The following is a 63614-nucleotide window of genomic DNA, read 5'->3' on the forward strand; positions in this document are numbered from 1 at the left end:
ACGAACGTATATGAGACTTCCGCCATGGCTCCCTACTCGGTGATCATATGGTGTCCCATAGCTAATATCAAGGTCTATAGAATGGCTAATATATTCGCGAGGACAAGGGGTAATAGCATCCAGCTTGCTCTCCTATAGACATATAATTATGGGGGAATACTCGTGAATTAAAAGCTTAAGTTCTTCATATTTGGCCCTTAAACCAGGACAATTCCATTGCCAAATGGAGGAAAAAACTATGCTTTATTTCTTGGAAGAACTTTTGGATGAAGTCTTCCCATTAGTAATTTTTTATCTAACACTATTTCCGATGGTGTTATTAGAGAGGGTCTTGATAAATTGGGTTTTGTGTTTATTATTTTCATTTTGTCCTTTTGATCTAATTGTTGAGGGGGATGGTGTACCTCAACTTGAATTTCTGATTTATTTAAATTGTCTTCTGGTTGATCAAAAACATCAACAGACAAAACATCATATCTATTTGATGTCATAACACTAATATTTCTAGAGGAAAGGGGTGAGAGAGATGGAGGTCTCTCTCTTTTACGATTAAAAGGTCGAACTCTAATCCTTTCATTTTCTATGTCTATGTGGAAAAGTACATCAGCATCCTGGAAAGTAAGGGTAATCATTGATGTTCCAGGTACTTTATGTACTTTCCACACTGATAGTAGACACAGAGCCAATATCTCCTCTTCCGTAAATTCATATAGATCCCTAATGAAAACCACTCACCTTCCATAGCTAAAGTTTAGATGGGGTTTGATGTCCAATTTGATATCATCATTTTCTGTCCTTAAATTGGACAATAAAACAGACTGTGTATGACTTAGCCTTTATCAAGTAACCTTTCTTACCGAATCGAGACCTATATCCAGGTGCGATCGTTCCTACCTTCCTCTGAAGAAATTTGAAGATCTTAATATAATTTTTTGTACCTCCTGTAGATTGAGCAAGAAGCCATATTAGTGGTTTTGGCTTTCTTTGGGATGGCATAACTATTTCTATGTCTTTATCAATCCAGTCTGCTGGTTTGTAGACATCCAAATCTTTAGGTAGCCTACCCCATCACACAGAGCACCCTTAATATTCATATTACCTACTTTAATATTAATGTCACGGCTTGCATTGAATGCTTCTTCATGACAATTAAATGATAACCAAGAATCCCATTTATCATCTTGAAGTTTCATTCTTGTTTCTTTTATTAATCCTTAGCATTCAAATATTTTATGTAGCACCTCATAAATAGATGGGATTTGGGTATCATGCAGGATTTTCAATTTTCCTGTGTTGCCCAAATTACCCTTTTTTCGAATGTTCAAAGAATAGTCTTTTTAGTTTCTAAGTCGTCAACGGAATTTTCTTTAAGCGGATTGCCAGAGATCGTCAACAGTGCCGGGGGCGAGTCAGCATATCCAGGAGAGGGAGGGGGGGGGGGGGGGGGGTTTGTTGTCAGCAGAATCCATGAGAAAAAAATAAAAGGATAATGTGAGATTTAAAATTGTTTGGTTCACCAGCTTGAGAAAATTAAGGCATCACTTGTTGGAAAGGAAATTTACACTCTCCAGTATCGGCACAATGAGAGTATACTTCCCAGATGGTCCACTCCATACCCTACCCGAAGGATAGCACCACAACAGATATAGAGACACGTGTAAGCTGAACCCGCCTGTAAGGACAGAGACCAAAAACTATGGAATCATCCTCCCCTGGATTCCGAAGACCCAACACTTGAGAATAGTTCCGCCAAAAAGGTCCAAACTATCTTCGGGATGGCTGAGACCATCCAATACTCTCACATACAGCTTTGAGCGCAAACACTTCCCAACCGTGACACCTCCTCCCGTTCATCAAAGTAGGCACCAATAACGGATGTAGAAACATCCACGCCATTAAAAAGAAAAAGGGACATACATATATATGTACATATATACACATATCATCATCATCATCATCTCCTCCTACGCCTATTGAGGCAAAGGGCCTCGGTTAGATTTCCCCAGTCGTCTCTGTCTTGAGCTTTTAATTCAATACTTCTCCATTCCTCATCAATTACTTCGCGCTTTATAGTCCTAAGCCATGTAGGCCTGTGTCTTCCATTTCTTCTAGTGCCTTGTGAAGCCCAGTTAAACGTTTGGTAACTAATCTCTCTTGGGGAGTGCGAAGAGCATGCCTAAACCATCTCCATCTACCCCTCATCATGATCTCATCCACATATGGCACTCGAGTAATCTCTCTTATAGTTTCATTTCTAATTCTGTCCTGCCATTTAACTCCCAATGTCCTTCTGGGTGCTTTATTCTCAAATCTACTAAATCTATTGGAGATTGTTTCATTGTCATGCCATGACTCATGTCCATAGAGTAACACTGATCTCACTAAACTGATATATAGTCTGATTTTTATATGAAATTTATGGCGATTTGATTTCCAAATTTTACTTAACCTAGCCATTGTCTGATTTGCTTTTTTCAATCTTTCACTTAACTCTAATTCTAAAGACCCTGTATTGGAGATCACTGTTCCTAAATACTTAAATGATTCTACTTCATTGATCCTTTCTCCTTCCAGTGATATTTCATCTTCCATTGCATACTCCGTTCTCATCAGCTCTGTCTTTCTTCTATTTATCTTCAGCCCTACCACGTGTGATATTTCATGCATTCTGGCAAGCAAGTATTGCAAATCCTGTGGTGTTCTGCTCAGAAGGACAGCATCATCAGCATACTCTAGGTCTGCTAAATTCCTATCACCAATCCAGTCCAATCCTTCTCCACCATCTCTGACTGTTCTACACATTACAAAGTCCGTGAGGAGGATAAACAACATAGGTGACAACACATTCCCTTGGAGTACTCCGCTGTTCACTGGAAACTCACTTGATAAGACACATATACATATGGGAAATTTTACTCATAGAGTTGGGACAGCAACACGAAAGAAAGTTTATAAAATTAAGAGAAGGTCGAAGTAATATTAAGGGGAAGAAAAGATGAGAGACAGAAATTTAGATTCGAACTGGGGGAGCAATTTCCCCAAGTTCAAGAGCCCTCTTGCCTGTCACCAAGTTTCAGCACGGGAATGATATGCCGTGCTGAAGCTCAATGACTTCATCAAGGCATTCTCTCATTAAGAGGGAAGCTAAGAGAGAATACTAATCATGGATACTAAGGATGTCATAAACTGTGGCTATGTAAATATGCAATCTGTTGGTAATAAAACTATTCAAATTCAAGAATTGATGAATAAGAAATATTTGGACATACTAGCCTTACCTGAAACATGATTAAATAACTTTGACAGAGCCAAGATCGCTACACCCCCCTCCCACCTTTCATATTCCGAGAGAAAGGGCAGGTCTGCTGGGGGCGTAGGTCTCTTCATTCATAAAGGTTACTCAAATCTCAAGATGTTAAAAAGAACTAGTGTAACAAGCTTTGAATATACAGATATAAACTGTATGCACAAAAAAAAAAAAATATATAAATTGTATCAGTTTACAAACCTCCAAGAACAAATACTAGTATCTTCTTTGAAGAATTCAGTGCATTCATTGAGATGATTATCAGGGAAAAATGAATCAGCTATTTGTGGAGACTTCAATCTTTGGATGGATGACGCATCAAATCTTGATGCCTCAGCATTTGGTGAGTTATTGGAATCATATCAATTGAAGAATAATGATGACCGTGCAACTACTTTGACTGGGCATACGTTGGACCTAGTTTTAGGTGATGTAATGAATAGCCTACATGTAGAAGAAAAATACACTATCTCTCCAGTGCACAAACTTATTGCGTTTAGACTAGATGTACAGAAACACACAGTGGTAAAGCAAATAAACTTTAGCCATAAATCAAGCTTCTCTCCTTTTGTATTTATTGAAGCAGTTACAAAGAAAATAAATGATGCTATCAGCATTCCCTACGATCATGATAACCAACGTTTGTTGGGTTCTGACTCTATGAGTAAAATTGTGTGTTGACTGCCTTATGACCCTATATAATAGGGTGAGTAAAAGTGAATATGATACCATGTGTCTACTGATGGAAAAGTCTCCTTGGTTTGATGGAGATACTTCAGAGAAAGAGAGGGAAAAGACGTAATGAAAGAAAATGGAATCGGTTAAAAACTGAAAAGTACATGGTAGAATACAAAACTGCAATGCGCCAATGTACCGTAATTACTTTCCAAGAAGGAAAAATTGAACGAATATTATAAGAGAAAGATCAGCGAAGCAGCAACAGACATAAATATGTTATATCGTCTCCTAAATGGTATAATGGGAAATATAAATGAATGAAGGGTACCAGAGAGGTACAATGATCAGGAACTAGCAAATAGTTTCCTAGTATTCTTTAGAAACTAAAATAGAAATATAACTAGGTCATTTGCAAATATTCAATCTCAGAGTAATGCTACACCAGATACACAGATAGAATTAACGAAATTCTGTAATATAACACAAGACAATGTCACCAGGAATATCAAGCGAACAAATAAACCAAACTGTGCGATCGATCTAATGCCAATATCTGAGGTAACTGGAGAAGGAAACTTTTCTAGTCTAGCTATTATAATTATGAGAATAGTGAATACAAGCATCGATGAGTGTAATTTTCCAAAATCTGAGCAAATGGCTATAGTTACACCGGTTCTGAAAAGTGCTCTAGAGTAGATTATCAGGAATTAATCTCATACTGTATAGACCTATTTCGAATCTATCCTTTATTTCAAAAGTGCTAGAATACGTAATTCTTGAACAGCTAATTAGTAATTTATGAGGAATAGAAGCTTTGCCAGATCCAGTCTGCTTACAGAAAATTATACTCTACTCTATTGTAAATGATATGTTGGAAATGATGGATGAAAATAAATGTGGTATTTTAATATTAATCTATCTTAGTGCTGCGTTTGGCACAGTTGTGCGCGAACTGCTAGTAAATGATCTATGGTCCATCGGTATAGAAGATCAAGCTTTCGAATACCTAAAAGACTACTTGGTTGGTAGAAATTACTGTGTACAAATTGGAAACTCTTATTCATCATATGAACCTTTGAACAGACGGGTAACTCAGGGGTGTGTACTGGGTCAAATCTTATTCTGTATCTATACTATTGGTCTATCGAAAATACTACAAAGGCATAGTGTGAAGTTCATACTATTTGCAGATGATACACAATTTTATTCCTCCGTAAATGATATAGACAACACTACAGAAACTCTAAACCGTATTCTTGCTAGTGTTAGGGAATGGATGACAATCAAACAACTTAAATTAAATGAAATTAAAACTGAGTTTATGGTGGTGGGAAAGAAATGCAGCGTTAGAAACTTGGGTGATATTCAAATAAACAATAAATAACAACTCTTCCCCGATATCTAGTAAAGTTCGTGATCTAGGCGTAACTCTTGACTGTAACTTGTCTTTCAATGCCCAAATAAATAATGAGGTAAAACTGCAAGTTATCATCTTAAAAAACATTACTTTTGTAAAGAAGTACTTGGATGGACATTCTGTAAAGAAACTTGTGATAAACTGTGCTATTACCAGGATTGACTACTGCAACTCCATCAACTACAATTTACCATAAGTAGAACTTAGGAAAAAAAAAAATAAACAGAGGAGCATACTGATAAAAGGTGTCCCAACTCCAGAAAGGATTACTCCTATACTAATGATTTACACTGGCTGCCTATTAAAGCGAGAATTGCGTTTAAAATATGTACAATAACCTTCCATTTATCAGAACCGGACGTCCAAAATATGTAAGAGAATTGCTACATATTGTGCAGCCAACAAATCGTGTTGATACGAGAATAGTTACGGATGGTTTCAAATCATTTGAACCTAGATATATGTCTACTATAGACTCTAGAGCCTTTAAATATGCGGCTTTGAGGTATACAATAAGCTCACACGAGACATCCGAAAGATTGAAGATATTAAGTAAAGGAAATTGAAGACTCTCTTATTCCGTGAGTGCTTCGATAGTGACGGTTTAACAATAAACGAGCAGTATGCGGTGTGAAATGTTGAATGCTTTCAAACAAACATGACTAAATGACAGTATAGGTCCTGTAGAGAGTATGGTTCCCTTGCTGTATAGGACTAGAAAAACAGCCCTTAAAGTAAAATAAAGCAAAACACAGTAAAGTATATATATATATATATATATATATATATATATATATATATATATATATATATATATATATATATATATATATATATATATATATATATATATATAATCAACAGTTCTGTGCATTGTAAGTCAAGGTCAAATAATGAAATGTATAAAAAACAAAGACGTTATATTTTACAAATCCAAAAATACAAAAACCTAATTATCAGGAGGTTCATTTCCATATCTTCTTTTTTTCTTAGCAACTCTTTTTGAAAATTTTGTTTTTCTTGCTTCAAAAGCAGATTTTGTTTTTCAATCAAAGCACTCCCTTATTCTGTGTCAACAAGACTATGAAATGCTGTTTGTTTTATTGCACTTGTTTAGCGGTAGGTGGTTCCAAGTCCTGTGACGTAGAATCCGTTGGGATTTCTTATTCTGCACTTTCGGAATGAATGAAAACATATATCAATTATTGTTACATAACACACATACTTATAGTAATTGAGGGAACCCAAAATCATTAATTTTCTTATTAATTATATCTCTTTCAATCTAACCACAACACTTAGTAATAAGTCCGAAGTTGAACATATATATATACACAGCAATGGATGATTAAATCCATAAGATTTTGATAGCTGCTGAAAGATAGAGCTTGATATTTCGTAACAACAATACTATATTAATAATATGATTATATTCAAAGGGTAATCATTAAGCATTAGCTAGAAAAGGCACATACACATACTGTATAAACTAAATACTCATATATATATATATATATATATATATATATATATATATATATATATATATATATATATATATATATATATGTATATATATATATATATATATATATATATATATATATATATATACACACACACACCAGTGTACACGACCGGTTACAAAAGACTGCTAAATATTTAGATGGATATGCACACACACGCACCCTTTCTCAACAGAGTATGACTACTCTATCCTCCTACCTGAAAGATGGGGAGAGCTGTGACAGGATATATATATATATATATATATATATATATATATATATATATATATATATATATATATATATATATAGAGAGAGAGAGAGAGAGAGAGAGAGAGAGAGAGAGAGAGAGAGAGAGAGAGAGACCTAGTCTTTACTATAAAGAGGATTGTACCGCACGTGTCTCAGACACTCTCGTACAATGTAATGGTATTTCTGCTTTTATATTATACTGTATATCGATATCGCTCTTCCTTCCAGACACGTAAGCCAGTGTATTATAGACAATATGTTGATGACACTTTTGTGTTATTAAAAAAACAATGGGATAGCGATTTTTTTTAAAACCATATTAATAATCAACACCAAAGCATAAAGTTCACTGTGGAAAAGGAAAACAACTCTACTCTTTTAGATATCAATGTAAGCAGAGACAATGGTGAATTTACATCTGTGTATCGGAAAAAAAACTTACACTGGACTTATCAAGAATTTTTATTGTTCATGCTTTATGAATTTTAAACCAAACGCCATATACACACTGGTTTATAGGGCTCTGCGTTATTCCTCGAGTTAGTCCCTCTTTCATAACGAAATTTTGTTTTAGTAAACTTTTTTTTTTCGCAAAACTCTTGCCCTGGAAGCATGGTTTACAAAGTGATTAACAAGTTCCTCTCATGATATTTCTCTACTCCGATACCATCTTATAATGTAAAAAAAGAAAAATGTATTTGTTACAATTCCTTACATATCAGACAACAAGTTTTCCACCAAATTTAAACAAATTATAGAACAAGAATTCGGTTGCCTCATTATCCAATGAATCGCAAGCAATCCTCTCAAGATTGGTGTATTTTTTAGCTACAAGGGCAAACTGCAGACCTTCATGAGATCCAACATCATTTATAAATTTAAGTGGCCGGGATGTCCCAGTATCTATGTTGGATCTTGGCGTAGGTTGTTGTAGATGAGAGACTGTAGCCATATGAGATACCGTTTTAGAACTAGTCAGAGACTGGGTAATTCAGAATTCTCTAATATAAGAAATCATGCCTCCATATGCAAAATCGAGGTAAATAAGAAAAAAAATCAATCATTGGTGGAACAAGCCATAGTGATTTTCTAAGTCCCATTGTTCTATCTTTGAACTCTAACGCCTGCGCTTCTCTTTACTTAGGATAACTGAAGTCTTAGGTGGGTGCCATTTTTGTGCCATTCGTTCTTCTCCTCTTTTGGATGGTTTAGTAAACACTGGATCGCTTGTGATTTTATTAACCATATTCTTTTTTAAATTCAATAATGTTTAATCTGTTTTAATATTCTTTTACTTTGTTTTGAAAATTATGGTGTAAATTTTAATAACTTTATATTTGTAATTTTTAAAGTTTGAGGATGAATATAGAAAAGTTCGAAACGTTTCAAAATGATGGTTTATGGACACTGCTGCACACCATACAGTATCTTCACTTGTAATTTTTATATATATATATACATATATATATATATATATATATATATATATATATATATATATATATATATATATACACACACATATATATATATATATATATATATATATATATATATATATATATATACATATGTATATATATACATATATATACATATATATATATATATATATATATATATATATATATATATATACACACACATTGTGTGTATGTGTTTATTTGTACATGTATATATATATATATATATATATATATATATATATATATATATGTGTGTGTGTGTGTGTAAATCTTTTGACTTTTTATTAACTTGATTTTAATGTAGGAAGCTTCACACCACACAATAATTCAATCTTTCTATAATGAAACAACCTCGTATGGAGATAGGTTCACTTACGGCAAAAGTTGTAGTAAACAAAAGGAAAATACTAACTCGCAAGCAACTAGCTAGCAAAGTTGTTAGCGAGGTTTTACGAGTACCAATCTAATTGACTGCTACGTCGTTGGATACTAATGACTTAACAGCCTGCTAAGCCTAGTTGCCAACTATTTTATGTATCGTTTTATGAATTTGGGTCCAGGTCCCGATATCTAGTCGAGTTCGTGACCTAGATTTATCACTTGACTGTAATTTGTGTCTCACTGCTCAAATAAATGATATAGCAAGAATCGCTGGATATCACATTAGAGACATTGCTTTCGTAAAGAGGTGTTTAGATGAATATTTTGTAAACAAACTTGTGATTAACTATATCATTACCAAGATTGACTACTGTAACTGCATCTATTACCTAAAGAGCAACTTGAAAATTACAAAACATAATAAATAGAGGAGCAAGATTGGTGTCCCATCCCGAGAAAGTATTACTCCTATACTAACCGAATTACATTGGCTGCCCATTAAAGCTAGAATAGAGTTTAGGATATGTGCAGTGATTCATCATTTAATCAGAACCGGACGTCCAAAATATCAAAGAGAATTGCTACTCATCGTGCAGCCAACAAATCGTGTCGACGCGAGAATAGCTATAGATGGTTTCAAGTTATTTGCACCAAGATGTACCCTCTGCCTTAGGTTTTAGAGCTTTTAAATATTCGGTCCAAGACCATAACAAGCTTCCACTGGACATCTGAAAGACTTAAGATATTAAGCCTTTCAAAAAGAAGCTGAAGATTTTCTTATTCTTAAGTGCTTCGAATACGCTGTGATACTCGGAATACTTAAGAATGTATAGGCTACGACAAAAAGATCTTGTAGGTCCTGTGGTGCGTAGGGTTTCCTTGTGTGATAAGACCCGAAAAACATCTCTTTAAAACAAGTAAAGTATTATCCTTTTGAATTTTGAAGATAGATTTTAGAACGGACTCGACTCACATTTATTTTTTTTTGTCTGACAGGTATCGAAAGTTTTCAATAACGACTCAAAATCGTCGAAATATCTCGCAAAAAGGACAGGTTTTAATTTAGGATTTTTCTCCAAAGACTGCATTTTCTAGATGACACAAAGTAGTTGCCGAATCCTATATATGCCGATGTAGAGCAAGTTTCTTATAATTCTATTAGTAAAATTTAGAGGGTTATAAACATTGAGTTATATACATTGTTCATAATTTATTCTTAATATGTTTTATGTTCATTTGAGTTATATACATTGTTCATCATTTATTCTAAATATGTTTTATGTTCATTTCAGATTGAACATGGTCATTTACTGGCCCACCCCAAGAATCCTCGTTTGTGGCAATAGGTTTCCAGCTTCCACTCCTTCACTGTCTCCAGCCGGCAGCCACAAAACTCCTTGGTAAGTCACGTTTTGGGAGAGGGGGTGAGCCAGAGGTGCACAGGTTCACTGACCAGGAGGTCAGTAGGCCCGGGCGGCTTCTAGGCAGTTTTTAAAGGACTGGGGAGTCCATCACCGCCTTTCCTCTGTGGCCTTCCCACATAGTAATTGCAGAGCTGAAATAGGCGTCAAAACTGTCAAGCGTCTTATAGCGGACAACACGGGCAGTAACGGTGATCTCAACACTGATGAATTCCAACGTGCGATGCTCCAATACACGAGCACACCTGACAGAGATACCAAGTTATCTCCTGCAATATGTGTATTTGGGCGTCCCATCAGAGACTTCATACCTGTCCCGCCCGGCAGGTACCGTCGCCACGACACGTGGAAGGAAACACTCGATGCAAGAGAGGAGGCCCTAAGACATCGACACCTTAAACAGGGAGAGCGCTTATCAGAGCACACTAAGAGACTACCCCCACTGTCCGTAAGTGACCGGGTTCGCATCCAAAATCAAACAGGAAATCACCCCCTGAAATGGGACAAAACCGGTGTCATCATAGAAGTCCGCCAATTCGACCAATACGTCGTCAGAGTTGATGGCTCTGGTAGGGTCACGCTAAGGAACCGGAAGTTTTTGAGACAATACGTGCCTGTCAGGAGTATTCCAGAAGTCCGTACAATTAGAGATGACTATAATCGGAATCAGATTGTACCTATTGCCAATCCTTCGACCACTAAAACGTCTGAGACCATTGCGAAGGACACCATTCCGACAACCCAAAATCCGGACACACATGGTACTCTTCCATTGACCACTTTGCCGTTACCAAGTGGTACTACCCCTAACATTCATTTTGATGTTGCTGCTCCGGAATGCTATCCCAACGACCTCGGTAACACTGCGAATCATCAAGCAGAGATTCCGCCTCCCAATGATAACACAAACTCTCCATCCCAGTTAACTCCTGCCATGCCAAATTTGGAGCAACGCAAGTCCAGTCGTACCCATCGACCGCCAGCATGGCACTGTGATTTCGAGATGAACTAGCTATAGTGTCATCATGATCAACACATGACAATAATTGTTTTTCAAGTTTCCGTTCCTTCACATGCTAACAGGAGTTTAGTGTTCATGAACCAATAATTTGGACGTTTAATTGCCACCCAATGTTTTGACATCAGTTTTAAACCGACCTCCACGAGAGACATTTTAAAAGGCCGTTTAAAAACTTGGGGGGAGATAGAGGGTTATAAACATTGAGTTATATACATTATTCATCATTTATTCTTAATATGTTTTATGTTCATTTGAGTTATATACATTGTTCATCATTTATTCTAAATATGTTTTATGTTCATTTCAGATTGACCGTGGTCATTGTTCAATAATAAAGACATTTGAATAAATGGACCAAGCTCTTATTTAAAATTCTTATTTTACAGACAGTAATTTCTTTATTGACAGCCATATTTGACGGAGATTTTAAATATTTCTCAGCAATTAAGTTTGTATTTACTGAATAAATGTCTTATTACAGAAATAATTTTCCTTTCCTTGTTTGATTAGCACATATATTGAAAAACTTCAAACTTTTCATGGTAAGTTTCTGAAGATTAAAAAGGCAATAATGATAATAACACTTAACGTTGGGATTTCCTTGACCATATAAGAAACAAACAGTAACGATACCATGGCGACTGTAGCACGGAAATGTATACAGCTGTTATCTTCATAAAATGATTGTATGATGTCTAGGGATCACCCTTATACTAATCGATTTACACTGGCTGCCGATTAAAGCGAGAATTGAATTTAAAATATGTACAATAACCCACCAAGTTATCAGAACCGGTCATCCAAAATATGCAAGAGAATTGCTACATATTGCGCAGCCAACAAATCGTGTCGACACGAGAACAGCTACAGATGGCTTAAAACTGTTGGAACCTAGATATATGCCTACTTTAGGCTCCAGAGCCTTTGAATATGCGGCCCCGAGACTATATAATAAGCTCCCACGAAACATTCGAATGATTGAAGACATTAAGGCTTTCAAGAGGAAACTGAAGACTTTCTTATTCCAAAAATCGTACAACAATGACGATTTAACAGTAAATGAACAATGCGTGATCTGAAATGATAAATACTCAGAACGAACAAGGTAAAACGACAGCGGAGGTCCTGTAGAGAGTGGGGTTCTCCTGCTGTATGGGACCGGAAAAGCAGCCATCAAAGTAAGTAAAGTAGGGATGATTTCTAGCTTCGGTACGCATTTCTAGCGTGGGGAGACTTTCTCCAAAATGGCCGCCAAGATGGCTGCCAAGATGGCCGCCGGACCCATGCAGCAAACTGTCTATATCTCTAAAATGGATGCTTCTAGATGAAAACTAAAAGGGACTAAATATGTAAAAAAAAAAAAAAAAAAAAACACTTTTCTAAACCAGAGCAACACCATTTTGTGCAGTATATTTAAAAAATTGTTCTAATATAAGGATATGATATATCATTAAATTGTTGAATTGGCCAATTAAACGTTAATTCTATCAAAACAAAACTTTACTTACTTCATTATAGCTAGAGTTAACTAATGTGGAGTCAGCTGAACATAAATGTTACGATTTTTAATAAATAAAATAGTTAATTTGAATGATAAGTAACCAGGCAAAAAAAATTTATATGTCCATCAGACTATATATATATATATATATATATATATATATATATATATATATATATATATATATATATATATATATATATATATATATATATATATATATTGTATATACGTATATATACATATATAGATATAGGCATATATAAATATGATTTACAAGATGATAACTAAAATATCAACAATAGAGATAGGATGATGAAAATTACAGAGGATTTCTATATAATTCTATACAATTGTGGAATTAGAAATAAATTGGCCAATAGAAATAATTTAACTTCTGAGCCAGTACAAAAAGTAACAATATCAGTAAAGAAAGCATTAAAAGGCATGAACAGAGACAAAACAGCAGGAGAAGATGGCCTAACAATTGATTTAATAATGGGCGAAGGAGATTTCATAGTAGTAAAACTCGCTGAAATTTACGCAAAATGTTTGCAAGAATGTTCTATATCTACAGCTTGAAAAAACTTTATCATTAAATTAATTCATGAAAAGGGAGATACAAAAAACATAAAAATTACTGCTCAACAAGTTTATTCTCAGTAATATATAGAATATTTACAAAGAGCATATTAGGCCCAGTAGACGGATAGCTAGACTCTTAAATCAACCTAGATAGCAGGCAGGTTTTAAAAGTGGGTATTCAACAACTGACCACATCCATGTACAGTAATTAACCAACTAATCGAAAAATCATCTGGATACTATGTATTGCATTTATAGACTATGAGAAAGCTTTTGATTCTGTCAAAACTTCAGAAGTAAAGAAAGCCCTTCAAAAGCAAGGAATAGATGAATTTTATGTTAGAACAATTGCAGATATCTTTATGGGTAGTACAGCAGTCCTAAAACTACATAAAGATAGTGAGAAAATTGCAATTAAGAAAGGAGTTAGACAGGGAGACCCTATCTATCGTAAATTATTCATAGCGTGCATAGAAGTTTTTAAGAATTTAGATTGGCGAATGTAGGAATTAACAATAATGGGGAATACCTTAACAACTTAAGGTGAGTCCACACTGGCAACATCGTGTCTACCGACATATCAGCAACAAAGTTGGAAACCTTACAGTCAACATCGGGACACATATCGACAACAATGTATGAAACTTTGTCTGGTACAAAGTATGGCAACATATTGGCAACACGCGTCAACTAGGTAAAGCCGTCCACACCTCAGTCTAGAGACTTGAAAAGTACGTCGGCGTGCCAGGACGCACTGTGTATACCTGTGATTACAATGATGTTATATTTTCCGAAACCACATTAAAATGCGTGTAAACCAGCGATTGCAAGTGTTCTGCTTTAACACAAAATTAGTGTACAATATATGCGAGAAAAGAAGCTAAGAAATACTAATATGCTAACATGCACAGTTTCTTACCTGATATCCAGCGTCATAGGTCTTGTGTGGCTTGTGTTTGTCATGCTGAACGCGAACCACTGACTCTTATACAGGGACGTAGGAGCAGGGGGGGGGGGGGGGGCTTTAGCCCCCCACTTTTTTTGCTGAAAATATGCTTTTAAACATACAGATTTACATTTTGTAAATTCATTTCATTTCTGGCAACAGCCCTTGTACAGTCTCACCCTGGCACCCCACCCCCGCCATGTAAGTATCATGTTAGTACCCAGCATCATAGTTTCATAGTCCCGTCACTCGTCACTCGCTTAGTTTTACAGAGAGCTGAAGCCCCCGTATTGGTAATCAAGCCACTTATAATGTTTGACCTCCAGTGTATACCGTGCAAACCTATGTTAATCTATCCATCATTACCAAACACTATTATAGTAACAAACTACATCATTGATACGCACTAATAAATTGAAAACATGACACACGCGAACACATGTAGTTGACGAATATCGCACATATAAACATATGCATGAATGTGTATATATACATACACACACACACACACACACATATATATATATATATATATATATATATATATATATATATATATATATATAATTTCTTCATAATCCTTTTTAAATATGTATGTTTTTATATAATTTCAGAGCTTATGAAGTATTAATTATACATTATTCATACACTTTTCATATGTATATTTTCTGGTCTCAGGCATGACTTTCAAATATGTATGTTTATATAAGGAATATGCTTGGTCTTAATTTTGCTTACTTACAATTATTCTCTCTCTCTCTCTCTCTCTCTCTCTCTCTCTCTCTCTCTCTCTCTCTCTCTCTCTCTCTTTATATATATATATATATATATATATATATATATATATATATATATATATATATATATATATATATATATATATAACTAAATTCAGTTATTTTGATATATGTTGTACAACACAACAGCCATATTGGAAAGCAAGTTGAAACTTGTAGAATGATTTGATTTACCTAATGTTTTCATTTATCTAGATTCACGAAGTAAACAAATGAAAGAATCAAATTTGCTCTATTTTCTTCTCACAAGGTCTGATGCTTCATGTTATTATTCATTGAGTAATATTGAATCACTGCATGATACTTCATGGTCATTAGGAAAAAACCGATAGCCTTGACTTGATCGATATTGCGAATGAGTTTGTAGCAAAGAATCAACATCGTTAGTATATTTTTGGTAAATTCACCAAGTAGGCCTGTCGGTGTATATATATATATATATATATATATATATATATATATATATATATATATATATATATATATATATATATATATATATATATAGGCCTATTGGTATTTTATGATTGTTATTGTGTAAAAATTGGAATTGGTCACATAAAAGTCTTCCAAAAATATGATTTTGTTTTTTATACAATATGCTGTCAGCTGCCAGGAAATCGCATCTGAGGGTGTTTCATCATAAAATTTTTCTGGGGAGACTCCCAGTCACCCCCCCTCCCTCCTATGCCTTCGCGCCTACGGCTCCGCCTTCAGTGTCATTTTGAACTTTAGCCCCCCCAAACAGGAAAACGCTCCTACGCCCCTGTTATATGCATCTTCAGCTCCATCACCAGACTTCTTTTCTTGACATTTTTTAAGTTCTCTTCGGAACTGTGTCACGAGGTTCTTCATTTTCTTCTCCACTTCATTTCTCTCCATCTGAATATTTTCAGCTATTTCACACCAGGCGTCTGCCCTCTTGAACCGGTGTTTGTATAGTGCATGGGTCGGATCCCATAGCAATGGGTATCCTCGATAACATTCAATTAACTGAACAATCTTTTCTCTCGGTGTTGTGTGTCTGTCCGGGTATCTCCAATCACATCGACTCGTCCACACCAGGGTTGCCAACATATCACCAATAAATCTCTACCAACATCTCGACAACAATGTTTCGTCAAAAGTCTAACAACTTGTTGCCTACAAAATTGTACAGTGTTGTCGACATGTTTTGTCGCTAGTGTGGACGCACCCTTAAGATTTGCAGATGACATAGTTCTATTTAGTGAATTATGAGAGGAAATGCGAAAGATGACAAAAGGTTTGAATAGATAAAGCATAAATGTAGGCCTGAAAATGCAGAGACAACAAATAAGGGTTATAAAAGAACTTCTAGAGATTGTTAATGAATATACGTACCGGTACGTTTCCCCAGGACATGGACCGAAATTAAAAGAAGGATAAGCATGGGATATAGAGAAATTTAGATTATGGAAAGTAAAAAGAAGAGTATTTAATTAGATGGTCCTACCTGGATTAGCTTATGCATCAGAAACGAGGAGCCCTACTAAAGCCTTAAAGGCTTAGATCATTGGCTGGTTATAACTCAAAGAGGTATGGGAAGAATAATGATGGAAATAACACCAATAGACAGAAAAAAAGAGCAACATGGATATGAGAGCAAACTATAGCAGAGGATATTTTAACAAGTAACAAAAAGAAATGGACGTGGGCAGGACATATCATAAGAATAACAGATAATAGATGTCCATAGAAGTAACAGAATGGGTCAATAAAGGCTGCAAACGAAGCAGGGGAAATAAAGAGAAGACGATGGATTGACGAGCTAAGAAAATATGGGGGTATAGACTAATATTGAAAGACCATACAAAGACACTAGTGGAAGGACATGTCTGTGGCCCTTGTCCTGCAGTGGAATATCATTGCATATATATATATACATATATATATATATATATATATATATATATATATATATAAATTTTATACATACATACATACATATATATATATATATATATATATATATATATATATATATATGTGTGTGTGTGTGTGTGTGTGTGTATATGTATATATACATATAGTATATATATGTATATATACATATATATATATATATATATATATATATATATATATATATATATATATATATATATATAGTATATATATGAATATTCGATGAAATACACAATTTTCCGTGTATATATGGTAAATAACATAAATCCACATTCACAGAAGAGGAAATTTATTAATAATCTTTCAAATGGAATATGTGCCTTCCTCTTCAGAAAACAAATAGTTACACACAAAAAAAAAGGGAGTAAAAAAAGTTTGTAGGACAAATAGATGACTCGTTAAAGTCTCAGCCAACATTAACAGCATTCAAGGTGGTTTGTTTCAATCCTTCAAAACTTATTAACAATTGTTACATAATTTTTGACAATATCATTTGAAATAAATCTAATTTACAATTACTCTAACTATCAAAATTCTGAATTAAAGCAGCTTCAACCAGTTTTCGTCTATGTGTTTTAGGCATTGTTATCAATTGGTCAATATTCTTATAAACTATTGAATGATTTTCTCGTGTCATGTTTAAAAACAGTGTTATTTTCACCCCCCCCCTCTTCTAATAGCATCTCTGTGTTCTCTTTTTCTTCTCTCGAAATCTTCCGACTCTACTAGGTAAACCTTATCACATGTTCCACATGGAAATTTATATATACATGCCTTATTGGCTGTAGTTCCTTTCCTTGATTTTACCAACATCTTTTTAAGCGTCAAGTTATTTTTGTATACCACAAACATTTTGCAATTTTTCAAGCAGGCGTCGAGTAATGTATTGTCTTGGCCTATTTGGGGAATGACAAGAAGACATTCATCAACCTTTAGAAATGCCTCCTTTTTTCCTTTACAACATAGTATGTTTTCCTTGCTTTCAGGTGTGTCTTTTTAATAAACTCGGAATCATACTTCTAGAAAAACTTTTTTAGATGACTCATTTCACATTCAATAAATTCAAGGTCACAAACTTTACAAGCCCTTAAAAAAGATTTGAACTAACCCCTAATTCATCAGCTCTTGTATGGTTCTAAAATGCATGTATATATTAATCTCAATGAGTTTCTTTTCTGTAAACCTTGAATTAAGGACAGCCATCTTCAGGACAGTTTACGTGTGTCCAAGAAAGGCAATTCATTAACATTTTCTATTTTCACTTTGAATTTAATGGAAGCATGGAGAGTGTTTAAAGACTGCAAAAAATAATAATAGACAGAGAACGTGGAACAACAGAAAAACTATCATCATTATATCTCACCCCTTTAATATTAGAATTTAAAATATTTGATAAAAGTTCATTTTTAAAAGCATTTGCCAAAACAGGGGGCAGAGGATAACCCATGGGAAGATCATAATATAAAACTGCTCATTAAAATTAAATAAGAATCAGAAATACACAATTCAAGGACCTAATATAGAATGTTAATTCTCTATACTATAGTACATGTTTTCGTATATAAATATGTGTCTTTCTACATAGAATATGCCGAATGTATATTTGATTTTTAACATAACCACAAAACTAGACGATTATTAACATAAAACCGCCAATATGGTAAACAAAGTACAAATTTGTTGTGTGATTGTATTTTCCCAAACCAAAATTCACATATATTTGAATATGGTTTTATTGCAATTTACAGATCCTAAAAAATTCAAAGATTTCATGTATGTTTCAATGGGGTGATACAAGTGACATGTACTTGTAGGTCACTTAATCTGAATGTAACTAGACTGATCAAGGAACGATTCTCGATGCAGCATTGCAGCTATTCCAAATAATTTATTCTTATCTCTGTATATGATTAATACTCACGAATGTAGGATATTGCATTAACCATAAACTCTTAGAAGACTTCACGAAACTATGTCTTCCCAAATGGATTAGATGTCGTCACTAAGTTAGTGAGAATTCGTTTGAGGATTTTGCTGATAAAATATCTCTCTCTCTCTCTCTCTCTCTCTCTCTCTCTCTCTCTCTCTCTCTCTCTCTCTCTCTCTCTCTCTCTCTCTCTATCACTGTTTTACATTTAACTAAGAGAAAGTGATAAGTTTAAATGCAATAATCATGTGTTTCCTCCCCTTACTACCCTCAGTTATCTATAAAACTATGTATTCCCAAATAGATTAGATGTCGTCACTAAGTTAGTGAGAATTCGTTTGAGGATTTTGCTGATAAAATATCTCTCTCTCTCTCTCTCTCTCTCTCTCTCTCTCTCTCTCTCTCTCTCTCTCTCTCTCTCTCTCTATCACTGTTTTACATTTAACTAAGAGAAAGTGATAAGTTTAAATGCAATAATCATGTGTTTCCTCCCCTTACTACCCTCAGTTATCTATAAAACTATGTATTCCCAAATAGATTAGATGTCGTCACTAAGTTAGTGATAATTCGTTTGAGGATTTTGCTGATAAAATCTCTCTCTCTGTCTGTCTGTCTGTCTGTCTGTCTGTCTCTCTCTCTCTCTCTCTCTCTCTCTCTCTCTCTCTCTCTCTCTCTCTCTCACTGTTTTACATTTAACTAAGAGAAAGTGATAAGTTTAAATGCAATAATCATGTGTTTCCTCTCCTTACTACCCTCAGTTATCTATAAAGTAAAAGATCGATTGCTTTGATGCGTCTTCTCCCACTATTTCTACTAACAGCATCTTACCAAACGAAACTCTTCTTCTCCAACTGCTCCTTTACTATATCACGCCACCTAATCGTTAGCCTCCCTCTTGTCCTTCCACCTAATATGTCCGCCTCCCCGTTCAACCATCCTGACTACATGCCCATTCTATCTCAACCTTGACGGTCTTACTACATCAGTAACCCTTACCACTTTTCCTCTCTCGCAGCAAGATCCCTAAACCCCACCTCGATATATCTATTTCTGTTAGATCTTGTACGTTTTTCCGTACACAAAATAAAACACATATGCGCATATCATAACAGATAAATATAGATAAACTTTTAATAAAGGTGTATGGAATCCCTTACTATGTTAACTTTTTATTTAAAATAGTGATTAGAAGAGATATTCCTAACGGAGTAATCTTTAGGAGATCGAAAGTTTATTTCATATACTAGAATTGAACCTCAAATTTTATTGAAGCAAGTTTCCTTAAAGAAAACATGATCTGAAATATGCTATATACATTACATTTTTCATTCAAAATAAACTAGTTCATGATAAGTACATGCATAAAATAATAAATTGAATTAATGTTGAGGGGGCTGGTGGGTGTACCTAGTGCACTCACCTTTGGATATGGCTTAAATTTACGATGTACAAGAAGGAAGGTAATAAAACATGCAGCATGTATTTATGAATAACATCTAATCTATAGTATATAAATACACACACACACACGTATATGTGTATGTATATATATATATATATATATATATATACATATATATATATATATATATATATACATATATATATACAGTATATATATATATATATATATATATATATATATATATATATACATATATAAAATGTTTATGTATAAAACTCATTTGATAAAAAATAATTTCATTAAATAGAGGCAAGAACAAAAATGTATAACATATATGTGATTTAAAGAGTATATTGAATTTGTTGATCACATTACTCAGAAGAATGTATTTTTAAGAGATACAATGAACATTTAATAGATTTGTAGACTTCCTCTATCTTCTCGCATACATACTCAAGTGAAAATCTTGAATTTCATTTACTGGTAGCATTCGAAGAAATACACACACGACAGTTAGACAGAGAGCTTGCCTCTAACTCACTATCATCCAAGGACGGTTTATACTATATTATTATTATTATTATTATTATTATTATTATTACTTGCTAAGCTACAACCCTCGTTAGAAAAGTAGGATGCTATGAGCCCAAGAGCTCCAACAGGGAAAATAGCCGAGTGAGGAAAAGAAATAAGGAAGTAGATAAACTACAAGAGAAGTATTTAACAATTAAATAAAACAGTAACTATATATATATATATATATATATATATATATATATATATATATATATATATATATATGTATATGTATGTATGTATGTATGTGTGTATATATATATATATATATATATATATATATATATATATGTGTGTGTGTGTGTGTGTGTGTGTGTGGGTGTGTGTATACATATATGTATATATATATATATATATATATATATATACATATATGTATACACACACCCACACACACACACACACACACACACACACACACACATATATATATATATATATATATATATATATATATATATATATATACATATATAAAACCAGATACTTTTTACTTATTATACAGTAGATGGGGAGATGTGGGTTCGAATCTCACCAGGGAACAGGGGTTTCATCTCATTTCCACCTTTGATGTAAGGCTTTCAGTGGAAACGTTATTCAAATACTTTTGGGAATTTGAAGTCATCAAGGATTTATAAATGCAAAGGTAGTAGGTTGGCCAGGGCACCAGCCTCCCGTTGAGATACTACCGCTAGAGAGTTATGGGGTCCTTTGACCTGCTAGAAAGTACTACATTGGATCTTTATTTCTGGTTACGGCTTATTTTCCCTTTGCCTCTACACACACACATACACACACACACACACTGAATAGTCTGGCCTATTCTTTACATATTCTCCTCTGTCCTCATACACTTGGAAACAGAAATTACCAAACAATTCTTCTTCACTCAAGGGGTTACTGCACTGTAATTATTCAGTGGCCACTTTCCTCTTGGTAAAGGTAGAAGAGACTCTTTGGCTATGGTAAGCAGCTCTTCTAGAAGAAGTACACTCCAAAATCAAACCATTGTTCTCTAGTCTTGGGTAGTGCCATAGCCTCTGTACCATGGTCTTCCAGTGTCTTGGGTTAGAGTTCTCTTGTTTGAGGGTACACTCAAGCACACTTTTCTATCTTATTTCTCTTCCTCTTGTTTTGTTCAAGTTTTTATAGTTTATATAGGAGATATTCATTTTAATGTTGTTACTTTTCGTAGAATATTTTGCTTTCCTTTTTTCCTCTCCTCACTAGGCTATTTTCCCAGTTTGAGCCCCTGGGCTTATAGCATCCTGCATTTCCAACTGGGGTTGTAGCTTAGGAAGTATAATAATAATAATAATAATAATAATAATAATAATAATAATAATAATAACAAATGATAATATGAGACGGATATCATGGACACATTTGGCAGAAAAGTACAGAGAGGACTGCAGGTCTGTAGCCCTTATGTCTCATTAGTAGTGGGTAATGAACGCAATGGTACTCTCACCAACTACGCCTTGCCTCTGTTCTCATAACATCCGGCTCCAGTCTGGTATGAAACACTGACGTTATCTGCTTTGTCAAAAAAGATCATACTGGAGCAGACGTGAGTTTTTGAATGGATATGGATTAAGCCACTAGAAATCCTTCTTTTCCATCGTTATAAAAAACTTAAAGAAATTAGTATTTTGGCAGAGAGAGAGAGAGAGAGAGAGAGAGAGAGAGAGAGAGAGAGAGAGAGAGAGAGAGAGAGAGAGAGAGAGAGGAGTATTTGAGCCTTTAAATGGAAAAAACAAATATAACTTGAATTTCAGCCTAAAATGGATTTGATGTTGTAAAGGGAAGGGACCAAATATAAGGCAAGGAATATCTCGATATATCGATAAAATATCATTATTATCATTATTAGTTATAAATAATCATCCTAAATCATCAACTATCGTATAATTTCTTTTCTTATCTTATGGATGCGAAGTTCGGAGCTGATGATTAAAATTTCAGGCGTGATTTGCTTATGTTCATACAATAATCCTTTAAATTATGTAAAAGAAAATAATAGAAAAAAGTAAATCATCATTTACCTCCCGATGAGAATTTTGTTTTAGAATTTCATTACATGATGCCTGGTCTTTATACTATGTACATTTGATAAATATTTATACAAAACAAAAATATATTTTAAAAGTGTGTAGGAACAAACAAGACTCTACGGTAAAATAAACGATAATTTCATTTACTCTTCACGCAAATCCTTACATTTGCAATCCTACAATTCAATAATCAATGGCATCGTAGCAAATTAATCATTTTGAGAATTTTAGTTATATGGGACATTTGAAAGTATGTTTATTTCAATTTTCACGGAGTCATGATTTGAAAGGTTGATGTTGTATTACATCCCAGAGACGGTCTAGAAGTCTTCACCCTTTCCCAATTTTTATTTGTTAAGCGGGTTTAACACGGTCAAACGGTTTGTCGAACCCGGTTGTCAAACCTGCTTGCCAAACGGTTCGAATAAGTGCGTTTAACACGATAAAACGGTTTGTCGAACCCGGTAGCCGAACCTGCTTGCCAAACGGTTCGAATAAGTGCGTTTAACACGGTCAAACGGTTTGTCGAACCCGGTTGTCGAACCTGCTTGCCAAACGGTTCGAAGAAGTGGATTCAGCCATAAATGCATAAGTTTTGTGGACAATGAGCTCCGCCCACAAAAGTCAGGAAAGAACAGACTTTCTTCGAACCGTTCGACGAACGTGTTCGACAACAAAGTTCACACGTTCGAACATCATTTCAAACAGTTTTCTGTCAAACCACGTTCGACGAACCGTTCGACTCTATTGAAAATGTTAATATAACCTTACTGTATAAAGAGTGAACTGTATAGTCAACCAGTAGTAATAAAAAATACTCTAGAATGAAAAGTACAATTATAGAATTTGTTATCTGGAAACAAACTAACTAATTATTCCCTGTCTGACCATAACAAAGTCACTACACAGATGGATTATGTTGCAACAGTGAAATCTCTGGCCGTGTGTCTGTCTGTCTGTCTGTCACTCTTTCTTCTGTACTCTAACTTACAGTTACAAATATGAATAAGAACTATATTTACAACAGCTTAGGAGTTCTACTGAGGTGTGGAGGAACTTTTAAAATAGAGAGAGAGAGAGAGAGAGAGAGAGAGAGAGAGAGAGAGAGAGAGAGAGAGAGAGAGAGAGAGAGAGAGAAGGGTGGGGGTAGGGAGGCAGTGAAAAGAGCAGCTCCGCAGCTTTCCGTTCATTCATTGAAATGGATGTAAAACTAACATCGATGAGACACTGAACAAAAATAATTTCCCACCATGAATGAGTTACGATTAATATCTAATTTGCATACGATGGGAAAAAAAAATATTAGACGAAAAGACAATGACACAAAATAAAGTAACAATGATAGTAAGAAAGGAGGAGAGGATATAAATATCGTTATAATCTGGAGACCTTTACAGAAATACCGATGTTTTGGTGGTAACTGTTGTGGGTGAAGATACGCACAGACTGATGACAGAGGAGACTTGGGAGAGCGATGGTGGAAGAAGGGTGTGGGTGGAGTAGCTGCTGGAAACTTCAAATGCGGGCCCACTTCTCTATGGAATGGGGGGATAGGGAAGGACTGGCTCAAAGAGAGAGAGAGAGAGAGAGAGAGAGAGAGAGAGAGAGAGAGAGAGAGAGAGAGAGAGAGAGAGAGAGAGAGAGAGAGAGAGAGAGAGAGACTCTTGGTTTCGACGCTCTTCAGTTAGCCCCAGCTTGCCATGTAGTGCACACCCTTGGGAAGTGAGTTCGGCGGCTTGTAGACTCGAATTGCTCTCAGAAATTACGAGTTCCATCAACACCACGCCCTCAGCACTGCCCCGCCCTTGCTTTGAAGGAGTAACTAACAAAGAAAAGTTGATCTTCAGTGCATAATTTGACTGCAGCGGCCCATGTCTTGATTGCACCCTTGTGAAAATAAGTGCCAAGACAATAAAACTTCACAGGTTTCCATTTACTGAGGAAAATTACCAAACACTATCGAAACCACAACGTAGAGTAGATCACTGGCACACAATACTAGTAGTATTCCAACCAACAGGGGCAAACACACACACACACACACGTACGATGAATCGGACCTCGTTTTTATGAATGAATTCAAAGGTGTTCTGGGAATCTTTGGAATGCATTACACCACACGCATCCCACGCACCCGAAAACGGAATTTTACCAGTTGGGAAGGTTATCAAAACCTACAACAGATGATGTCAGAAGTAAAGTTAATGACGCGAGGACAGTCATTATTTTGTAGGAACTAACTTCGAAACATTGTGGCTTTGTGAGAGGAACACCGTCAGCACCATGGTTTTGTGTGTGCAAGTGAGTAGATGTGTGCATGAGCGAGTGCGTGTGGTAAAAGGAGAAGATATTCAGTGGTGGGTTATGTAGTTCGCACACGGCAGCTTAAAGCTGTGTAAGCATTGAGCGGTTGGGCGCGGGGGTGGCTGGCAGCCTTGCTAGCATTTGCCACCACAGCAGCTTGCTGCTTCTTCTCAACCAGCTGGTCGCTTCGTTTTTCATTTCGTCGTTGTGCTACCCACGATATTACATTTTTTCCAGTTAATTTTGTTGCAACATCACGAATCTTATATTATCTCAAACTACTTGAGTTAGAGGCCCACTTACACCCGACATTTTTGTGATGCACGAACGTTCACACACACATACACACACACACACACACACAAACTACAGCTCTCGTAGCAAGATGACCCTTTCAACCGAGGCTGGATGGAATTAGATGGCGACTTCAAGTGCTTCTTTAAGAATGAGGCACCCTTTCAGTAACGTTACAGTATACTTCTTTATAAAAGGTACGCACAGCCACCCAAGGATAGAGAAGGGTCATATTGATTACACAAAACACAGCCAGTGTTTATTTCGAAGTTCTAATGGAAGGAATTAAAAAAAAAAAAAAATTTATGGGTTTCATACATTTTCAATTCCTCATACATAATATAATATTCACCAAATTAAGGCACTAAATAAACATAAATTTTTTCTTGTGGCCGATATATTATAGTACACAGGAGCACTAGAAAGTAACTTAAGAGTACAATAGACACGTTGAACGCAATACATTTAGCGGCTTTTGTAGAACCAGATTTTGAATATATTTGATATTACTTGTCCTTAAGTAGAAATAGCCCATTCAGAGCATTGTACAAAAAATCAAATTTTCCTCCATCATGTGGATTTTTACACCTAGTAAAAGATAAATCTATCTGATTTACCTATTGAGAAAGCGAGTTTCCATTTTTGGCATGAACAAAGAATCACACACTATCAACATATGTTATTTTAGAAAAGTTAATTACGTTATATCTCTCTAGCCTCTTATCTATCCTTGGAGTTTGTCATGTAAAACTCTTCACATAAGATTCCATATTTTCCTATATGTATATATTAGCACACAAGTGTTAATGAGCCTGATTTCATAAGGATTCGTACTACAAGACATGTTTGTTATTTTTCTATGTAAACCATTCTCCTTGTTCATGAAGAATCACCCCTACATTAAGCAAGAATCGGTTTAATATATCTTAATTATGGAATTCCTGTCGCCCCTTTTTTGACTCGAGGAAGGCAACCTCATCTATTATTTTCCCTTCGATTTCAAATTAGTTTTTAAAGCGAAGAAAAAGAGACTAGGTTATGAATCAGCCAGGTTGCTCCATTGCAGCCTGTTATTTTAATGACACACTCTCAAATGTTTAAATATCAAAACACCACGACTGCCTTTCTGTTTCGAAACCGTGACTAATTAATTGATTCTGTGAAGTAACCTGTTGTCGCAACTTCACCGGGAAAACATTTTCCTCTAAAACCATAGAGATAAACGTTTGTCCTGGAACATTCACCTCAATCAGATATGATTGTTGATCTCTTACCTCGTTTTACTGACATTTTATAAATTATGAATATCGATATAAATTTGTATATTTCCATGAACTACAATTTTCTCAAGAAATCGGGAGAAAAAAACAACCAGGAGGAAACTAATTCTTAAACATCAAGTGCTGGGACATACCATAAGCAAGTGTATTACAGTAAAATGGCATTTAACAGTCATAAAACAACAGCTTGGGTTGCTCTCTCATTAAGAATAAAGGAGTCAAAACTGCGAGACATTTTACCATCTGTTTAGCAATTCGTTTGCGTCCATCAATGAAGGGGTTGGGGAGGGTTGACTAATTTCGTAATTTTTGACTCTTTCGGACTTCTAACAACCAACAATCCAGCGAGTTTTACCAAATGTTCTTGTTCTCCTAATCTACGAAAAGGAAAAAAGTATGAAAGTATGAAACCGTGTCATATCTTCTGATTTTCACCTTAATATATACCGAGTGCAAACTTTTTTGCGTCTGCGAGTCTTTATTACTGTAGATTTCATTCAAGTCTTTTTAATAGTATCTTAGGTCCAAACCCAACTTCTTTGTATAAAGTTTGATACAGCTTTTGTTCCGAAAAAGAAGCTGGAAGCCTCTCTTTTTAATTTGCAATTGTAGATAAGGAAACTTTATAGAATAAATGTCTCCAGGATTTTAAATAATAAGTAACACAGATGATATAATTGCTTCTACCTTTAAGCACAGTATTCAGTAAACCCAAAAAATCATTCGGATAATTGCAAAGCCTTATTTCTATTACGTTTATGTAAGATATTGATAAATCTTTATGTACAGATGTTCAGGGATGAACTAAATATAAACACTAGTTTCACTTTAATAGCTTTTTTTAGAATATGAATTTGAAAAAAAAATATTTCATTTAATGACTGTTTGACATTTTGCTTAGATTGTACTTCTGTCAGCGTAGCCTGTATCAAACGCGCGCATACACACCCCCATATTTATATATATATATATATATATATATATATATATATATATATATATATATATATATATATATACATATACATATATTTATATATACATATATATACATATATATATATATATATATATATATATATATATATATGTACAGTATATATATATATATATATATATATATATATATATATATATATATATATATATATATATATGAATATATACATATATATATGTATATATATATATGCATATGTATGTTTGTATGTATAGATATATATACATATATATACATATATATGTATATATATGTATACAGTATATATATATATATATATATATATATATATATATATATATATATATACATATATATATATATATATATATATATATATGTATATATATGTACATTATATATATGTATATATATGTACATTATATATATGTATCGATATGTATACAAATATATGTATATACAGTACATATATATATATATATATATATATATATATGCATATATATATATATATATATATATATATATATATATATATATATATATATATATATATATAACGCGTAAAAGTCACAGGGGAATGTGATACTCACATGCAAAAGAACCACAGGGAAAATGAAATAGACAATATGGACTTAATTTTATCTTTTTTATTTAATTTTCCTTGCCGTTCTTTTGCATCCGAGTATGATGTTATCCTGTGATTTCTACGCATATATATATATATATATATATATATATATATATATATATATATATATATATATATATATATATATATACATATATATATATATACATACATATATATATATATATATACATATATACATACATATATACATACATATATATATATATATATATATATATATATATCAATATATATATGTATGTATATATACATATATTCTAAGAGGGAATGGCTCCTGAGATAGAAAGAATATTGGTTACTGGCCCATTCATTCTATTAACAGCTGACTCGTGGATGAATCCTCCATAACATTGGTTGCTTCATTTAAGTACAGTACAAAAGGAGAGACTCTTCAGCAACACATCAAATATCTTTTGCGCCCATTAAAAGTTTCTTTTATAGGCTCTACGCGCTCTGGCGCTTCCTTTCAAAAGCTCTTTAAACAAACTTATCGTTGCTCCTTCTTTCCGTATGATCAGAACGTCTCAAAATAAACTCTACCACTTTTACACACCTCAATAGGTTTCATCTTTTATCCTATCAATCCTTACTCCACCATTAACTTCAATAGCTTTCAACTGTTTTTCTTTCATCGGTCCAACAATTGTAGCTCTTACACATATATCCACACGTACACAAACACACACACATATATGTATATACATATATATATATATATATATATATATATATATATATATATATATATATACATATATATAGATAGATAGATAGATAGATAGATAGATAGATATAATTTGTTCGTGAAAAAAGTTGGACACTGAGATTGCATGTGAGTGTGCAGGAATGAAAAGGAGAAGGATGCTTGTGTTAAAGGTTCCTGAAAGGTTTAGAGCTGGGATGTAGTAGATATTTCTGTATCAAGAAGACTCCGGGGTAGGTAACTGATAGGACTGTATGATTAAGAAAAATGGCAAGGGTGAAACAAATGATTGTAATTGTATATACATAGTTCAGAAATAGAATAAATGCGGGAGGGAAAAGGATATTTTAAGGACAGTCTGAATCTATGGTCGGCTGGTTGTACAGAAATTGAAAGTTGTCGTGTTGAAAAGTTCACATAAGAATGTAGGTAAACGAACAAGAAATATTGTTGGTAAGTAAGAAGTTCTTGGAATGAATATGAATAGCGTGTCTGGACTGTTAGAAGTATACATACTCAAAAGAATATAATTAGCAGGTATACTTAGGTAGCATAAAATGACGAGAAGAGTTTGCTAGATCATATTCAGTATAAAGATGAAGGAAGAGCAGGTTGTTGGATTTTATGGTGAGAAAGCGAATGACTGAAGAATACATGAAATCATTATATGGTTGACGCAAAAGTGAAGGTAGATCTAAATTGCAGTCAGGTATTAAAAGCTGGTTGTAAATGTATTGCGAGTAGAGCTAGATATAATGGAAGTGGCGTGGTCATTTAAGGAAAAACCGATAAACTGTTGTTGACATCTGTTAACGGAGGTGATGAGAACAAATGGGGAAGTTTTAATATTCCATGATGAGGGTGATATAACAGCAGGGATTAATTGCGGGTATACAAAGACAGAAAAAGAGAGTGAAAATAGTAGGTGGTTGGGTGAGAAAAAAAAGTTAGAGAGGGAAAACTGGAGATTATTTGAGAAATTGCGTAGCAGAAGAGAACATAGTGCATAAATACTTGAGGATGGACATGGTAATAAAAAAATCAAATAATAAAGAAAATATGGCATATCTAACAGGGGAGAATACTCCGTGAATTTTATGGAGAACCAAAATTTGATTTGAGCAGAGGTAAATGCAGAGAGAGATGTTAATGAAGAGATGGATCTTAGAACAAAATAAGCAAGTAGAGAGATATTATCAGACATGAATTCATGCCGTGGTCGACGAAGTAAACATTTAAAAAACTTGTTGAATGCAGAGGATAGAAGAGAGGCCGAGCCGAGTGATGCAAGCCTAGAAATAGCTGTAAAAGTTGATTTTTAGGGTGTAATAAAGGAAAGTCGCCCAAAGTTTGATGGGATTAAAAAGGCAATGCTGCAGTATGGTGGTGATAGTTTGATTGAGTGGCTGACCAAGGGATGTATGGTATGTTTCGATGACAAAAAGGTTACATAGTAGTTGGTAAGAGGATCAATTTTTGTTAGTGTATAAAAGTAATGGAGATAAAGGGGATTGTAAAAATGAAAGAAGAATAATGTTAAATAAAGTATCATGGCAGTTGTAAGGTAAGACTTAGATAGAAAAAGTAAGGAAGATTGCAAAAGTTCTGTGTGGGGTAGAACAATGAAGCTGAGACAACGATGAGAGGTTCAGGGATCAAAGTACATTTTTATGAGACTGTTGTGTGAGAAGGTTGAAAATAAAGACAAAAATATGTCTGTGGCATACATAGACCTACAGAAAACTTATGTTAGATTTCATAGAAAGGCAATATGGTGGATATTGAAAAAATATGGTGTGCATAACAGGTTTTTGAGACGACATAGAGTTTTGATTATAGAGAGTGACTGACTTAGAGTGAAACTGGAATTGAGAAAAGGGAGTTTATTATTTCCCTGCCTATTATTTTCTTTTTCTTATGTTACAGAAAGGACAGTGGTTGTAGCTGCGAATTATGGGATATGGAAAAGCTATGAATGCGATGTGGGTTGTTTGTAGTTGATACTGTACTAAATAGGAACACTGCAGATAAATTACATAAGCTATTAAAATGTTTGAAAGTGTTTGCAAGAAGAGAGAGTTGAGAGTAAAGGTGATCCAAAATAGGATATTGAGGGTCCTATTGTCGAGTAAACACTATTTTAAGAATGGGAAGTTTGTATGTTGAATGCAATTGGAAAAAGGGGGTTCAAGCTGTGAAGAGGAGGTGCTTGAGTGGCACATGTCATGTGAGAGCAATTAATTGATGGAGTTAGAAATGAGAAAAAAATCGTTAAAAAAGTTATCGTAAGTGAAAGAAAGGATCAGTATATTCATGCGGTTTGATCATGTGAAAAGAATGGACGACATCTTACTAGTGAAAAGATTGTACAATTCAGCGGTGCTAAGAGATAAGATGAAAGGGAAGCTTAGAAAGAGCTGTAATTATGTGCGAAAGATATATTGGAAAGTAAAGGATGTGATATCCAGGGAAAAGAGGAGTGTGTGAGACAAGGCTGAATAGCCAGGTGTGTGTGAGAGGGGAGGGGGGTGGTGAGGGAGTTTGACGTGCTGTTGATGAATCTTCTGAGTAGGTTTATGAAGCAACTAATGTAGTTGGTTTAGCAAGACAACTTCCACCCAACGGAAAATCTCAAGGATAAATTGTACTAACCTGGCCAGAATTCCCATTCATACCTTTTGGAGTTGATACATAGATGAAAGTAGCTATTCCAATTAGCCATTGACATTGACTAATTAATGGCTAAATTGATTTGTTATTGTCATTCCTGAATCAAAACACAAAAGATATGATTGTGAGTACTGTGCAGGGTAGATGCACTTATCAATACTTCTAAAGATAAAGATTAAACTCTTTTGTTGATTTTCAGATTTGAGAACGCTGAATTGAAATGATAAAGAGTGGTAAAAATCTCAACAACAGTAATTCGTCTGTCAACTTATAGAGAAGGAATGAAAAAGCTGATCTTGCTGACAGGATCTTAAATACAAGGAACGATGTTTACTTTTTTGTGACGTATGAAAGATTAAAAACATTAAAAACGGAAAGAAAGATATATACAGTAAGTATATTCCCTACAATTTTAGTGAAAAAAAAATTGAGAAAAAAATATGAAATACCTTGGAATACAAGTGACCGAGTAATATGAATATGGAAAAACTATATGTTTTACTCAGACACACAAGTTTAGTTTTTTAAAAAGATGAATAAAGATTTAGTCGACGAATAGCCATGAGAAAGTGGGAAAGGTTACTTCACAGTATTCATTGCAAAAGCCTTAAAGAGAATGGATTTTGAGAAACGGAATCGTTATGTATGTGATCGAATAGTGGATGGAAGTAATGAATCATTCCAGTATAAAAAGGTACTTTCATTAGAACAGTAAACGCCTCAAGTAGCGGAAATTGTGAGATTCTTCTTCGGCATGGTCGAACTAGGAGGCGGCGGTCCGGACGGGCCCATTGAGCATGGATTCTCCAACAGCGTTTTTATCATTACAGCTATTATTCTCATACCTATAGTAGGTAAGCTGTCTTTTAGTCTTTTTCTAATAACACAATTACTCATATCAAGTTATATCTAATATTATATTGATATATAGTTTTCTGTGATAATTGATAATGTTTTATTTTTTCGAAGTTTAATTTCAAGTCTGAATATAAAGAGGTCTCGTTATGTTTTAATAGTAACGCAGATAAAGATTTTCCTTACCTTTCTTTTCCAACGCCTGGTTTCTATGTTACAAAATAGAGTTTTTAGGTTTTTGAGACCCCCTGAAGCTTACGACTTTGCTTCTTTTATTAGCTTCCTTCACCTCATTATTATCCTTTAAATCACTTGCTAAGAAAGACAACTACGTGCATAATAGAAATAAATCTTTGCCTCACCTTGGGACCAAACCCAAGAATTTCAAATAAAAAAAAAGATGTTCTACGCATTATAGAGATGATATAATACGTAGATACCTGATAGGCTTACCTTGAATAATACAGTATATTAGGTTTCAAAATCTGGTTCTGAACTACAATAAATGAACAGAAATACGATTTCGTCTAAGAAATAATGAGGATTTGATTCAGTCATCTAAAAGCAAATTTCATACAGAGAACTAGCACCGATCTAGCAAAAGCTTTTAGAAAGGAAATATTAGTCTCCAGTTGTCTCAAAATAGCAAAAGCCCCGGAATATACTTCTCCTTCCTACTATACTTTAATATTTCCTTCAGTATATTTCCAACCTCATAAAGAGTGGGGGGAAGAATGTTCAAGGGCCACAATATCTTTATTAATCCCTTGCTTTCTTCAAATGAAACAGGAAACTCTTTTAATTCTCAAGAAAAATGAAAGAAGACCTCCATAAATAAGACGAAAAAATCCTGGACGAGGCAAGAGGAAGGTGATAGAAACAAAAGAGAAAATAGAACGGAGTATAATGTTGGGAAAGGTAATGACTTACCTCATAAAAAGCTAGGAAATATAATGGTACAGAATCAATGTGCAGAAAGAGCTCTGAGGCTTAATATAGAACGTGGTGTTTTGTACATTTAATTGATCTAATTAGCTGGAATACACTTTTTTTTTTTCGGGGGGAAAAGAAGAGTAGAGGTGTAATACCCACTGAGAAGAGTAATTTTAAAAGAATCAAGGGTCTAAGAAAAAAAACAGAAAAAAAATATTAGCACTTGTTAGGAATAAAGTAGTGACAGCTCAAAGGAAAAGCTCCGGATCTGTTGGTATTCAGAGACTTCTGAAGGGACCAATTTTATAACTCATTTTATACCCTATAGACATGAAAGAGCCTAAGAGAGAGAGAGAGAGAGAGAGAGAGAGAGAGAGAGAGAGAGAGAGAGAGAGAGAGAGAGAGAGAGAGAGAGAGAGAGAGAGGATATTATAGAACGAAACCACAGAAATGTTTAATAAATTAATTTCGCAAAAAAAAAAAACTCCCTCACAACAAAGAAACAAGCAGATTGTCAGACAATCAAGTTGAACAAAAGAAAAAAAGTTTCCTCTAAAACGTAATAATGATATCTTTTTTTATCAGCTTATAATAACAATAATATTTTGTCCCAATAATATTCGTAATGCGTGTCATTGATTTGAAAACCTTCACTTGATATACCTTTTCCTCCAGACTAAAAATGTGATAAAGTCTCTTGTTAATGCTTAAAGTATAATATAGATATTTCTGGCCGATCTATCTCTGTTAGAGATGATCTTCTCTTGGGCTTCTTTTATTTCCTCATACACATTGGTTTCTTACTTAGATTTGTTTATATTATAGAAAATAACATTAATAAATGGCATACGTGACTGGCCTTTCTTTGGCAAATCAATACTTGACATTTGGTTAGCTTCCAAATATTTTCTCAGTAATTTCTTTAGATATATTTCCCATTAATACTCTTTTGACGATGTCCTATTTCCTATGTATAACATTAAAAGTAGTGACTAGTTAAACAAGAAAAATATTGATATACATCTCATTAATGAATAACATGGCAAATGACCAGCAGTGACAACTTGTTAATGTACACACACCCTCAAACACACACACATTATCATATACAGTATATATATATATATATATATATATATATATATATATAATATATATATATACTGTATATATATATATATATATATATATATATATATATATATATATATATATATCTATAGATTTATATATATACATACATACATATATATATATATATATATATATATATATATATATATATATATATATATATATATATATATGTATATATTACTCATCTAATCTTCTTGAGCATGAAAATAACTTGATATAAAATAGTCCACATGAGGGAAATTAATTGATTATGTGTACATATAAAACACGATCTACTGTACATAGCAGTTTCGTCCGCCAATGGACCTCTTCTTAGAGCGGTTATTATGAAAAGACATTTGTACCGCAGGTGTTTTATACACGCACGTACACTAACGTTTTTATTTTTTATCTTGTCACTGCTCTTCCTTGCTTTGTTAATAGACCAACTCGTGTTATCATGATAGTCTCTGTTCTGTTATGTTTGAATTTATGTGATGTTCTTGCTAGCAAGTCGCTGTATATAAACCAGATGATTGTTTAATAAAGTTTAGTTGCATTCACCTTGTCTCTCAATTACAACCTAACTGCTCGCTCGCAAATTGGTGTTCAGCGGAGCTTTCGCTCCCTCCTGCGTGCCCCCTCATTGCTGTGCCCTACTGTTTGAAGATGCCACCCATCGAACCTCCCTCTTCGGCCGTCTCAATGAAACTGCCGCTCTTTGCCAGCGCAGAAACATTAGCCAGGTTCCAGTGTATTGAAAAGTCCAGTTTCACATCAAGGGTGTGATTTGATCAAGCACCAAAGCAGACTATGTTCTTGCGGCGATCCCCGGTGACACTTTCCTGGATATCTCTGATTGGCTATGCGAGCAATGGGACACCCCAATAGCGTATGGTGACGTAAAAAACATGCCTCCTGGAGCCCTATTCTCCTTCGCCAGCCACCTGTATAGCCAAACATTTTAAGCTCTCTCAACAACTGTTGAGGGACCAAAAGGCGTCGCTGCCCCTCAGGAAAATTACTAGTATTACTCACCTGAAACCGGCGGCACACGGCTCTTCTTGTGAAGTGAACCTACTACGTGCCCTTTAGGTACGAATATTACTCAAACTTGCACATGCTGCCATACCTGATGTTGACATTTTGCCCATGAAGGACCCGATGATCAAAGTTGATGCCCTTATGGACAGCCACTTCACCACTTTCAAGATCTCCATCAAGGCCTCCAACCGAAGCTGACACGAATGAGGTAGGATACAGATGGCCACCCCATGACATACTGGAGCGGCGTCAAAGCCCCCCACCACCCATCACCCACCACTTGCTCACTCCCCAACCAACTATCTCTGCAGCCACTTACTGATCTCTATTAGCCACAATTATGCTACTATAACTCAAGATTCGGGGCTGCTGTGAAGAAATGCTCAAACAGTTGTCAGTGGCTGAAGAACATGTACGTAAGTCATCGCTTGTGGCGGTGGCCTCCCCTGTCTATAGTCTTTTTTTTTTACATGATGCAGGTATGGGTGTGCAATTTTTGGTAGATATGGGTGCTTGTCGTTCTCTTCTGCCAAAGCTACTCTCCAGGACATGACATAGTCTGTCTAACTCTGCCGACGTCCGCATTATCGTTTGGAAGCATCAAATATCACTGGAAGTTTCTTGTTGCTGACGTCACATTGCCAATCCTCGGTGCGGATTTCCACTAACATTACCACACCCTGGTTGTTGTCGCTCACCGATGGTTAGTCAATGCAGGGTCTTACTCGTCAACCCCTTTTCAACCCACCCCCTCAGATCTCGCTCTCAACATCAATGCACCCACGGATGCCTACGCCCACCTCCTCATGTAATACTTGAAATTTTCCGTCCAAAACTTTGTTAAACGCCAATGGTTCCCACAAAACACGGTATTTATCACCATATCAAGACGACGGGGGCCCCAATGTTCACCAGATTCAGGCGTCTGGCACCAGATCGTTTGGAAGCCGCCAAACAAGTGTTTGCCAAAATGGAAGACAAGGGCCTTTGACAAAAGGCCTGCAGCCCATGATCGTCACCCTTACACATCGTCCTGAAAAAAGATGGCTCCCTGCATCCGTGTGTGGATTACAGGCTTTTAAACATGCAAGCAAAACCGGATCACTACTCTCTTCAAAACCTCGCCGACGTGGCCTACTTGTACAGAGAGAAGGTTTTCTCAACAATAGACCTCCTGAAGGATTATTATCCGGTGCCCATGAACCCAGAAGACATCCCCAAGACTGCCATCACCACCAACTTTGGTACATAGACCTTCAATTACTCCTGTCTTGGTCTTCGTAATGCTTGGGCCACTTTTCAGAACCTCATGGATGGTATCTTAGGGGACCTCCCCTTCTGTCTATGGTACATGGACGATATACTTATGTTCTCTTCCTCCAAAGAGGAACACCTCCGTCACCTATGCATCAAACTCGATACCCTTCAACAGAACAGCCTTGTAGTCCGGTATAACAAGCGTACCTTTGGCACCAACGAAGTATCATTTTTAGTGCAACGCATCACTGCTGAAGGAGACCATCCCCTCCCTGAAAAGGTAACAGCTGTTTAGAACTTCTTCATTTCCTAGACCGTCAAAGCACTGCAAGAATTCTTGGACATGATCAACTATTATCACCGTTTCCTGCCAGCCATCACTGCCACTCTTGCCACCCTCTGCACCTCCCTCAAGGGAAAGCCAAAAGACCTGAAGTGGGGTCCCCTTCAAAAAGCACCCTTCTGCAATGCAAAGAATTCTCTATCAACCACTGCTGTACACACTTTTCCCGTGCCACATGCACTTCTCCCTCTCTCCACCAATGCCAGCGACGTCACTATTGGTGCAGTACTCGAGCAGGTGGTCAACAGTTCACCCCGCCCATTGGCCTTCTTCAGTAGAAAACTGTCTAGGGTGGAATCCAGCTATTCTACCTTCGATCCTAAATTGCTGGTGGTTCACTTGGCTGTCCGTCACTTTCGCCACTTTTTAGAAGGTACGCCATTCCTCATTTGCACACCACATACCGCTGGTGCATGTCTTCACTCAACAGTCTCAAGCCTGGTTCGCCTGTCAACGCCGACATCTCTCCCCTGTAGCTGAATACAATTGCACCCTTCAACATGTTCCTGGGAAAATGGATGCCGATGCCCAGTCAAGAAACTCATTGGCCGCCATTCACCTGAGATTGGATTACAACGCCTTGGCAGAAGCCCAACGAAAAAATCCAGAGTACCAAACATGTAGGACATCCTGCACACGACTCCATTGGGAAGACGTCCCTCTTGACGACTCCAAGGCCACCCTCCTCTATGACATCAGTACTGGTAGACCTAGACCGTGGATACCTGGTTCCATGCACCGACAGGTGTTTGATTTCATTCATGGCCTCTCTCATCCCTCGCGACAATCTACTGCACAGCTACTGAAGAGGAAGTTCAGTTGGTACGGCATTACTAAGGATGCTAACTTAGGGACTGGGTCCATGTCTGATCTTTATGCCAAACCTCAAAAGTACATCGACACATGGATTTAGGAGTGGATACCTTTCCCAACCTCAGCGGCATTTTTCTCACATTTAGGTCGACGTAGTAGGTTCCCTCACACATCACAAGGATATCGTTACCTGTTTACAGTCACTGACCGCTCCACTCATTGGCCTGAAGCCATTCCCATGGAAAGTGCAACGCCCGCCTCATGTACATCTGCCTTACTCTCAGGATGGATAGTGAGATTTAGAATCCCTGAGCCTATTTCTTCTGACAGGGGTACCACTTTCACCTCTCAATTTTGGACATTATTAGATAATCTCCTTGGAATCACCCTATATTAGACAACTGCCTACAACCCTGCTGCCAACGAAATGGTTGAACGTTTTCAATGCACCCTCAAAGCAGCTTTGATGTCCCCTGCAAGGACTGCAACTGGTTTACCCAGCTTCCTTGGTTACTCCACTGACTAAGGATCACTTGGCAGCTGATATTGTATATGGTGACCAGGTGGTCGGCCCTGACAAATTATTTGTGTCTGCAATCTCCTCTGACAATCTCCAGAGTCTACGTCACGTTGTGGGAAATTTACTCCATGCCACCAGACTTACAAGCCCCAAGATAAGCAACACATACCAACACATCTACACTTGGAAAAACATGTTTTCCTGTGCAACGGCACTAGCAAGCCACCACTAATGACCCCTAACACGGCCCCTTTCCACGTGATCCGTCTTACGCCGAAGGCTTTCTGCATGAACATTCATGGCAAAGAAGAGTGGGTCTCCATTGATCACCTAAAACCTGCATATACAACGCCAGATGATTCACCTACAGTATGCCTTGCTAGAGCATTGCGTCCTATTTCACATGAATGTCATTTTTAGGGGGGAGCCATGTACCGCACGTGTTCCATACCCAATCGTACACTGTAATAGTTTTGATGTTCCACCTTATCACTCTCTTTTCCTTACACTGTTAATCGACCAACCTGTGTTATCATGCTAGCTCATGTTCTGCTGTGTTTGAATTTTTGTGACGTTCTTGCTTGTAAGTCGCTGTAAATAACCCCAATGATTGTTCAATAAAGTTTAGTTGCATTCACCTAGCCTCTCAGTTACAATCTAACTCTTCGCTCGCACACGCTCTAAGAAGAGTTCCAGTGGCGGACAAAACTGTAGAGTATTTATACATATTCAGTATATATACTCTTTTGATTTTACTTATGTGGAATATTATATATATATATATATATATATATATATATATATATATATATATATATATATATATATAAACTGTATATATATATATATATATATATATATATATATATATATATATATATATATATATATATATATATATATATATATATATATATATATATATATATATATATATATATATATATATATATATATATACAGTATATATATATATATATATATATATATATATATATATATATATATATATATATATGAGAGAGAGAGAGAGAGAGAGAGAGAGAGAGAGAGAGAGAGAGAGAGAGAGAGAGAGAGAGAGAGAGAGAGAGAGAGAGAGAGAGAGAGTTTTGCGTTATCCTCCTGGTTTCCAGCAAGCCGCTTAAAAAAAAAAAAAAAAAAAAAAATGAGATTTTTTAACTACTCGTTTTGACCTACTGAAGTTCACAGGGCATTTTTTTCCCCACAGCGACTGACCTCCCTTTTAGATCACCCATCTGACTACCACCATAGCAATATTCGTTAATCAAACGAATAGCAGCATAACGTAGTTGTTAGTGCATTCTACAATCGTCCACATGTGTATGTATGAATGAATGCAATGAAACAGTGACGTGATAAGGGAAAAGCTGTGCGTGAATTCCATTGACTGATTAAATGTTGATAGAATTGAAAGAAGTAAAGCAGAAATGTTAAGAATGTATGGCGATGAAGATGAATTGCTGTTGGTGATTAGAAGTTTTCTTTTATAATGGAAGCTTAAGGATTTATCAGAATATGTAACCGGGCGAATGACTAGTGTGGGTCAAAAGTAAAGCAGAGACAAGGTCATGGAATGCTCTTTTAAAACTGAAACCTTTATATAGTCGAAGGGATCAAAGAAAACAAAGTATAACGATGTATATGTAATGGAATATGATATGAAAATGAATATAGCATTGAGTGAAATAACTGATGTTCGCAGATAATAAATCACTTAATTAGAATGGCGAAAAGAAACTGCAGAAACTATAGAAAAATTTATATAGTTCGGCAAAAGTGAAGTTTTCAGGATAAATAGAAATCGAATAGATATAGCAAAGAATGTTTATATGAATGGTAGAAAAAGGGAAGTAGCTGATATGTACAAGTATTTAGGATTGCATAAAGTAATGCATACATACTGTACATACAGTTTTAATGATAGTTAAAAAACAAGTCAAGACACCAATCACCCCTAAATTTCTCCAGAGAATCATGGTCGACTTTATTTGTATAAAAATCTAGTATCATCAACCTCTTCCGATACATTCGAAGGGTTCTAACACCTCTTCATGTGCTCTGTTTATTTACACTCATGTTCTCAACAACTCGACCAATATACTTAACGCATTTTCCGTTTTCTAATCTCTCCTAAAACATTGGAATTGTTATTCACTACCCATATGTTTCCATATTTTTTTTCTACGTGACTACATTCTTTAATATTACTCTGATCTAACATTTCCCACATGGTGACTTTGTAAAGACGATTCCGACGTAACGTATCTCCTTTTTTTTTTTTTTTTTTTACTTTTCAATACTCCTTATTTCTTATTTGTCTCGAAACAATTAATTTCAACTGCTTTCCTCATCTTTTTTAATCTCATTCAACATTCACACTTCAATCACATAAAAAGATTGTAAAAACATTTCAAATTCGTATAGAGAATATGTATTCCGAACCTTACAACCTTGACTGAGGTGTGGCACAGGGTAGTATTATAAGTGGGACTCCATATAATAATACCAATTCCCTAATATCACAAGAGGGTCTGTCCCTCTCTTTTATTCTTCTCCTGTACTCCTCTTTCTCCCTATTTCCTTATTCTTTCCCTTCCCGAGTACCTGCCTTTGAGCTATAAACTGGATTGTATCCAGGGGTACTCTTCCTTTCCCCATATTCTCCACTTCCCTATTCTTATTATTATTATTATTAAGTGGGACTCTTTTTCTTCAGTAGCAATTAATGACATATATAATTTTTCAATTATCAAAAAATATTATCATCATTAATATTGTCATTAACATTATGAAAATTATTCCTATTATTGAAATTATCAAGGTTTAATAATTTGCATTATTTTTATTATGTGTCAACCCTTTGTTCACACAACCAACCTTTGCTCCTCACACCCCACTGACATTCTTCTCAAAACTTTTTGCAAAAGATCTTCAACATCACTTTTACCCAACGCATTCATGGCCATTCCCTTATTGCATTATTCCATCTTTTGTTACAGTTACTCTTAAATATCTAGATATATAATCAATTTCTAATCTTTAAACATTCATAAAATTAATAACATCTATATCTACCTAGCTTATCAACATTTGCATTTGAGACCATCTATCTTTAATTTTCGTCTTTCACACAAGCTTTGAAATCTTTTACAGTCTGTCATCTCCACTAGCACTGCCCTTTTTTTATGCCTACCGCACCCACAAGAAATTTCATGGCCTTAAAGATATAACGATATATTCATAAAATTTTCGAGATACCTTTACATCAAAGTAATCACTGTTAATTTCGCATATTTGAAAGCTACCTTCTCTTTGATTAGATAATCATTTGCTGTGCTCAGCGAATTATCTTCCAAATGAAACGTCATCAGAATGAAACATGAGTAAATTTTCCCATTATATTTGTTCATTAATATTCTATTGAAAGAAGACGGTACATCAGTCTACATTTTACAGGACGTCGAGAAGTTACTTTGAAAAGCATGCAGTGCGTTGTACTGTACAGCTGTAAAAACCAGGAACTGTGCGATTTCATTGCTTATTCCCTATCTTCCTCGTCAATTATTCTGACATATCCGGTATTTTTATTTCTGTCATTACCAGTTCTACACAATACGGAACGTCACCAGCCCTAGACAATAGGGAGAGCTACGATGTTGGGATTGACGAAAACTATTTAATACCCTCACGTTGTGGGAAATATAGAATAATGAAGCGGGATGGTGGGGTTGGGGGGGGGGGGGGCGGTGTTATCCAATACCGTGTACTATATAATGGAAGCAAGGGCGGTTGGTTTTCCGGATAATGATCTCTGCCCTTAAGTTGACATATATGTCAGGAAGAGCTTATTACTTTACCCTTTTCCAGTTGCAAGATTTCGGTATTATTTTTTTCTTTTTCACCGTCATACTTATCATTCCCAACGAGAATTAAGCATTTCGAAGATTAGGTAGAAAATGAAAGATATCAAAATGAAGTCCAAGTAGTTGCAACAAAATAGTTTGCGTCACTTAGTTCTTGATTTGGTATTTCTGAATATTCTTTAGTATATATTCATAGATTTTTATATTTATGCTCAAATTCTCGAGCATGAATATCCTCGCATAATGACACTATTGCGAAACCAGGACTTAGCAGCATCTGAGTATGTAAGAAGACCTTTCCTATTTTTCTGCAGCCATTATGCTTATCTTTAAGTAAAATTCATCAAATATACTGTGTTTCAGTCAACTATAAGGGTTGGTATGGCCTATTATTATCGTCTCTGGTAACCGCCAGACTGGGGTTCAAGTTTCTCTCAAACTCGTTAGTTTCTTTAGTGTCTGCAACCTCACCATCCTTGTGAGCAAAGGATGAGGGGTTTGGGGAGCCTATACATCTACCTGCTGAGTCATCAGCAACCATTGCCTGGCCCTTCCTAGTCCTAGTGGAGAGGAAGCTTGGGCGCTGATCATATGCATATATGTCCAGTCTCTACTAGGACATTATCCTGCTTGCTAGGACAATGTCATTGTCCCTGGCCTCTGCCATTCATGCGTGTCCTTTAAACCTTAAAACTTACAAATGTTAATAAAGAACAGGAACACTAATAATTCAAATAATTTGGGCCATGCATACCTGACTTATATAATGTTGTGTGAATGTTGTGCGATCATTAGTGACGAGAGTGAAGGAGGCATTAATACAAAGACAGCTCTCGAACAACTAACATTAATTAGAGACAACACAGATATTTATGGACTCACAAGGGATCACATCAGGGTGATAATTGCAAGTGTCATTAAGATGGACATTGGCATGAAAATAGGCAAAATGATAACTGAATGATAATAGAATAAAAATAAAAATTAGGTTGTTACCTCAATGACTTTTTGACGAAGAGTCCGATAGCGGTTGTAGTGCAGAAGAAAATGTAGATAGAGCATAGTTCTTTATCTATATGTACATTTCTTGCTGCCGTGTCGTACATGGCTCCCCCTGAAGTAGATATGTATATGAAAAAGGGCGACCTGCTCAGATAATCATACTGTTGGTGGGCAGTCTTGAAAGAGGCACGCAGGTTTTAGGTGGTCAGTGATGATCCAATCCTCTTTTCCACAACTGTTGAGGAAGAAATCTTTTGGAGTATGATGGATGATAAGGAATGGACCCGTATATGGGGGCATAAGCAGTGGATTGCAAGTGTTGGTGTGCATGAAGACGTATGTTGCAGTGTGTAAATCTTTTGGTATGTGCTGCTTTGCGAGGGACTTGAAAGCTTGACACAGTGGGTAAATTTCCCCACAACGTGACATAGGCGCTGGATATCATTAGAGGCGGTGAGGGACAGAGAAAATTCCACAGGGACTGCCAATGGGTCACTGTATACCAATTTAGTCGCTGAGACAACCATGGTGTTCTTGGGAGCTGTCCCCAGTCTGAGGAGAACACAGGGAATTTTTGGAAAACAAATGGAGTCATTGCAGCAGGACCTCAAAGCTGCTTTGAGGGTACGATGGAAACATTCCACCATTCTGTTGGCTGAAGGGTTGCAGGAGGTAGTCTGATGTAGGATGATGCTGAGAAGATGTCCTACTTATGTCCACAATTGAGAGGTGAAAGTGGCACCCCTGTCGAAAGTAATGTATTCAGGGATGTCAAATCTTTCTATCCATAGAGAAAGTGAGGCAGCACTACATGAGGTGGATGGTGCATCTTACATGGGGATATCTTCAGGCTAGAAAGTGGAGTAATCGATGAATGTGAAATGGTTATGGTGTTCTTGTCAACGTGAATGTGGGCAAAACAATGCCGGGGTTGATGAAAAGTAGCCACACACAATTCCGAGTGTCAATGCACTTTTGAAGTTTGATATGAAATACAGACGAGGACTCAATCCTTGTCATATTTAGTAATGCTATGCCATATGAACTTTAACTTCAGTATCTGTGCAGTAGATTGGTGCGAGGGGTCTGAGAGGTCATGGATCAATTGAAACACCGGTTGTCCCATGGATGGTAGGTATCCAGAGACATGGCTTACCAGTACTGGCATCACAGAGGAGTGGGGTGGGGTGTTGGAATCATCAAGGGCGATGTCTTCTCAACGTAGAGACATGAAGGCTGTCTTGGACGTTTATTACTTGGGGTTCTTTCGTTGGGCTTCTGCCAAGGCCTTGTAATCCATTCACAGTTGGATGGTAGCCAACACGTTTCTGGAAATGGCGTCGGCAACAGGATTCAGTTTGCCGGGAATGTGTTGAATGGTACAGTTGTATTCAGAAATTGCAGAGAGATGTTGGTGTTGATAGGAGAACCAGGTGTTGGACTGTCGAGTGAAGGTGTGCTCAATTGACATGTGGTCCATGCGAAAGACGAAGAACATGCCCTCTAAGAAGGGGCTGAAGTGACAGACATTCATATACATTGTCAGTAGTTCATGGTCGAAGGTTGAGTAGCTGGATTCCGCCTTGAAAAGTTTTCTGCTGAAGAAGGTCAATGAACTGTTGATGATTTGTTTGAGTACCAGCCCTACAGCACTGTCATTGGCATTAGTGGAGGGTAAAAGGGTTACAGTTTTCAGGGGAAAGGTGAGAGAAGTAGCAGTTGATATGGCTTTTTTTTTTAGCATCAACGAAGACCAACTCCTAAATGGAGCCCCACTTCAGGATTTTTGGCTTGCACTTGAGTATTTGTAGATGGGGTCAAGAATGGCAGTGATGGCTGGCAAGAACTGGTGATAATAGTTCATCATACCCAAGAACTCCTGCAGTTCTTTGATGGTTGAGTGTTGGGAACTTCTGTACTGCTGATACCTTATCGGGGAGGGGGTGGAGATCCTATGGAGTGAGGTGATGGCTTAAGAATGCCATTAACTTGGCACAAAAGGTACACTTGTCATACATTATTACATGGCCGTTCTGCTGCAGTCCGTCGAACACAATGTGTTGCTAAGGTAGGAAGTCCTTTTTGGAGGAGAAGAATATCAATATGTCATCTATATAACGTACGTAAAAGGGGAGGTCTCCTAAGATGTCATCCATGAGTCGTTGACCTGTGGCCCCTGCATTACGAAGGCCATAGCTGGAGTAATCAAAAGTATATGTGCCAAAACGGGTGGTGATCGCTATTTTGGCGATGCCTTCTGGGTTCAAGGGCACCTGATAATATACTTTCAGGAGGTCGAGGGTTGAAAATACTTTAGCACTGTAAAGATAGGTGGTGATGTTGGCAATGTTGGGGATGGTATTAGGACAGAGTGTCGAAAGGCAGAGTGTTGAAAGACAAAGTGTCGAATGGACAGTGTGTCAAATGGACAGAGTGTCGAATGGACAGTGTGTCAAATGGACAGTGTCGAACAGACAAAGTGTTGAGCAGACAAAGTGTCAAGCAGACAATGTGTCGAAAAGATAATATGGATTAAGAATTAGAATTATACATCAATATAAGCAATAAAAATTTTATTTATGAGAAAATATAAAATATGAAAATACAAATGTATTAATGTATTAAAAAAACTTGCAGCAATATTTATTTGAAGATTGTGAGCGATGGTTCTAAGATATTCTAATCCAGCATCAACGTCGTATGTATCAAAAATACTTTTTAGTCTTAGGTTAAGGATAGCATATTTTTTGTATTTTCTACTTACATATCGGTCTTGTTGAATTTGCTGTAGAATCCTTTCTGTACTGGCCTGCTCAATACGAAGTTTTCTTAAAAGCGTATCCTCTGTTGGGTGGCAAATCTTCACTCTTCTATGAAATGCATTATGCCAACCTTCAACGGAGTTATTGGTCCTTGGTAAATCGTTTGCAACTCTCTCGTGAACTGATCACAAGTCAATTTCATACAATGGCTTTCTTCTCCTTCCCCTCTAAACGATTCCCAGCCATGTAGCTTTAAAATACACCATTTTCATTAAATAATAAGGATGGCTCTCCCCTTGTTGTTAGAGTCAAGGTTTCACTGCTAAAAGTTGAATTGCGAACTCTCCTTATTATCCGAGCTAGAGATTCCTTTCTTGGAAGCTTTATAACTATAGGGTTGGTGATCTGGTTCCATCTGCATATTAAGATGACTATAATTTCCACAAGGCTGTAGGGATCCATCCTTCATCAGCAGAATGTGAAAGTGCATTAACTAAAGTGTTGAGGCCATTTTAGGGAATGTGTATTTAGCAGCTGCTAAACGGTCTGGTGCTCAATGTCTGAAGCTTGCAAACACTGGGGTCCCCATGGTATTGATATGGTGATAAAAAATGTGCTTGGCGGGAATCGTGGGTGGCTGGAATATTTCTGGGTGGAATACATCGGGATATAAAGTGAGGAGGTAGGCGTCGACATCCATGGGCATGCTGATGAGAAGAGTGAAGTTGGAGGGAGCTAGTGATAAAGGTGTTGACTAAGTGCTTTTGTGTGATATCAAACAGAAGGTGGAAATAGGCGAGGAAATCCGCACCAATAAGAGCCAGTGTAAAGTTGGCAACAATAAAATTCCACTGGTACTGGATGCCCCTAAATGACACATGTCAGCATCTCATAATCAAGGTTGGGGATAGCTGATCCATTGACGGCCACCAGGCAGACATCAACAGTCATGAAAAGAGTAAGCAGAAGGGAATGACTGGCACACGTATCTAGGTGGCGCACATTAGATCCTGAATCATGCAAAAAGAAGGGATCAGTTCGGAAGTGTATATATATATATATATATATATATATATATATATATATATATATATATATATATATATATATATATATATATACATACATATATATATATATATATATATATATATATATATATATATATATATATATATATATATATATATATATATATATATGACATTTGTAATAGAAAGAGCACTTGGGGATGGCAGAGAAGGATTGGACTGGATTTGTAACAGGAAATTAGCGGACCTAGAGTATGCTGATGACGCTGACCTTATCAGCAAAACGCCACAGGACTTGCAAGGCTTGTTTACCAGAATGCATGAAATATCGCATGAGGTTGGCCTCAAGATGAATAGCAGAAAGACAGAGATGAATATGGAATACGCAATGGAAGATGAAATATCATTGGAAGGAGAAAGGATTAATGAGGTGGAATCATTTAAATATTTATGAACTATGATCTCTAATACAGGGTCCTAGATTTAGAATTTACTGAAATATTAAAAAAAAGAAAATTAGACAATGCCAAGGTTAAGTAAAATTTGGAAACCAAATCACGTGAAATTATATATAAAAATCAAGCTATATATCAGTTTAGTGAAATCGGTGTTACTGTATGGAAATGAGTCGTTGTATGAAAATGGAACAATAGCCAACAGAGTTTGTAGATTTGAGAACAAAGCCCAAAGAAGAATATTAGGCAATAAATGACACGACAGGATTAGAAATTAAACTATAAGAGAGATCATTGAAGTGCATTATGTGAATGATCTCATGGTGAGGGGATAGATGGAGATGGTTTGGGAATTCTCTTCGCACTCCCTATGAGAGATTAGTTCACCAAACTTTCAACTGGGCTCCACAAGGCACTAGAAGAGTTGGAAGACCCAGGCCTATATGGCTGAGGACAATGAAGCGTGAAGTAGATGATGAATGGAGAAGTATTGATATAATAACTTAAGATAGAGATGACTGGTGAAATCTAACTGAGGCCGTTCGTTCGTTCGTTCGTTCAGATTGCCAGGCTTATCCATCAGGGCAGGGGCTTTTGGCACAAGGCACTAGTCCCTAACAGCACACAGAGTGTACCTTTAGTACAATAAGCTGCTCTGCACAAGGAGCATAGCTGCAGTAGTCAAAGTTTTTCTTATGAGAATATCTGTAGAGGAACGAGACTTTTCTCATGGCAACCAGATTGTATATGTATAGCCTCCAAGGACCAGGAAAGTAGAAACATCTGCTTAGCCCCAGGAGCGTAGCTGCTAGGCCCAAAAAACACGGAACCAACTGGAACCAAAAGGAAAAGTTTAAGGACTAGGTAAAAGTTTTATAGCAGCAAGTCCCAGTAAAGTAGAAGAGACTGGGAGAGGAGAAAAGGAATTGTAGTAGGAAAGAACAGGAGTAGTTCAAAGCAAAAAGCTTATCCCTGCTTTAGGGTAAGGGCAGCTAGGGGGGAAAGGAGAGACTAAAGGTCAAGGGAGGGAATATTTAACAGGGCGATAATTTTGGAGACAAGGCGGATAACTAGAGTTTATCTAAAGGGAGGGATTTGGCTTGAAGAACAACTGAACTGGAGGAAGGAGAAGGATTATGAATGGGAGGAACTGGATATGGATTCTGAATGGGTGAGGGAGATGGAGATGGGGGTACTGGGGTGGTGGAGGTAAGAGAATCTGGAGTAGGAACAGGAACAGGAACGGCAGGATTTGTAGAGGCAGGAACAGAAACAGCAGGATTTGTAGAGGCAGGAACAGGAACAGCGGGATTTGTAGAGGCAGGAAGAGGAACAGCAGGATTTGAAGAAGCAGGAACAGGAATGGCAGAATTTGTAGAGGCAGGAACAGGAATGGCAAGATTTGCAGAGGTAGGAACAGGAACGGCAGGATTTGTAGAGGCAGGAACAGGATTAGTGGTAGGCAGCGATGGCTCCTTCTACGGGGGTCTCTGTGGCTTTAGGAGTGGTACAGTGGTAGTGGCTGAAGGGGCGGTCATTGGTGCCCCTATGGTCTTCAGGAACTCAGAACAGTTCTTGTTCCTAGCATGATGAGGGCCGGAACAATCACGTCTGTGTTGAGTGCTGCGCTGACTGCAGACACCACAGATGGTTAGGCTCCTGCAGTCTTCCTTGTGGTGACCAAAAATGCTGACAATTGTAGCGTCTCAGTGGACCTGGTGTGGAGTCTTTTACGGGGAAGGTCCCCCATATTCCAAAGTCCAGGGCAGTTGGAATAAGTCAAATGAACGTGCAGATGACGTTCTCAGCAGGCAAGTTCCTGCTGCCCTTTCGGCGTTCAGATGCAGAGATGTTCTTGCAGTTGGCTAAGAAGTCGAGTGGCATCCTTACTGGATACCTGCAGACTACAGCCTTCCTCGACATCTTTGCAGATCAAGGAAAGTCAGGGAGGTTTCCCTTTGCATGAGACTTTCGCTTGCTTGGTCCTTTTGGGGTGATGAGCTTCAGACCTGGGGTGGTAGCAGTATTGGCTGCTACTGCTGCATACGAAGGGGCTTCTCCTATGGCCGGAAGCTTGAACTTAGGCAGGTGAATTGGACCCACTAGGGTGACTTGTAGAGCTGGACAGGTCTCTGCAGGCTGGTGAAGTGTTACAGAGGTCTAGAAGTGGAACTGATTGAGACAGTCAGTACAGTTACTGTCAGGTGAGTGATTGTGGAGCAGGAACAGAAGCAGTGGCAGGAAGAGGAACTGTGGCAGGAATAGGAGAGGAACAGGAATGGTGGCAGGAACAGGAACAGGAGCAGTGGCAGGAGCAGGAGTAGTCTCAGATATAGGAATAGTGATAGGAGCAGGACCAGGAACAGTGGCAAGAACAGGAACGATGACAGGAACAGGAGCTGGAATGGTCGCAGGAACAGTTGTAAGTTGGTCCTGGGGAGACAGGACTTGACTGGCGGAAGGTGGGTTTTTGGACTTGCCTCTCTTCTTTTTGGAAGCAGGGCCAATGTTGGAAGGTAAAGAACCAGGGACAATTGGTAGAGGTTGTGAGGAGGTGGCAGGGTTGTTCAGGTTCATTAGTAGCTTCTCCAGAGTGCATGGGGAATGGAATGGCGGTGGTTTGTCAAATGGGAGGTTTTACTTCGGTAGGGTTTTTTTTTTTCGTACATTGCGGGCTCCCTGTTTCTATCAGTGAAGATTCGGTAAAGGAGGTCGTGGTAGAAGTTACAGTGGTCACATCTATAAAAAATTCCATGGTGCACTGCATCAATGGAAAAAGAGGTGCTCAGTATCCATCAATTGGGCAACAGCCCAAGGAGAGATGAAGTAGGTCTCTCGGTGGTATTAGTAGGTCTGGCATTCCTTGCATGCTTTCCAGTCTGGATGACACAGGTCCTGTCAGCGCTGGTGTCTTCTGTCATAGGAGAACCAACAAATGAAGGTTCTACTATAAGTGCTCATCTGAAAGTCAACAGACAACGACAGAGCTGAAATTTCAGCCAAGGAGAAGCCTGGACTACGAGCCTGATTCTCGAATAGCTGAATAAAAACAGCTATCCAAGTCTAAGGACGACCGTCAGTGAAGAAGATAATCTTGAGGTGTCCTCTGTGCCGGGTAAGCGCTGAGCCCCGAGTGGGTGCTGAGTTCCATAGCGTCAATAGGAGTAGGAGTAGTAGTTGTTGATGACGATGATACATATATATGTATATATATATATATATATATATATATATATATATATATATATATATAAATAATATATATATATATATATATATATATATATATATATATATATATATGTATATATATATATATATATATATATATATATATATATATATATATATATATATATATGTACACAGTATATGTATATATATATATATATATATATATATATATATATATATATATATATATATATATATATATATATATATATATATATATATATATAATATCAAGCAAATAACTATACCCATCACAAAAGCATTTCCTGTAGCATTACATATTTTTCTGGACATAGAAATGGTTTAAATTTATCCAAATGCCTTATTATCTCTGTGATTCTAGTTTTCTTTTTTATAGTATCTTACTTGATTGCTCATAATTTTGTTGCATATAGACAAGCTTTCTATCTACATTGTTTCTTTAGGAAAGCTTGTAGACTAATGCTTAATATAAACAGGCGAAACGAGTAATTTAAAGCAGCGTCATAATAATAATAATAATAATAATAATAATAATAATAATAATAATAATAATAATAATAATAATAATAATAATAATAATAAGTGGATTATCAAGTAAACTTTCCTAAAGATAGGTTTTGTGATTATCAAAAACTTATCAAATTTTCGGTGCAATAGGAATGTACATTTTGACATATCGTGGGTCAAGAATTAAAAATGAACTTAACCTTACCCTTTAACTTTAATACTGAATGAAATGCAGACACCTTGCGTAGCATGCATATTCTGCTAATGAAGCCAGTGGGCAGGGTGAGATAAAGTCATGGTTATATAAGTCAAACTTGAATTCAACTTTGTTCATAACGTTTGAAATGTAAGATACAAAGTCTATTGTACTTTTTTTAGTATACTTTTCACCGATGTAAAGGGTCAGATGAGGGTCCTAATTGGTATATGGCTAAAAATTTCGAGATGAATGAGATAAATTTCATATTGGCGTGTCTATTCAACTGCCAGCGCTAATCTTCAAAGTAAAATCAAGGTCATATTTAGACATAAAAGGTCAAATATGAATGTAACCTTCACTCGTAAAATTAGATTTATTCCTGATAGCGAATGATTCTTCATTCATGAATTTTGTATTTAGATGTAAATAGTCATATATGCATTTCCGTTGTATGTAGTTTCATTTTTTTTGCGAGTTTATCTACAGTTATAGTGTGTAGATTATAACAAAAAGGTTTCTATAATATAGTTTCCTAATTGATAAAAAATGATTCGTTTTTCTGTAAGGAAAATTAGGATTGACTTTTTTTTTTTTTAAAGAGACCTTTTGGTAAGTGCTGATAAGCTCTAGCGGAGTTTTGCGGTCTCCGCAACCTTTTATTTGTAAAAGAAACATAATTGTTCATCAGGGTTTAATTTTCGTTACACAGCTACTACCTATACGCAAAGGGATGGCGATCGCGTATAAAGGCTTAAAGGTTTAAAGGCCGCTCATGAATGGCAGAGGCAAGGGACAGTGACATGCCCTATCAAGCAGGACAATGCCCTAGAGACTAACCATATTTACATATGATCAGCACCCAAGCTCCCTCTCCATCCAAGTTAGGACCAAGGAGGGCCAGGTAATAGCTGCTGATGACTCGGCAGATAGAACTGTACCAACCGTGTGTCCCACAATCGTACATGGTAACGACATTTCATTTTGTGTATTTATTATGCTTGTATCTTTGCTCTCCCCTCGCACTAAAAAGAACCTGAAATAACATGTATGTTTTTCTCACCATTAACTGTTAACCGATCAGTGTCGGTTTTGAACAGGAAATTTCCTGTTGCATTGAGTTTTTATATATAAAGGAGAGTGTTCTGTAATAAAGTTACTCAGTTGCTTTCATCCTGTCTTTGAGTCACAACCTTCTCTCAGCTCGTCACATTGGTGACCCCGGAAGTCGACTCGCTCCTCCCACCTTCCAACCCCCCTCGCCCCTCCGTCGTTGGTACTATGGCGGACTCTACAGAAGTTGGCGCTGCGGCTGCCCCATTGAAACTTTCATCATTCGGCAGTGGAGAGGCGTTTGCTTGGTTTCAACGCACAGAAGTCCAGTTTCGCATCAAGGGCGTGACTCGCTCAACCACCAAAGCAGATTATGTTCTCGCGGCGATACCCGAGGACACCTTCCCGGAAATATTCAACTGGCTTTGTGAACAAGGAGACACCCCAATAGCGTATGACGCCCTCAAAACATACCTTCTGTAGCAGTACTCACCGTCGCCAGCCGGCCGTATAGCAAAGCTTTTTCAGCTCTCTCAACAACCGTTGGGGGACCAAAGGGCTTTGGCCTCCCTCAGGGAAATGACCAGTATCACTGGCTTGCAACCTGCCGCAGACGGCTCTCCTCGCAAGGTGAACCTACTTTGTGCCCTTTGAATACGCCATTTACTCAAACCTGTGTGCGCTGCCATACCCGATGTCAATAGTTTACCCATAAAGGACTTGATGACCAAAGGCGACGCCTTTATGGACAGCCACTTCAAGACCTCCATCAACGCCTCCACTCCTGACGAAGAGGACGCCTATTCAACGTCAACCGAAGCTGACGTGAATGCTGTAGGACATACATGCCTACCCCGTGACGTGCTGAAGCAGCGAAAAAGCCACCCACCACTCACCACTCGCTCGCGCCCCAACCAACGACTTCTACAGCCACTTACTACCTCCCATCCGCTGCAGTTTTGATACTACCACTACAGATTCGGGGCAACCGCTAAGAAATGTGCCAAGGATTGTCAGTGGCCAAAAAACGTGTAAGTAGGCCATTGTTCGTGGCGGTGGCCTCCCGTGTTTCTAATCTTTTCATTTTACATGATAAAGGAACGGGCGTGCGATTTTTGGTAGACACGGGTGTTTCTCGTTCTCTTTAGCCAAGGGAACGCTTCAGGACACGACGTAGTCTGTCTACGTCTGCCGATGCCCACTTGGCAGCTTCCAACGGATCTGCGATACCCACCTACGGTTACGAGAGCCTCACATTATTGTTTGGCAAAGGGAAATTTAATTGGTAGTTTCTCGTTGCTGATGTCACATTGCCAATCCTCAGTGCGGATTTCCTGTCTCATTTCCACCTTCTGGTCGATGTTTCCCATCGACGATTGGTCAACGCAGACTCGTACTTGTCGACAGCTCTTCAACCCGCCCCCTCCATCCTCGCTCTCTATATCAGCGCGCCCACGAATGCCTACGCCCACCTCCTCACGCCGTACCCAGACGTTTTCCGTCCAGAACTTCGCCAAACGCCCACGGCTCCTGCCAAGCATGGTATTTATCACCATATCAAGACGACGGGACCCCCAGTTTTCGCAAAATTCAGACGTCTGGCAGCCGCCAAACGTTCGCCAAAATGGAGGAAATGGGTCTTTGCCAAAAGGCCTCCCGCCCATGGTCGTCACCCTTACACATCGTTCTGAAGAAAGACGGCTCCCTCCATCCGTGCCGGGATTACAGGTGCCTGAACATGCAAACAAAACCGGATCATTACCTCCTCCCAAACATCGCCGATGTGACCTCCTACCTGCACAAGGCGAATGTTTTCTCTACATTCGACCAACTGAAGGGGTATTATCAGTTGCCTATGAACCCAGAAGACATCCCCAAGACTGCCATCACCACTCCGTTGGTACATACACCTTCAATTACTCCTGTTTTGGCCTTCATAATGCTGGGGCCACGTTTCAACTTCTCATGGATGGCATCTTAGGGGACCTCCCCTTCTGTGTACGTTATGTGGACGACATACTTGTGTTCTCCTCCTCAAAAGAGGAACACCTCCGTTACCTGCGCATCGTGCTCGACCGCCTGCAATAAAATGGCCTTGTAGTCCGGTACAACAAGTGTACCTTTGGCCCCAATGAAGTGTCGTTCTTAGGGCACCGCATCACTCCTGAAGGAGTGCGTCCCCTCCCTGAGAAGGTAGCAGCTGTTCAGGACTTCCCCGCGCCCTCGACCATTAAAGCTCTGCAGGAATTCTTGGGCATGATCAACTATTATCACCGTTTTCTGCCAGCCATTGCCGCCACTCTTGCTCCCCTCTATACCTCCCTCAAGGGCAGGCCAAAGGACTAACAACCGCTGCGGCTCTCACTTTTCCTATCCCACATGCCCCTCTCCTTCTCTCCACTGATGCCAGCGACGTTGCTATTGGTGCAATACTTGAGCAGGTGGTCAACGGCTCGCCCCGCCCATTGTCCTTCTTCAGCAGAAAACTGTCCAAGGCAGAATCAGGTTTTTCTACCTTCGATTGCGAATTGCTGGCAGTGCACTTGGCTGTCCATCACTTTCGCCATTTCTTAGAAGGTACGCCCTTCGTCATTCGCACAGGCCACATGCCTCTGGTGCATGCCTTCACTCGACAGTCTGACGCCTGGTCCGCCTGTCAACGCCAACATCTCTCCACCGTGGCTGAGTACAATTGCACCCTTCAATACGTCCCTCAGAAAATGAATCCCGTTGCCGATGCCCTGTCAGAAAACACGTTGGCTGCCGTTAAACTGGGATTGGATTACAACGCCTTGACTGAAGCCCAATGACCGGATCTAGAGTATCAAGCATGTAGGACATCCTGCACGTTCCTCCGCTGGGAAGACTTCCCCCTCGAAGACTCCAACACCACCCGCCTCTGTGACGTCAGTACTGGTAGACTGCGACCTTGGATTCCTGCTCCCATGCGCTGGCAGGTGTTTGATTTCATTCACGGCCTTTCACATCCCTCGTGCCATTCTACTGCACAGCTGCTGAAGACGAAGTTCATTTGGCATGGCATTTCTAAGGATGCTAAGGATTGGATCTGTGCCTGTACGTTTTTCCAAACTTCCAAAGTACATCGACACACGGATTCAGGAGTGGGCACCTTTCCTCAACTTCAGCGATGTTTTGCACACATTCACGTCGACGTTGTAGGCCCCCTACCCACATCAAAAGGACATCGTTACCTGTTTACCGTCATCGACCGCTCCACTCGTTGGCCTGAAGCCATTCCCGTGGAAACTGCAACGTCCACCTCATGTACATCAGCCTTACTCTCAGGATGGATTGCAAGATTTGGTATCCCTGAACATATTATTTCTGACAGAGGTACCACTTTCACCTCTCAATTGTGGACATCATTAGTGAATCTCCTGGGCATCACCCTACATCAGACAACTGCCTACAACCCCGCTGCCAATAGAATAGTTGAACGTTTTAATCGCACCCTCAAAGCAGCTTTGATGTCTCGCTGCAAGGATTCCAACTGGTTTACTCAGCTTCCTTGGGTCCTCCTGGGACTAAGGACCACTCCTAAAGACGCCCTCGATGTCTCGGCAGCTGAAATGGTGTATGGCGACCCGTTGGTCGTCCCTTCTGAATTTTTTCCTTCTACAACCTCCTCCGACAATCTCAAGCACATACGTCACGTCGTGGGAAAATTTACTCCATGCCACCAGACTTATAAGCCTCCAGCGAAGCATCACATACCGATAGACTTGCACTCTGCAACGCACGTCTTCCTGCGCCACGACACTGGCAAGCCACCTCTAACGTCCCCTTACACGGGCCCTTTCCTTGTGATCTGACGCAGTTCGAAAGCATTCCTACTAAACATTCGTGGCAAAGAAGACTGGGTCTCCATTGATCGTCTAAAACCTGCTTATCTCCTGCTAGATGACCTGCCTACAGTTCGCCTCTCTAGATCAGGGCACCGTATTTAACATATACAGTATGTTATTTTTAGGGAGGGGAAGCCATGTACCAACCGTGTGTCACACGATCGTATATAGTAACGACATTTCATTTTGTATATATATTTTGTTTTTATCTTCGCTCTCCCGTCGCACTAAAAAGAACCTGAAATAACATGCATGTTCTTCTCACCGTTAACTGTTAACCGATGCGGTGTCAGTTTTGAACAGGAAATTTCCTGTTGCATTGAGTATTTGTATATAAAGGAGAGTGTCCTGTAATAAAGTTACTCAGTTGTTTTCATCCTGTATTTGAGTCACAACCTTCTGTCAGGTCTTTAGAGAACTATAGGCTCCCCCAAAGCCCCCATCCTTAGTTCACAAGGATAGTGAGGTTGCAGCGACCAAAAAAAACTATCAAGGTTGAGCAGGACTCGAACCCCAGACTGGTGTTCACCAGTCAGGAACGTGACCACATCGGTCACCACATTTTGTACTGAAAAAAGCGAATTTAAAGTTCCAGTTCGTATTAGTCTTATAGGTCAACGTGAGGACATAATCTTAGAAAACACGCCAAAGGTCACCAACCTATGTTGCAAACTTCCACAGAAGAGAAGGCCTTAAGGGGAAAAATGTAAAGAAAAATCACCAAATAAGAAGATTACATTGAGTCTGGATACATTTATATCATAATGTTTAGTAATTTGTAAATAAATGCATATATAGAATAAGAAAATAAACCTTCGAGTAAACAATGAATCCAGGGAATTCAAGCCAGAAATTTTAAAGAGCCAAATTCTAAAGACTAAGGCTCATTCAAAGGTTGGGAACACAGGTTGTATCATTGTTACCACACTGCACAAGGGAACTCAATGGGGTACTTGAGATGCAAATGCAACTTCGAATGCTTAAAAACATGACTTCACTCAATCAAATCAGATGTAGCTAAGGAAGAGGTAATAGCAACCATACATACTTAAAGTAAAATCCTGATATAGGACATGGAATAATAGTTGTACTGAAACCAGATAATACATGAAGTAATAAAAATTCGAGTGAGTTTTCCTGATTATTCAAGTACCAGTACCAGTACCGATAAGGAAAGGGAAGTGGGGAATATGGGGAAAGGATAAGTACCCCTCGATACAATCCAGTTTATAGCCCGAAGGCAGGTACTCGGGATGGGAAAGAATAAGGAAAAAGGGAGAAAGAGAAGTACAGGAAAAGAATAAAAGAGAGGGGCAGACCCTAATGCGACATTAGATAGTAGTAGAATTATTCTGTGAAAGGAAGAGGCAGGCAGGAAAAGGAAAGGTTCTTTGGTTCATGCCAAGCTACAGGACATCATTAGACTATCACCAATTTGATGATTAAATAAGGTTTGATGGTTAATTTTTTTTTTTTTTTTTTTTTGATTATTCAAGGTAGAAATGTAGTTTCTTTTATGGCGTATTACTGATGATTAGCATGATGACATGAGAAAATATATAACAATTAGACAAAAGCATTCCCGGTTATAAAATAGAATATTGTTCTCATGTAATAGTTGAAATTATCAACGAATTACATAATCACTTTACTTACTTTTGAGGACTGCTATCCTTGTCCTATCACGTAAGAGAAACTTACTTTCTACAGCACCTACAAAATCAGATTATCGTATAAATTTTTAGGTATTTTACATATCGTTCTGCATAACGTGTTTATTGTCAAATGTACATTATCAAAACACTTAGAGAACAAGAAAGTCTTCAAATTCTTCTTAAACAAAATATTTATCATTTATCACTCCTCGAAATTCAATTGTTTTTATAAAAGATTGAGTATTTACATAGACACCATGACATCCTTAGTATCCATGACCCGCATTTTCATCTTATCTCTTCAATTCTAAATCGTAAGCTTTGCAATTTCTTAAATTCACAATGTACGTAAAATCTCTAAATCTAGAAAAATAAGAACCTCATGGGTCTAATTAACAAATAATGCAATGCCCGTTTAATACTGACGCTTTCCTTTACTTCTACTTTCAGGTTTTTTTTCCTACAAACTCGTGATGACTTTCTGGCAGCGAGAGCGGAGACGCCACGAAAAGCGAAAACACAAGATGGAACGCCACAAGAAAAAGTGAAGCTTCGCAAAGAACGCTCCTTCGTCGGCCGGAGAGAAACATCACTTCTCCTTTTTGTTTACTTCGGGAACCTTGAGTATGAAACTCAAAGGAGGGAAATAAGCGACTTCGTTCAGGTGGAATCTTTTATAAATAAGTCTCCTGGGTCTTTACTGCGTCCATGGACCTCAATGATAGGCTGAAGAATTATATATTGTATGTGCAGGTATAATATATATATATATATATATATATATATATATATATATATATATATATATATATATGTATGTATGTATATATATATATATATATATATATATATATATATATATATATATATATATATATATATATATATATATATATATATATATATATATATATATATATATATATATATATATATATATATATAAATATATGAATAAATGAATATGTATATATATATATATATATATATATATATATATATATATATATATATATAAGTGTACATTCATATATATATATATATATATATATATATATATATGTATGTATAATGTGCGAGCATATATATATGTATATACAGTATATACTGAGAGCATATATATATATATATATGTATATATATATATATATATATATATATATATATATATATATATATATATATTTATATATTCTATATATACATACATATATATATATATATATATATATATATATATATATATATATATATATATATATATATATATATATATATATATATATATATTGTGTGAACGTGCATATACAGTATGTACTGTCTATACAATATATATATGTGTGTATGTGTGCGTGTGTGTTTACTGTATAAGCATATACATCTTCCTGCTTAACTATATATAGACAGGCAAATTCTATTTTGGCAAATAAATTTTGCATCAAGCGTGTTATACCGATAATGTTTATTAAGAGGTATGAGAAAAAAAATAAGTTAACAGTTTTTAACATGATACAGTATAGTCCTTCCTTCTCAATACCTTCGGCTGCCAGTATTGAAACATCAAGTTATATTTTTCTATGCGCTAGTTATCACAAATAATAATAAAAAGAACGGCCAATGAATCCAGATTTACTGCTTGGTAAATCTCATTTTTAATCCCTTAACAAATGGTTACTATACCGAGAAGTTTCTGTTAACAAGATTTTAACTCTATTCACGTGTTGACTGTACCCAGAAATGGTCGTTGTGGCCCTGAAATCTCACGTCTTATGGGAGCTTTGCCGTGACTTTTCCACTGTAATTGTAATTTTCCTACTTAAACATATAATAGTTGTTTCATAAGTCCATTCAGTATGAAATACACGTCGCTAAATGAGTTAGGAATAATCATTAAGTGAGGAATGGCTATTGCCTCATAAACTACCAGGATTTATCTTTGAAGCTGTGATCAATAAGAAATTACTTTTGTCATACAATAAATAAAAGATAATATTATGGCAGGCTGCGTGGTGCACTTGTAAAAAGGGTTCTTTCTTTAAGAAAGGAAAATGCCGCAGCCTAGTCCGCAAATTCAGATAGGAAAAAACATATCTTAACTGTAATAGGTTTCTTTCCATCGGAGAGAATTGCAACTTGAGTTAATTGCTTTTTAGAAGGAATGCCACAATAAAGAGACATTATTTCTACAAGTATAATGAACATTTTCGTTATGACATTAAGGCTTTTCAACTCCGTGGAAATAAATTACAAATCCCTGAAGGTAACTGAAGAAAGCCCAAGAAACGGCAGTATTAGTCGAATATATGAAGTAAGAGAAAAAAATTATGTATTAGTCACAGATATAAAATAAGGGTAATAGATATAAAACAAAAATAAAAGTAACAGTATTATATTCATTAACAGCTTTTAAAATAATTTTTTTTATGAACTGATTATTAACATATTCGAGTGGCTTTGGTTCGGTGGCAAGGAAATGTTAAGAGAGATTATTTCTCTTCTCATATATCAGTATCCTTAATGAAAGTGAAACATGAGCTACCCTTGAAACATACAATATGTTATTACTGAAAAATCAACTCTCATACTTTATAATTTTCATGTAATTTTGTGAACAATCTTTAGCTACACGAGCAATCGCATCGCAAGTTGATGTGGTACATCTCCATTGCCAGCAGCAAAGAAGTATAAAGCGCCTTAGGCAGCCTTTAGTTTAGAATAATAGAGTTCTGAATATCCAAACAGAGGAACTACCTAAAAGGGTAAATTTTGGCTGAAGTTCGTTTTCTTAACAAAAGTGAACATACAAGTGTAAGCGAAGGTGGAAGCAATTACATACATAATAATTTCAACAAAATTCTTCATATCAATGGTAATTTTGTTCCGGTTTACCTCAGTGTCAATTAGCAGGGCTATATTTCCTTACAAAGTGCGAACGTAATAATCCTTCCTTCTTCTGTATGGTAAATCATTCGTTATTAAGAAAAACACTAAAGAATTGTGGCTTCGAGTTTTGTTTTTATCTGCTCCGTCGAGGGTTTAGGATTAGTGTTAATTCTATTTTGTTTTTTCTAAAATAGCTTGATCTATAGTATTTCATCATCAGGTGTTTTGACAGAAAGTGTTTGAATAATACTGTCAGTGTAATTGTTAATAAATTCTAAGACATTAATTATCAGAGATTTTATTCACAAATAAAAAAACACATTATCATTATAATATTTATTATTAATATCATTAACATTATTATCATCATACTCATGATTATTGCCACCATGATTATCATTATTATTATCAGAATCTAAATGTATACTTATAAAGCACCCCCCCAAAAAAAAAAAAGATCAGAAACCAGCCTAGCAAGACATTATTTACCTTTGTGTGAACAAACAACCGAGCTAAAAAGATAAAAGAAAACTGAATAGATATGGGGCGAGTAACAAACTACAGATTATTTTCAAATTGTATAAATCGGTCTGACACCTTCAAACTCATAATTGTAAATCTAATAGATGTTTAATCTTGAACAATTTCATACAACTTTGTAGGTAGTAGGTTGGACAGAGCACCAGCCACCCGTTGAGACACTACCGCTAGAGAGTTATGGGGTCCTTTGGGTGGCCAGACAGTAATATGTTGGATCCTTCTCTCTGGTTACGGTTCATTTTTCATTTGTCTACACATAGGCTACACAGAATAGTCTGACCTATTCTTTACAGATGTTCCTCTGTCCTCATACACCTGACAACATTGAGATTACCAAACAATTCATCTTCACCCAAGGGGTTAACTACTGCACTAGAATTGTTTAGTGGCCACTTTCCTCTTGGTAAGGATAGAAGAGGCTCTTTAGCTATGGTAAGCAGCTCTTCTAGGAGAAGGACACTCCAAAATCAAACCATTGTTCTCTAGTCTTGGTTAGTGCCACAGCCTCTGTACCATGGTCTTCTACTGTCTTGGGTTAGAGTTCTCTTGCTTGAGGGTTCACTTGGGCACACTATTCTATCAAATTTCTCTTCCTATTGTTTTTTTTAAAGTTTTTATAGTATATATATTTATTTTGATATTGTTACCGTTCTTAAAATATTTTAGTTTTCTTTGTTTCCTTTCCTCACTGAGCTACTTTCCCTGTTGGAGCCTCTGGGCTTATAGCATCCTACTTTTCCAACTAGGGTTGTAGCTTAGCAAGTAATAATAATAATAATAATAATAATAATAATAATAATAATAATAAAAGATTTCAAAGAATCATAATACCTTGCCTTTTTGAAAAGCAAAAATATTGATAAAACTTGAACTATTCAACAGATAAAAAAAAACCTGACTTAATACACCAGAAATCAGTTTCACGTAAATTGAAAAAAAAAAAAAATTCATTTCTTCTTCTTGGCCCAAATAATCGCCAGTTTCAAAGGCCAAAGAAGAGATAATTGCAGTAACTCCCTACGAGTACAACAAATAACACCGACATAATTGCACGCTGATATTGGAGATAAATTTGGATTTACTAAAGTGACGTAACAAATAACATATAGAGGTCACTGCCCTGGGAAGTGTTACTTTTAAGACTCTAAATATGTCATCTAGGATGAGGAGGCTTCATGTTCTTTGTCAGCCAGATTGCAATTCTACACATGACTTACTACCAGATAACTAATTCACAGCTAAGATAACAAAAGATATGCAATTATCTAACCCTTTCGATCATGCGCCTACGGCCCTACACAGAAAAATTTCCCACCGAAGTGACAGGTCCTTTGTTCAGGTATCGGATGTTTGGAAAAAACAAAAAAACAAAAATTTCTAAGCGCTATAGCATTTTTAATTTTTACTTTAGAGTGCTCATTTTGATCTTATTTTATTTGAGAAGAGATAGAACTCCAGAAATACGCCATTGAAATTCGCCGATTATAAGAAAATGTAAAATAAAACAGAATAATGTTTAGTCGAAAATCAAACTTTATTTGTGAATTTAGAAAATCAAATTATATTTGTAACTTTAATTTAAGTCGTATTAGCACAAGACGTATTAGCAGTAAGAAATTACATTTTATTTCATCCTATAATTAAATAA

At 36.6% G+C, this 63614-nt stretch overlaps 1 long non-coding RNA gene across 1 annotated transcript; it reads left to right on the plus strand.

The window, feature by feature from the left end:
* The first annotated feature begins 24858 nt into the window (after positions 1-24858).
* Positions 24859-59291, plus strand: LOC137641587 (uncharacterized). The gene is made up of 3 exons (XR_011044552.1): positions 24859-24890; positions 32235-32889; positions 58994-59291. It is a non-coding gene; the product is annotated as an uncharacterized lncRNA (long non-coding RNA).
* The last annotated feature ends 4323 nt before the right edge of the window (positions 59292-63614 follow it).

This window comes from Palaemon carinicauda, chromosome 1, assembly GCF_036898095.1.
Source record: "Palaemon carinicauda isolate YSFRI2023 chromosome 1, ASM3689809v2, whole genome shotgun sequence".
In the NCBI taxonomy this organism is placed as follows: domain Eukaryota; kingdom Metazoa; phylum Arthropoda; class Malacostraca; order Decapoda; family Palaemonidae; genus Palaemon; species Palaemon carinicauda.